This window comes from Callorhinus ursinus, unplaced genomic scaffold (assembly GCF_003265705.2).
Source record: "Callorhinus ursinus isolate GAN/ISIS: 27379988/994484 unplaced genomic scaffold, GSC_fseal_2.0 scaffold67, whole genome shotgun sequence".
Lineage (NCBI taxonomy): Eukaryota > Metazoa > Chordata > Mammalia > Carnivora > Otariidae > Callorhinus > Callorhinus ursinus.
Window position 1 is genome coordinate 3,930,707 of NW_027397129.1, and position 62,032 is coordinate 3,992,738.

The 62,032-nt window shown below is 36.5% G+C and overlaps 1 pseudogene; it reads left to right on the forward strand.

Moving 5' to 3' along the window:
- The first annotated feature begins 36,478 nt into the window (after positions 1 to 36,478).
- Positions 36,479 to 36,565, forward strand: LOC112834895 (small nucleolar RNA U3; annotated as a pseudogene).
- Positions 36,566 to 62,032: the final 25,467 nt, after the last annotated feature.

Here is a 62,032-nt window from a genome sequence, read left to right on the forward strand (position 1 = left end):
AAATAGAGTAAAATAGTAGATAATAAATGAAAAAAATTCATTTCACAGTGGCATAGGTTGAAAATATTGTGTTGAAAAGTTCAAACGTGTTTAGGTAAAATTTTAGTTGAAATTGCTATAACATCTACTAACTAAAGTGATAAATATCTCTAATACATGCAGGTTGAAAATCTATATTGTTATATGCAACCCATATGTGTACACAGAAGACAATTCAAAGAATAAGTTTTTGATCATATTCTATTAAAAATTTATATTTTAAGCTATATTTAACATTAATTTTGTTATAGCCAGAGGATAAGAACAAAAAACAAAGAACTATTGATATTATATATTCAGAGATAAAAATGTCCATTGGAGTATTCTTGTGAGCATTTCAATGTAATATTCACCCTTGTAACAAAAGTGAATCACACATAGTAGGACGTGAATAAGGATTTGTTGACTGAGTTATATTATAAGGGATAATGTATATGCTACTGCAATTACAGTTTTTGGCAGATGAGAAAAAGGGAGTTAAAGTGTATTGGGTGTGGTGTAGAGTAATGTGGGCATGCTGAATATTGAAAAACATTGTCTGATTAAGTTATAATATATTATGCATATATAACAAAATTTAAATTAAAAAAAAGAGGGAGACAGGAAGGAGAGAGAGAGGAAAAGCAGGAGAGGAAGGGGTGGAGAAAGGAAGGGGGCAAGGAGAGAGGGAGGAGGGGTAAGGAGGGGTGAAGGAAAAAGGAAGGACTGGATGAGGAGAGAGGAAGGAGGAAGGGAAAAAGGATAGAGGAGAAAGGAATTGAGGAAAAGACAAAGAAAGGATCCTTCTATTAGAAAGCATAGGTCAAATGCCTGTGTATGTAATATTTTTTAGCTTGTGCAAATCAGTATCTTCATAAAAACATTCCATGCCCCCCAAAATAAAATAAAATTAGTATAATGAATTTGAACAAAATCTTTATGAAATAATAGCTTTTTTGATGACAAATTCCATCTGATAATATTTACTAGCACTGTTTAAACTATAAGATCATAGTTATAATAACAAATATTATACCCACTTAGAAGATGAAATAAAGTAAATCAGTAATAATTATCAAGAGTGACATATTAGAGAAGTGATAGGAATCATAAACAGACGTTTAAATATAATCTATCAATCAAGAGTAGTCTCATCATAACTTCCATACATATTTGCATTTTTCTCATAATATATCTCTTTCTTGCAAACTCTAATTTTAGTCAAGAATTATCACCAATACAACTATATTAAGCACAGTTTTCAAGGGAAGCTGAGAAATCTCCTTCCCTAGGACTTAAGAATTGTTAAAATATCCATCTGTGTATAAGATTTGGTTAAAGTATGTCTAAAGTAGAAAAGTTTATTACTTACGTATATATTATGCTTATCTTTTATATGTGTTAAAATTGTATTACAAAATAAAGAAAAAATAGGGTGCCTGGGTGGCTCGGTTAGTTAGGCGACTGCCTTCAGCTCAGGTCATGATCCTGGAGTCCCTGGATCGAGTCCCGCCTCGGGCTCCCTGCTCGGCGGGGAGTCTGCTTCTCCCTCTGACCCTCTTCCCTCTCATGCTCTCTGTCTCTCATTCTCTCTCTCTCAAATAAATAAATAAAATCTTTAAAAAAAAAGAAAAAATAAGTGAACTAAGTATTCAACTCTAGAGGTTAGGAAGAGAACAAAAGGAAACCACAAAACAAATGAGAATGAAGAATATAATGATGATGATGATAAAATAAATGAAACAGAGGCACAACCCTAAAACCAATAAACAGTAGAGATATTAACATAATTAAAAGCTAATTATTTGAGAAGATAAATTATATAGACAGAGCTGTGGCAAGATAATCAAGAGAAAAGAGAAAAATACACATAAATAAAACACTTTAAAATAAATTTAAATTGACTGTAGATAAAATTATTTGAAGTATTATAAATATATGTGCTAAAAATGTGACCACCTGATGAAATAGAGGTACTTGTAGAAAGACATAAAATACCAAAAATGCTACATGAAGAAAAGTAAACTTTCATACACACCAAAACCATGATCCATAATGTATATACATTGGATTCATCAAAATTTAAAAATTTTTAACTGAAAAATCCTATTAAATGGATCAAAAGACAGGTATGGGCTAGAAGAAGATATTTGCAAACAATTTGTCCAACAGAGAGCTATCTATAATATATTAGTAACTCAAAATTCAAAAGAAAAAGAAAACAAGGAATCCAATTAGACAACCGACAAAAAACATAAGCAGACAGCTCACTGAAAAGAATATTTGGGTGGCAAATAAGCACATGAAAAGACATCCAAAATCACTATCCTTCATGGAAATCAAAGGAAGACCAAGAGATATATTACTACACATCTATCAGAACAGCTAAAATTAAAATATATATATATATTGATAATACTAAATGCGGACAAGGATGTGAAGAATCTAGATCTTTTACTGGTGGGACAGTAAAATAGTACAGCTGCTTTGGAAAATAATCTGCCAGTTCCTCAAAAAGTTTAACAAAAAGTTAACTCAAAAAGTTAAACGATATGACCTAAAAGTTCCACTCCTATGTATACACCCAAGGAAATTCAGTACATATTACCACACAAAAATGTATATGGAAATATTCATAGAAGCTTTTATTAATAATAGTCAAAACCTGTAAAAACCCAAATGTCCATCAATGGGTAAGTAATAAAACGAACTGGTACATATCTGTACTAAAGAATAATACTCAGCAATAAAAAAGAAGAAACTGTTGATCCATGCAACTTGATTGACCTTAAAATTGTTACACTGAATGAAAAAAGCCAATCTCAAAAGATTATATACTGCATTATTATATTTATGTAATGTAATGACAATGAAAAATGACCAAATTATAGAGATGGAGAACAGAGGAGTAGTAGCTGCAATAGGTGGGTGAAGGGCAGAGTAGGTGTGACTATAAAGGGTAACATGAGGGATTTTTGAGATGATGGAACAGTTCAATATTTTGATTGTGATGCTTGTTTCAAGAATCTACACGTGATAAAATTGCATAGAATTATACACACACATACAAGTGCATGTAAAACTGGTCCAAATAATGTCTGTGGATTGTACAAATGTCGACTTCCTGTTTTTGATATTATAGTGTGGTTATACAAGATGTTAACCATTAAGAAAAATTTGTTGAAAACTCATGGGATCTCTACTATTTTTACAACTACCTGTGAATCTATCATTTTTTAAATTAAAACTTAAAAAACCTTAAAAGCAAAGCAAAACAAACAAATCTAGATCCTTACCTAACATTATATACAAAGGCCAAATCCAGGTATATTAAACCTAAATACAAAAAAAGTTAAACTATAAAGTCATTAGAAGAAAATGTAGGAGAATGTCTTTGTGAGCTAGGGGTATGAAAGAATGTCTTAAAACTTCAAAAATACAAATCATAACCTTAAATGTATTAACTTTATTACATCAAAGTTAAGAATAGCTATTCAATGAAGATACAATTTAAAAGTCCAAAGTCAGGTGAAAGAATGAGAGAAGATATTTGCAATATCTAAAATCAAAAAGGAATTAGTGTCTAAAATATTCAGGGGACTTATAAATTAACAAGAAAAAACAGCAACCTCAGTTAAAAAAATGTGCAAAGGTTGAAAATAGGAAATGTACAGAGGATAAATCCTCAAATCATAATAAACATATGAAAACATGTCAAAATCATTAATAATCTGAGAAATGTACATAAAATCTCTACATCTATTAGATTGGGTGGTTTTAATTTCTCTAATGATTACAAATGTTGGACATCTTTTCATGATCTTTTCATGTGCTTATTGGCCATTTGTATACCTTTGGATAAATACCTATTCAAGTCCTTCCCCATTTTTTATCTTATTTTATTTAAATTCCATTGGTTTTTTAAATTATATTATTTGATTTTATTTTTGTTGTTTTAGGAATTCTCTATATAGTATGGATATTTATACCTTATCAGATATCTGATTTACAAATATTTCCTCCTGTTCTATGGGTTGCCTCTTTACTCTGTTGATAGTGTCTTTGATAAACAAAAGTTTCTCATTTTAATAAAGTCTAATTTCCCCCTATTTTTGTTTCTTTTGCTGCCTGTGCCTTTCATGTCATATCCAAGAAATCATTGCCAAATCCAATGATGTGAAGCTTTTCCCCTGTTTTCTTCTAAGAGTTTTATAGTTTTAGGTCTTTGATTAATTTGGGGTTAATTTTTATGTATAGTGTTAGGTAAGAGTCCAACTTCATTCTTTTGCATGTAGATATCCAGTTTTCCCACCATCATTTGTTTAAAAGACTGTCCTTGGGCACCTGGGTGGCTGAGTCGGTTAAGTGGCTTCCTTCAGCTCCAGTCATGATCCCAGGGTCCTTGGATCAAGTCCTGCAATGGGCTCCCTACTCAGTGGGGAGCCTGCTTCTCACTCTGCCTGATGCTCCCCCCTGCTTGTACTCTCTCTCTGTCAAATAAATAAATAAAATCTTAAAAGACTGTCTTTTCCCATTGAATTTCTTGGTACACTTGTTTAAAATCATTTGACCATGTATATCAGATATTTTTTCTGGGCTTTCTATTTTATTCCATTGGTTTATGTGTCTATTTTTATGCCAGTACCATACTGTTTTGATTACCATAACTTTGTAGTAATTTTTGAAATCAGTAAGTGTGAGTCCTCCAACTTTTTTCTTTTTCAAGATTGTTTTGACTATTTGGGCCCTTGAATTTCCATATAATTTTAGGATGAACTTTTCTAGTTCTGCAAAAGATGCCATTGGGGTTTTGATAGGGATTGCATTGAATTTATAGATTGCTTTAGGTAGTATTGGCATTTTAACAAGGGTAAATCTTCTAATCCATGAGCATGGGACTCTTTCCATTTATTTATATCTTCTTTAATTTCATTCAGCAATGTTTTGTAGTGTTCATTTTACAAGTCTTTTGCCTTCTTAATTCCTAAGTATTTTGTTTTTTTAACACTCTTGTAAATGAAATTGTTTTCTCAATTTATTTTTGAGGTTGTTTACTGGTAATGTATAGAAATGAAACTTATTTTTGTGCATTGACTTTGTATCCTGCCACTTTGCTGAATTTGTTTACTAGTTCTAATGTTTTTCTTTTTTTTTTTTCTTTTGGTAGACTCTTTAGAGTTTTCTACATATAAGATCATATCATCTGTAAACATGGTTTTGTTTTTTCCTTTTAGAATTGGATGTTTTTTATTTCCTTTTCTTGTGTAATTGCTCTGGCTAGGAGTTTCCATACTATGGTGAATAGAAATGCTGAAAGCAGGCATCCTTGCTTTCTTTCTCATCTTAAAGGAAACGTTTTCAGCCTTTCATTATTGAGTATATAATATTGGCTGTGGGTTTTTCATGTATGGCCTTTATTATGTTGAGACAGTTTCCTTTTGTATTCCTAATGTGTTGGGTGTTTTTATCATGACATGGTGTTGGATTATGTCAGTTACTTTTTCTTATCAATTGAGATAATCATGTTTTTTTTCCTTTATTCTGTTAATGTGATATAATCTATTGCTCAATTTTCATATGTTGAACAATCCTTGCCTTCTAGGCATAATTCCCTTGGTCATAATGTGTAATCCCTGAATATGCTGTTGAATTGTGTTTCCTATCATTTAATTGAAGAATTTTGCACCAATGTTCATAAGGGATATTGATTTGTACTTTTCTTGTAGCATCTTTGTCTGGCTTTGGTATTGGGGTAATGCTGGCCTCATAGAATGAGGTAAAAAGTGTTCCTTCTTTATCTATTTTCTAGAAGTATTTGAGAAGAATTAGTGTTATTTCTCTCTTTAAATGTGTGGCAGAATTCACCATTAATCCCAGGGCTTTCTTCATTTATCAGATTTTTTTTAATTTATTCATGATTCAGTCTTAGTAGGTTTTGTGTTTCTTGGAATTTGTTTATTTTATCTAGTTTATTCAAGTTTTTGGTGTGTAGTTGTTCATAGTAATCTCTTATAGTCTTTTAATTCTTGTAGAATCAGAAATAATGTACCCATTTTTATTTCTGATTTTAGTAATTTGGGTCCTCTCTTTGTTTTCTTAGTTTAGCTAAAGGTTTGTCACTTGTGCTGATCTTTTTGAAGAAATAACTTTTGGTTTTGTTGATTCTCTTTTCTTTTCTTATTCTCTATTTTATTTATCTCCCCTCTAATCTTTATTATTTCTTTCCTTCTGCCAGCTTTTGGTTAATTTTTTCTTTTTATTCTAGTTCTCTAAGTTATAAAGTTAGGTTGCTGATTTGAGATTTGAAATTTTCCATGCTTTTTAATTTGCTTATAGGTATGAATTTCCCCTTAGCACTGCTTTTGAGTATCTCCTAAGTTCTGGTGTGTTGGTTTTAATTTTCACTAATCTCTAAGTATTTTCTAATTTTCCTTGTGATTTTTTTCTTTGACCCATTGGTTGTCTAGGAGTGTGCTGTTTAATTTCCACATATTTGTGTATTTTTAAAATTTCCTTCTGTTATTGTTTTCTAATTTCATCCTGTTGTGGTTGAAAATACTGTGTATGATATCTATCTTTGTAAATATACTGAGATGTAATTTGTGGCACAAATATGGTCTATCTTGGAGAATGTTACATGTACATTTGAGAAGAATGTGTATTCTGTTGTTGGGTTGACTACTATGAATATGTCTGTTATATCTAATTGGTTTATTATGTTGTTGAAGTTCTTTCTTTCTTTACCTTTTTTCTTAGTTTTTCTATATATTATTGACAGTGAGGCATGGAAAATTTCAATTACTATTGTGGAACTGTCTCTTTTTCCCATTAATTCTGTCAAATTTTCTTTATATATTTTGAGAGATCTCTTATTAGGTACATTCATGTTTGTAATTGTTACATTCTTGCTGTATTGAACCTTTTATTAACATACAATGTCCTTCTTTGTCACTTGTAAACTTTTTTGCTTTAAAGTCTATTTTGTTTGGGGCACCTGGGTGGCTCAGTTGGTTGGGCATCTGCCTTTGGCTCAGGTCATGATCCCAGGGTCCTGGGATCAAGCCCTGCATCGGCTTCTTGCTCGGTGGGGAGTCTGCTTCTCCCTCTCCCTCTGCCTGCAGCTCCTCCCGCTTGTGCACTCTCTATCTCTGTAAAATAAATAAATTTAAAAAATAAATAAAGTCTATTTCGTTTGATATTAGTATAACCAACCTTACTTTCTTTGGTTACTGTTTGTATGGATATATTTTTTCATTTGTTCACTTTCAATCTATTTTTGTCTTTGAACCTAAACTGAGTCTCTTGCAGATAGTGTATAGTTTGATCGTGTTTTTTTTTTTAAATCCATTCTGCCAATCTCTCTTTTAATTAGAGTTTAGTCCATTTACATTTGAAGTTATTACAGAGAGACTTGAGTAAGATGATGGAGTAAGATGACTCTAAGCTCACCTCATCTGATGGGTACAACTAGATAACACTCACATCAGTGTAAATAATGCAGAAAACCCCCAAAGACTGGAAGAACAAACTCTACTACTAACTGTAGAGAAGAGGCCACATTGAAGAGGGTAGGAAGGGTGGAGATATGGTAGTGAGCTAAATGGACCTGTTGAGCTGTCCCTAGGAGGGAGGTACCTATGGGAACAGAGAGGAGAGAGAAACAGACCATTACACTGGGGAGCCTGAGTGGGGAAAACAAATTCCGTTAATATTTGGCTTTGAAAACCAGAGGGGCTGTATTTCGTGAGTTCTTACAACCAGTGGGACTTAAAACCTGGAATTTTAAAGATCAGCAGGCTCAGTTTGGGGAGAGCTAGAAGGGCAAGAGGAAACTGTCCCCACACTTAAAAAGACAGCACAAAATCAGTCCAAAGAGATATGGCATAGAAACAGCTGCTTGAAAAATGCCTGGGGCATATAGGAGGGAGAGCTGTTTACTCATCTCAGAGCGTGTCCTAGAGGGACAGAGATCACTGGAGGACTCCTCCAGGAACAAAGGATTTGGGAACTGTCATCTCCCTCCCCTGCCCACAAGCATAAACACTCATTCACTGATGAGAACCAGCATGCCACCAACTTGCTACCTAATTTGCTAACACTGTTGCCCCCCATTTTTCAGTGGATCTGCACCCTCATGTCAGGCCTGCTTCAGTCCCAGTACAGCAGGTCCCCTCCTGCAGAAGACTAGTGGTCCCCAAACTTGCTAACAATTCCACCTCCCTCCCCTGGAAGTTTTGCGGATCTGTCCCTTTAAACCAACCCAGCCTCAGTTCTGGAGACAGCAGATCCCCCCACACAAAGAAATGGCTTGCAAACCTTACAAACACCACATGTCCCATGTCCCTCCTCAATGCATGTTGCAGATCAGTCCCATCCAACACATTCTTGGATGGACCTCATCCAAAAGGGTACCAAAGTTTGGCAGTGTGCAGGCAACCCTGAAAGGGTCCAGCACTGCTCTAAAGAGACTCCTGCTTGAGGAAAAGGAAAATATAACCACACACACCAGACTATGGACCCAGTATTGGGCTGGGGGCAGATGACTGGTCTGATTGCAGACCCTGTTCACCAATGAAAGTTTCTCAGGGGACAACCCAGGGAAAGAATCTGGCAGTTTGGGGCTACCGCATCTCTGGCAAATTTTTGGTTAGTCTCAATTCAAGACCAAGATGGCCCCAAACTGACTTACTAACACTGCAGGAACCAAACACCACCCACAACAGGCAAAGAGAGCCATAACAGATAACTTTGCTGCAGGAAAAAGCAGCTCAGCCACAACAGGAGGGTGCATGCAACACACATAGGAGACACACCTGAAGAGCCAGGTTCTGGTGAACAGGGGACACTGGACTGCAAGGTACTACAAGACCTCTTCTTCATAAGACCACTGCTTTCAAGAGCAGGAAATGTAGTGGATTTCCTAACACAGAGAAACAGACACAGAGAGTTAGACCAAATAAGGAGACAGAGGAATATATTCCAAATGAAAGAACAGAACGAAATCACAGCAAGAGACCTAAGCAAAATGGAGACAAATAATATGACCAATAGAGAATTTAAAGTAATGATCATAAAGATACTCACTGGAAATGAGAAAAGAGTGGAGGACATCAGTGAGACCCTTAATGAACAGATAAAAAAAAAGAACCAGAGATAAAGAAACACAAAAAATAAAATTAAAAATACAATGGACAGGATAAATAGACTAGAGGAAGCAGAAGAATGAATCAGCTACCTGGAAGACAGAGTATTCAAAGGTAATTAAACTGAGTAGGTGAGACAAAAAATATGCAAAATGAGAATAGATTTAGGGAAATTAGTGATTCCATCGAGCATAATAACCTTTACATTATGGGGATCCCAGAAGGAGAAGAGAGAGAAAAGGGGGCAGAAATTTTAATTAAATAAATAATAGCTGAAAACTTCCTGAATCTGGAGAAGGAAAAGGAAACCCCGATTCAGGAGGCACAGAGATTTCCCCTCAAAATTGCCCCAGGAGCTCCACACCAAGACACATAGTAATTAAAATGGCAAAAAGTAGTGATAAAGAGAAAATTTTGAAAGAAGCAAGAGAAAAAAAAAGTTAAATACAAGGTAAAACACAAAAGTCTATGAATGGATTTTACAGCAGAAACATTGCAAGACAGAAGAGAGTGGCATAATACATTCAAAGTGCTGAAAGGGAAAATCTATAGCCAAGGATATTCTATCCAGTGGGGTTATCATTCATAATAGAAGGAGAGATAAAAAGTTTCCCAGACTAAAAAAAAAAAAAATGTTAAAGGAATTTATGACTACCAAGCTAGCACTACAAGAAAAGTTAAAGGGGACTCTTTGGGTGGAAAGGAAAGAACATAAGCAAGGGTAAGAAAAGTAGGATTCACAAAAGAAATAAAAATAAGTATATCTGTAAAAATCAGTCAAGGGTCTTACAAAATAAAATGATGCAAATTATGATACCATATACCTAACACATGAAGGGGAGAAGAGTAAAGAGTGGGTTCAAACTTAAGCAACCATCAATTTAATATAGATTGCTATATGCAGATGTTATATGCAAATCTAATGTCACCCACAAATCAAAAAGCAGTAGTGGATATGCAAAGAAGGAAGAGAAAGGAATCCAAGTATATCACCAAAGAAAGCCACCCAATAATGAGAGAAGAGAGCAAGGGAAGGCAGGAAAAGGAAAATATAACCACACACACCAGACTATGGACCCAGCATTGGGCTGGGGGCAGATGACTGGTCTGATTGCAGACCCTGTTCACCAATGGGGTGAGAAGAACCACAAAAACCATAAAACAAGTAACAAAATGTCAATAAATACATACCTATCAATAATTACCTTGAATGTAAATGTACTAAATTGTCTAATCAAAAGACATAGAGTGATTAAATGGGTTAAAAAAGAAAACAAGACCCATCTATATGCTGCCTATTAGAGACTCATTTCAGGCCTGAAAGACAGGCAGATTAGAAGTGAAGGGATGGAGAAGAACATATCATGCAAGTAGATGTGAAAACAAAGCTGGGGTAGCATTACTTATATTGGACAAAATAGGCGTCAAAACAAAGACTATAACAAAAAACAAAGAAGGACACTATATAATCATAAATGGAACAAACCAAAAGAAGATATAACAATTGCAAATGTTTATGCATCCAATATAGGAGCACCAAAATACATAAAGTAATTAATAACAAATGTAAATAAAGTAAATGAGAGTAAACAGTAATAGTAGGGGACATTAAAACCCCACTTACATCAATGGACAAACAATCCTAACAGAAAATCAACAAGGAAACAGTAACTTTGAATGACACACTGGACCAGATGGATTCAACAGATATATTCAGAACATTCCATCTTAAAACAATAGAATGAACACTCTCTTCAAAAGCACATGGAAGGGTGCCTGGGTGGCTCAGTTGGTTAAGCGACTGCCTTCGGCTCAGGTCATGATCCTGGAATCCCAGGATCGAGTTCTGCACTGGGCTCCCTGCTCAGCAGGGAGTCTGCTTCTCCCTCTGACCTTCCTCCCTGTTATGTTCTCTCTCTACCATTCTTGCTCTCTCTCAATAAATAAAAATATTAAAAAAAAGAGCATATTGAAAAGACCCCAGAATAGATCACATATTAGCCCACAAAGCAAGTCTCAAAAATTTAAAAAAAGATTGAAGTCATAGCATGCATCTTTTCTGACCACAACTCTATGAAACTAGAAGTCAACCACAGGAAGAAATATGGAAAGAACATAAATACGTGGAAGTTAAATCACATGCTACTAAACAATGAATGGGTCAACCAAGAAACCAAAGAGGAAATAAAAAAATACATGGAGATAAATGAAAATGAAAACACAACAGTCCAAAATCTTTGGGATTCAGCCAAAGAGGTTGCAAGAGGGAAATTTATAGCAATACAGGCCTACCTTAAGAAGCAAAAAAAATCTCAAATAAACAACCTAAACTTACACCTAAAGAGCTAGAAAAAGAACAAACAAACAAAACCCCAAACCAGCAGAAAGAAGGAAATAAAGATTTGAACAGAAATAAATGATACAAAAGCTAAAAAACAATAGAACAGATCAATGAAACCAGGAGCTGGTTCTTTGGAAAGATCAACAAAGTTGATAACCTCTAGACAGACTCATTTAAAAAAAAAAGAAAGGGCACCTGGGTGGCTCAGTTGGTTAAGCGACTGCCTTCTGCTCAGGTCATGATCCTGGAGTCCCGGGATCGAGTCCCGCATCGGGCTCCCTGCTTGGCGGGGAGTCTGCTTCTCCCTCTGACCCTCTTCCCTCTTGTGCTTTCTGTCTCTCATTCTCTCTCTCTCAAATAAATAAATAAAATCTTACAAAAAAAATAAAAAAATTAAAAAAAAGAAAGAAAGAGAAAAAGAAAAACAGACAAGACCCCAAAAAATAAAATCACAAATGAAAGAGGAGCAATGATAACCAACATCACACAAATAAAAAAATAAGAGAATATTATGAAAAATTATATGCCAACAAACTAGACGACCTAGAAAAAATGGATAAATTTCTAGAAATAAAACCTCACAAAAGTGAATCTGGAAGAAATAGATAATTTAAACAGGGCAATTACCAGCAATGAATTGAAGTAATCAAAAAACTTTCAACAAACACAAGTCCAGGGCCAGATGGCTTCTTAGGGGAATTCTACCAAAGACTTAAAGAAGAGTTAATATTTATTCTTCTCAAACTATTTCAAAAAATAGAAGAGGAAGAAAAATATCCAAATTCCTTTTATGAGGCCAGCACTACCTTGCTACAAACCAGATAAAGACACTACAAAAAAAAAGAGAACTGCAGGCCAATATAGCTAATGAACATACATGGAAAAGAAACTCAACAAAATACTAGCAAACCAAATCCAAAAATACATTAAAAATCATTCACCACAATCAAATGGGATTTATTCCTAGGATACAAGGGTGGTTCAATATTCAAAATCATTCAACATGACACATAACATCAATAAAAGGATAAAACCCATATCGTTCCAATGGAAGCAGAAAAAGCATTTGACAAAGTACAACATGCATTCATGATAAAAATCCTCAGCAAAGTAGGTTTAGAAGAAATATACCTCAAAATAATAAAACCTTATTTGAAAAATCCACAGCTAACATCATAATAATGAAAAACTGAGAACTTTTCTCCTAAGGTCAGGAAGAACTCAAAGATATCTGTTCTCACCACTTTTCTTCAACATAGTACTGCAAGTCTTAGCCACAGTAATCAGACAACACAAAGAAATAAAAGACACCTAAATCAGTAAGGAAGAAATAAAACCTTCACTGTTTGCAGATGGCATAATACCATGTATAGAAAACTCTAAACAATCCACCAAAAACTACTAGAACTGATAAATGAATTCAGTAAAGTCACAGGGTACAAAATCAATGTTCAAAAATCTGTAATATTTCTATACACTAATAAAAAAGTAGCAGAAGGTGAAATTAAAATAATCTCATTTATAATTGGAGCAAAAATAATAAAATACATAGGAATAAACTTAACTAAAGAGGAAAAGACTTGTACTCTGAAAACTATAAAAAAAGAAAACTGATAAAAGAAATTAAAGATGACAGAAAAGGAAGACATTCCATGCTCATGGATTGGAAGAACAAATACTGTTAAGATGTCTATGCTAGCCAAAGCAATCTACACATTTAATGCAATCCCTATCAAAATACCACCAGCACTTTTCACAGAGCTAAAACAAACAATCCTTAAATTTTTATGGAACTGCAAAAGACTCCGAATAGCCAAAGCAACCCTGAAAAAGAAAAGCAAAGCTGGAAGCATCACAATTCCGGACTTCAAATTATATTACAAAGCTGTGGTGATAAAGATAGTATGCAACTGGCACAAAAACAGACACATGGATTAATGGAACAGAATAGAGACCCCAGAAATAAACCCACAATTATATGATCAATTAATCTTTGACAAGGAAGCAAGGATATACAATGGGAAAGACAGTCTCTTTAACAAATGGTGTTGGGATACATGGACAGCCAAATGCAAAGAATGAACCTGAATCACATTCTTATACCACACACACACACACACACACACACACACACAAACACACACACCTCAAAATGGATTAAAGACCTAAATATGAGATCTTAAATCATAAAAATCCTAGAAGAAAGCACAGGCAGTAATTTCTCTGACATCATCAGTAACAACATTTTTCTAGATATGTCTCTTGAGGCAAGTGAAACAAAAGCTAAATTTAACTATTGGAACTTCATCAAAATAAAAAGCCTCTGGACAGAAATGGAAACAATCAACAAAACTGAAAGGCAGCCTACTCAATGGGAAAAGATATTTGCAAATGACATATCCAAGAAAGTATTAGTACCCAAAATATATAAAGAACTTATAAAGCACCACACACAACCCCCCAAAAAACCCAATTAAAAACTAGGCAAAAGTCATTAACAGACATTTCTCCATAGAAGACATTCACATGGCTAACAGACACATGAAAAGATGCTCAACATCACTCATCACTAGGGAAATACAAATCAAAACTACAATGAGATATCACCTCACACATCTCAGAATGGATAAAATAAAAAATACAAGTAATGACAAGTGTTGGTGAGGATGTGGAGAAAAAGGAATCCTCATGACTATTGGTGGGAATGCAAACTGGTGCAGCTACTGTGGAAAGCAGTATGGCACTTCCTCAAAAACAATAATGAACTACCCTGTGATCCAGTAATCACAGTACTGTGTATTTACCCAAAGAATATGAAAACACCAATTCAAAAAGATATATGTTCACCTATGTTTATTGCAATATTACTTACAATAGTCTAATTATGGAAACAGAGCAAGTGTCCACCAATAGATGAATGGATAAAGATGTGTACATGTATACACACACACACACAAACACAATGCAATATTATTCAGCCATTAAAAAGAATGAAATCTTGCCATTTACAACATGGATGGATCTAGAGAATATAATGCTAAGCAAAATGTCAATTAGAGAAAGACAAATACTGTATGATTTAACTCATATGTGGAATTTTCGATATGAAAACAAACAACCAAAGGGGGGAAAAATTGACAAACCAGAAAACAACCTCTTAAACAGATGGTTACCAGAAGGGAGGTGGGTGGGGGTGATGAGTGAAATAAGTGAAGGGGATTAAGAGTCCACTTCTCTTGATAAGCACTGAGTAATACATAGAATTCTTGAATCAGTGTATTATACACCCAAAACTAATTTAAGACTGTATATTAACTATACCGGAATTAAAATGTAAAAAAAAAACCCCAAACTTATTATGGTAAGGAAGGACTTATTTCAGTCATTTTGCTCCTTGTTTTCTATATGCTTTATAGTTTTTCTGTCCCTCATTTCCTACATTACTGTCTCCTTTTGTGTCTAGCTGATTTTCTAGTGAAACATTTCAATTCCCTTCTCATTTCCTTTTATATTTATTCTGTAACTATTTTCTTTGTGGTTACCACAGGGATTACATTGAATAACCTAAAATTATAATACTCTAATTTCAATTTACACTAGCTCAAGTTCAATAACATACAAACCTCTGCTTCTATATAGCTTCTTCCCCACCTCTTTCAGTTATTAATTACTCAGTTATTATTAGTGGCACAAATTTACATCTTTATACATTGTGTATCCAAAAGCATAAACTACTCATTGTTTTTTGTAATGTGTTAGTTTCTTAAATTATGTAGAAAAGATAAAGTTACAAATCAGTTTTATAATAATACTAACTTGTATAGTTGCCCATGTAAAATTTATCCTTACTGAGATCTTTATTTCTTCATAAGGTTTCAAGTTACTATTTAGTGTCTTTTCATTTCAAACTGCAGGGCTCCATTTAGCATTTCTTACAAGGCAGTCTAATGGTAATGAACTCCCTCAGCCTTTGTTTATCTGGGAATATCTTATTTATTCCTCACTTTTGAAAGACAGTTTTACTAGTTAAAAGATTCTTGGTTGACAGGTTTTTTTTTCTTTTTTCAGCACTTTGGATATATCATCCCATTACCTTCTGGCCTCCAATGTTTCTGATAAGAAATCTGCTGTTAACCTTAGTGAATATCCCTTGTATATGATGAGTCGCTTTTCTCTTGCTGCATTAAAGATTCTCTCTTTGTCTTTGAAGAGTTTGATTATAATGTGCTTCAGTGTGAGTCTCTTTGAGGTCATCTTTGAGTTTGTTGAACTTCTTTGGATGTTTACATTCATGTTTTGATCAAATTTGGGAAGTTTTTAAACTATTATTTCTTAGAATATGTTCTCTGCCCCTTTCTCTCTTCTCTTGGGACTCACACAATCATATGTTAGTGCACTTGATGGTGTCCCATGATCCCTCAGGCTCAGTTCACTTTTCTTGAATTTTGTTTCTGTTCCTCAAAAGTTATAATTCCAATTTTATTATCTTAAAATTTGTTGATTCTTTCTTCTGCTTGTTGAAAACTGACTTTGAATTTCTCTAGTGAACTTTCATTTTAGTTATTATATTTTTCAGTTTTAGAATTTTTTGGTTTCTTAAGTTTTCTCTATTTATTTATATTTTTCATTTCATTCATACATCATTTTCTTGACTTTCTCAATGTCTTCCTTTAGTTCTTTGCATATCTTTAAGGCTGTTTTAAAAATTTTGTGTAGTAGATCTTCCATCTTGTCCTTCTCCAGGACAGTTTCTGCTTTTTTATATATTTTTTTAAATATGGCCTTTGAGTAGGCCATACTTTCCTTTTTCTTTGTATGCTTTGTGATTTTTTTGTTGTTATTAAAAAAACTATACATTTGAAAAAAATATGTGGTACCTCTAAAGAAGTTAGATTCTTCTTCTGCCTGGGGTGTTGGATTTTTTTGTTTTTGTTTTTGTTTTATTGTTATCATCTGTCTTTGTACTGAAGATCAGCCTGATGTAGAAACTTAAGGTCTTTTCATGTATTTTCTGATTCTGTATCTTTCCCTGGGCATGCACAGTGACTTTCTAGATTCTTCTGTATGTGCAGTTGCTTTCTGAACAACTTACTCATTAATATCTGGCTCCCAAAGGGGGAAAAAACAGAACAACGAAGGGAAGAAAATGGTGCTGCCCCTTTAAATTCCCTAGAAGTCACTTTATTTGGAAGTAACAATGGGGATGGTGGTGTAACAATGTCTGCCACCTCTGTATCTGCATCTTCATTATCTGAGTCAGGAATCAGTGACTAGAACACAAATCCCATATATCAGAAGGACAAGGTCCTTATTGCCCACCCTGGTTCCCATAAGCTTTGTATGAGTTGCTCTAGGAACACATACACAGTTGCCTTCCACAAGATGGGGTTGGGAGATGGGTAGTGGCTGCTAAGCTACGAACTAAAATTAGCCACATTTTACCACCAAGCCTTCCCCTAAAAGTTGAAACCCTTCAATAGACTCCATAATTCCAAAATGGTTACATCAAATAGATCTTACCAGTGCAATTATTGTCTAGGTGGGGAGATAGATTCTTGGTGCTCCCTACTCTGCCATCTTTCCAGAATCCCTCTAATCCATTAAATTTTGTTTTGTTTCTTACTAGTTTCTGTAAATATTTTTTCCCTTTCAAACATGTCTCATCTATGTTTGCCTCCTTATTCATTGGCCTTTTCTGCATCATTTCATTTATAGACATTAAGGTTGCTAAGAAAGTATCATGAATATAATTTATACCCCCTCTTCTGAGTTAGTGGCATTCAATAAAAAAATAATTACAGTAGATTATCCCAAGAGAGAAAATTATAACCACGCATATCTGGCTTTATATATCTATAGATTCTCAGGTAAATTTTGATCTCAATTTTTTTTTATTGCAAAGGACAATGCCAGAAACAGAAAGAAGTAGGTTGACTCTCATAACACAGGTAGAATTTATGGCACTTGCAATAAGGAAAACAAAATGAGTTAAAATCTGAGGTACAGGTGGCACACTTCATTCTTTACTGCCTGTGTCTGTCATGTATACACAGACAGCAAAACCTCATTAACTCAAACTCCATTAATTTGGAATCTGCAATAATCTCCACCTGCAAGATCTAAATATATGTCTGTATTATGGACACACACACACAATCTGCTCAGCAAATAGATAAATAAGACTAAATGAGAAGATTAAAAGGATACCTACTTTTGCTGAAGCTTTTGTATACGGTGAATGCCCTAATCACAAATGATTATCTGCTCACTAAAGCCATTATGCAATTCTGTTAAGACTTGAGGCCAAGTTCTCTCTACTTCTCCCCTGAGGTAATGAAACTGCTTTTAGTTTAACATTTTATTTAACTCAGCTTGGGTTCTCCCTCCAAAGAACTGATGAATTAGTCTGTCTGGACCAATTTGAATGAATTTGACTATCTAGACATGTGTGCATATACTATCCCATATGGCCAAATGATAAACTCATTTTTCAGGGCTTAGCCAGAAAATTCTTTCTTTCCCCTCTCTAATAGTGTTTCAAAGGATAAAAATCATTTTATGGTATTGCTTTCACAATGGAAGACTGTTTCTATACAGAGGTTTTATTTTTTTACTTTTTTTAAAGATTTTATTTATTTGACAGAGAAAGACACAGCAAGAGAGGGGACACAAGCAGGGGGAGTGGAAGAAGAAGAAGCAGGCTTCCCGCTGAGCAGAGAGCCTGATGCAGGGCTCAATCCCAGGATCCTGGGATCATGACCTGAGCCTAAGGCAGACACTTAATGACTGAGCCACCCAGGCACCCATATATGAGGTTTTAAATGCACTTTATTTATTATAGGCTATGAATGCACTCTGTACCACAGTACTCTCCAATAAGAAGTCAGCTACCCTACAGTCTGGGTCTGGTGGGCCAGGACAGTGTAGTCTGCTGGTCTGTAATAGAAAATCAAACAGGTCGTTTCACAGTCATCAAACAAACACGTAGAACTACCTTACTGGTTTATACTCCTATGTCTTTTAGGATATAAAATAATTTCTTACTTTATGAAAACAGTATTCTCTCATATAATCACTTAATTTACATAAAAAAGGTACACTTAGTAAAAATATATGAACCATAATTGCAACAAAATTCTAAAACCATGAACTATCTTTTCAGAATGCACTTTCTTTCTCTGTCTCTTGAAAAGCTTCATTGCTTTTAAGACAGGAGATACTACTTCAGAACTCAAAATTTAAAGCATTTCTTTAGCCCATAATAAGGGTAATAAAGCTTTTTATTATAAAAATGACTGTAAATATACATAGCAGTAATTTCAACAACTCAGAAGTGGTTCAAATTCTAGTGGGAAATATGAGTCTCATGACATTAAGATGCTATCAAGAATTTCGATTATCGATTACTCTTTCCACTCATCTCTATAGCAGTGATGTTGAGCTACTATTATTATAGATAAAGATTCACTAAAGAGAATTATATAACAAATTCTCCCTTAAGTCAAATGTATACACACAAAAGTGAGAGGGGGAGATTGGAAAATAATGTCTCTTTTTCTGAAGTTTTGGCAAAATGTCTATTTCTGTACAAAGGGAAGTGGATGGAGCTTTGACCTGCCAACTGAATTGCAGTTAAAACCAGGGCTCTGGATGAGAAATAGTGTAGAAAATCATAGTGGTCAGAACCTTCTGACAAGGCAGCATTCACATGGATGAGTGTTAGCCAAAGTTTGTAAGGTCCATAGCGGTTTGCCATGAGGGAAATGGAAAAGAATTCTCAGAGCTGGAGGAAAGGGGCAATGAAGCAATCTGGTAGAGCTCAATTTCTCCTGCTCAAAGACTTTGTTCAATAATTTTCTTCCTGAAAGTCAAATGTTACCAGGAGAATCTCTGCATCTTCCAAATCTAACCATTTTTTTTGTTGTGGTTTTCAGCAGAAGTGTTTTCTGATATTGGAAAGTTGCAAGATGTAATTGGTAGAAGTATACCTTGAAAGCAAACTTCAGGCATATATTGAATCTTCTTACTATTTATTCATGAAGGATTTTTTTAAATCCTAATTTTATAGTTATATTTATTTTTTGTCTTGTTTTATGGTACTTTTTATAAGTTTGAGAATGTTATTTTGCTTAAGAACTTTCTTGGCTAAGAATAATGAAAAAAAAATCTAGATCTAAGGACCAAACTTGAATTTCCAATATGGTTTGAAAATATGAAAAGGCTTATTTGGATAACTTACCATGTTCCCTTTGGCAACACATATACTAAAATTGGATGACTTACCTTTAGTTACATTAGGTAACTGAGGGTCAGAGTAGTAAGTATTCCAATATTACAGAACTAGAAGGTGTGGTGGCAACTTCAGTTGAATGCAGAATTTATCAGAGCTTGCATTTTATATATTTTGGAAATAACAGTGCAGGATCTTTTATAACTGAACATTTATATTCCTTGGTTAATCATTTCTGCTTGATTCTTCACAAACTCCTTCAGATATACCCCTTTCTCTCTACTCTTAAAATTATCAGCCCTAGATTATAACTATTACAATTCTAGCAGGTCTATTTTCTAGTCTCTTTCTATCTTGCTCTTTCAGACTTAAAGTCTGTATCTATTGTGAAAACTAAAATAGTCTTTCTCAAACTTTATTTTCAATAGCTCAACCCCTTACTCAGTTTACTTAGTGTCATATAAAGAGGATGACCATATATACCAGTTTTTGGAGGACAGTCCTAATTTTTACATATCATCCTGGAATAATTCTTTTTTTTAAATTTTATTTATTTGACAGAGAGAGACACAGTGAGAGAGGGAACACAAGCAGGGGGAGAGGGAGAAGGAGAAGCATGCTTCCTGCTGAGCAGGGAGCCCGATGTGGGGCTCGATCCCAGGACCCTGAGATCATGACCTGAGCCAAAGGCAGATGCTTAACCACTGAGCCGCCCAGGCACCCCAATCCTGGAATAATTCTTAAGTGTCCTCTTTCAATCTTCAAAATGTCCAGGTTGGGGTAATAAATAATATGGTTTCCCTACATATAACTTACTACTTCCAAATACCTTACTTCATATCTCTCAGCCACAATTCCTCTGCCTCACACAAGCTAATCCACTCATTAGCTTCCTTTACAAAAACTGATTTCATGTCTCTTCACAGTACCTTTGTATACTAACTGCTTCAATTCTAATCACTCCTTTATGCAGAGTTCACTCATTTAACAAATGTTTGGTGAGTACCTGTTCTGTGTTTTGCACTGTTATGAGTGCTGGACTTAGAGCAGGGACAGGACAGACAAGTTTGCTGCTCTCCTGGAGCTTCTTTGGTGTGGTTAGGTATTTGCTCACATATTTACTCTTTGCTCATTGCCTTCTCTCTGGTATCCAACCATGTTGAAAAATAAATGAGAGAAAATGAAAATATGGTCCCTCCCATTTCCAAGTTCCCCTTCCCAGTGCACAGACAGGATCTGGTAACAATAGCGATCTGAAAGTGTTGCCTAGCATGCCAATGGTCTCAATGAGAAGCTTTAGGTTGTCAGCAGCTGTAACGATGGGGGGCCTATACCCTGAAGACTACATTACAAAAGTGTGATCCTCTTTCTGGAATTCAAGGAAACAGCATATGTAAATATGTGTCACAAACATTCTGCTTTGAAACATTATGAATCTAATTAAGCCTCATGTCTGACCCTGCCCACCCACAGAGACACCTCTCATGCTTTAAGAACAAAAGTCTAGATGAAAGAATTTGACTAAGGAGAAAATAAGGAAGAAGAATTAGGAAATCTACATTCAAAAAATTTTGCAATCTATGGTCTTGCAATTTTGGATTAGCATTATCTTAGCAAATGGGTATGACCTGAGTTAAGAAATGTCATAAACATCAATGAAAATTGGGACACCTGGGTAGCTCAGTCAGTTAAGAAACGGACTTTTTTTTTATTTAAGATTTTTATTTATTTATTGAGAGAGATAATGATAGAGAGAGAGCATGAGAGAGGGGAGAGTCAGAGAGAGAAGCAAACCCCCCGCTGAGCAGGGAGCCTGATGCGGGACTCAATCCCGGGACTCCGCTTAAACAACTGAGCCACCCAGGTGCCCAAGAAATGGACTCTTGATATCGGCTCAGGTCATGATCTCAGGGTAATGAGATCGAACTCCACGCCAGAGTCCACACTGGGAGATTCTTTCTCTCCTTCTCCCACTGCCCCTCCCCCCACTCTTTCTCTTTCTAAAAGAGAGAGAGAATTGGATACCTTCTGGTTCATTACTGCATTTTTATGTTCTAATGAGTGTCTATTATCTGATGGGCCTTTGCTAGGTGCTAGGACACCTGTGTTCAATACCTATCTCACTCTTAACTGCCCAGAGATCCTGTCTCCGCCAGTCATTGTCATATTTAGCTCCACCTTCCTAGGCCTTAGGCCGGGGTGGCAAAGTGGAAAGCTGATAGGGGCTTGGCAAATACCATAATGAAGTTACACCTGGTCTAAGAGACAGGGTGATGGTTGGGACTATAGCAAAAGTTAGAGCAAATGCCCTTTTTAAAGAGGCAGCTACCACATAGCTTCAGGTGGTTATTGCCATGCAAGAAGGCTAACCCAGCACTTCTAAATCTGTTTCTTTTTTAAGAGAGACTAAAATCTAGAATGTCATGTGAATTCTCCCAATGTTTAAATGTTAACCACTTTTCCACCACTATTCTACATAACTTCTTCCATCCACTTTACTCACCCCACCTACCCAAATACAAATGCCCATATTCTACCTCTTTTATATTTCCTTTCTTCAGACCCTGTGGGGTAATTCTATTCACTAATTTTTTTATTAAAGTGTTTACCAATGATGTTGTTTTAATAAAACTTCAAAACTGTGCTTGTATTTAAACAGGGGCTAATGCTTTACTTAGGAGGGAAGTAATAACCTAATGGTAAGTGTCTGTATTAGGATAGGTAGTTATTTTGAAAAGGGGACTATGAGCCCCCTCAAATCATAAAACATGCAAGCTGATTGCCTCTGCAAATATGTTAAGTAGACCAGCTCCAGAGGAATATTACAGAAGATGTGAATTGACTTCAATTCAGTTCAAAACACATTTACTGAGAGTGTGCTATATGCCTATAAGGATTTTTTGGTTGAAAACCTTTAACTTAGGTTTTTTGGGTTTTTGTTGTTGTTGTTGTTTGTTTCTCTGAGAAAGAGTGTCTTTTTGTGGAAGGTGGAACTTTGGTAAAAAGAATGGTGGTATCTCAGTCAACTCAGGCTGCCATAACAAGATACTGTAGACTTGCTGGCTTAAACAACAGAAATCTATTTTCTTTGTTCTGAAGGATGGAAGTCAAAATCAAGGGCTGGCATATTGGTTTCTTTTTTTTTTAAGATTTTATTTATTTATTCATAAGAGACAGAGAGAGAGGCAGAGGGAGAAGCAGACTCTCCACTGAGCAGGGAGCCCGATGCAGGACTCAATCCCAGGACCCTGGGATCATGACCTGAGCCAAAAGCAGATGCTTAACGATCTGAGCCACCCAGGTGCCCAGCATATTGGTTTCTTGTCAGGACTCTTCTTACCTTGTTGATGGCTGCCTTCCCTGTGTCCTCCCATAGTGGTGAGTGGGGCAGGGGCTGGGGGAGAACAAGTTCTCTAGTGTCTTTTATAAGAGTACTAATCCCATTATGAGGGTTCCACCCTCATGACCACATCTAAATTTAATTATGTCCCAAAAACCCCATATCTAAATACCACAAAATTGACTGTTAGGGCTTCAAGATACGGAATTTTGAAGGGGTACAATTCAGTCCATAGCAGTAGGTGATATATGGTACTGAAAATAGGGTTATTTGTTTAAATATTTAATTTCCTAACATATAACAAGCTATTCATAAAAAAATAATATGCATTAATGAGCTATACTCTATCTTGTAATTTTTTTCATTTAAATTTAAAAGGGCCAATAAAATTGAATTATTTTCCTAGAAAGAAACAACAAATATACTGGTTTTCTTGTTTCTATTTCTTTTTTCTTCTCTTTCCATTTTTTCCCCAACTAATTCCTCTTTCTGAATGTATATTCATGGAAGAATTTAACCAGTGCACAAAATAAAATCTATGGATGAATTAATATTCATTTAGCAATCATAGGTGTTTCCCAGCTTACAATTTTAGATACTATTGACATTTTATTTTTTTAAAGATTTTTTTTTATTATTTATTTATTTGACAGAGAGAGAGAGAGAGAGCACAAGAGCAGGAACACAAGCAGGGGGAGTGGAAGAGGGAGAAGGAGGCTTCCTGCCGAGCAGGGAGCCTGATATGGGACTCGATCCCAGGACCCTGGGATCATGACCCGAGTCAAAGGCAGACGCTTAACGACTGAGCCACCCAGGCACCTGACATTTTATTTCTTAATATATTTTTAAGTCTATAGAGAAAGTTTACGAATGAAGCAAAGACAACTTGAAATTTGACACCCAACCTGAAATAAGAAAATCTGCCAACAGAACAGTAACTAGCATATTAGGCTAAATCCTTGTCTGTCTCAGTTTGAATTCAATGTGTTTTCAAATGACCAATTAAAAACATTAGGCAATTAAGATGAACATAATCCAATGTTAGGTGCCACAAAGTAAATAAAGCAGTATAAAACATTCCCTGTTCTCAAGGAGTTTAAAGTCCATTGAGGAAAGGAATTCATATGCAAAAAATACTTAGAGAAACATTACATTCTAGACTATATGGTGGAGACTATCAAAGCAAGATGAGTTCTGAAAAGCATATAATCAAATTGAGTTTAAGTAGCCAGAATGGCTAAAAATCAAGACAACTGACGATACAAAATGTTGGCAAGAATGTGAAACAACCAGAAATCTCATCCATTGTTAGTGGGAGCATAAAATGGTACAAACACTTTGGAGGAAAGTCTGGTAGTTTCTTATAAAACTAAACATAATAGATAAACCTTGAAAACATTATGCTAAGTGAAACAAACTAGACATACATACAAATATCATATAACCCCATCTATATGAGATACCTAGAATAGGCAAATTCATAGAGAAAGAAAATAGAATAAAGGTTACCTGGAGCTAGGGTGGGAGGGAGGAGATAGAGAATTATTGTCTAATGGACATGAAGTTTCTGTTTGGTTTGATGAGAAAAGTTCTAGAAATGGATAGTATTAATGGTTGCACAACATTGTGAATGAACTTAATGCCACTGGCTTGTACACTTAAAAAGGGTATTATGCTAAGTGAAATAAGTCAATCAGAGAAGGACAAGTATCATATGATCTCATTAATATGAGGAATTCTTAATCTTAGGGAACAAACTGAGGGTTGCTGGGGTGGAGGGGGGTGGGAGGGATGGGATGGCTGAGTGATAGACATTGGGGAGGATATGTGCTATGGTGAGCACTGTCAATTGTGTAAGACTGATGAATCACAGACCTGTACCTCTCATTATATGTTAAAAAAAATGGTAGGAAGGGAAATATGAAAGGGGGAGATTGGAGTGGGGAGATGAACCATGAGAGACTGCGGACTCTGAGAAACAGACTGAGGGTTTTGGAGGGGAGTGGGGTGGGGGAATGGGTTGACCCAGTGATGGGTATTGGGGAGGGCCCATATTGCGTGGAGCACTGGGTGTTATACACAAACAATGAATCATGGAACACTAAAACTAATGATGTAATGTATGGTGACTAATATTAAATTAAATAGTTAAAATGGTAAATTTTATGTTCTGTATGTTTTACCATGATTTTAAAAAGTTACATGTGTACACACACACAAATGAAATGAAAAAAATCACAATGAATCACAAAGAAAATGAAAACTAAAAACAAGACCATAAATATATACCTCCCCCATTATTCAAGAATTTTAACTCTAGATATGTATCTAAGAGAAATAAAAACATATGTCTATGAAAACATTTGTACAAGAAAGTCACTTTATTTCTACAAGCCAAAGCCTGGAAAGAGCTCAAGGTAGTCATCAATAAGAAAATGTATAAACAAAGCAATAATACTTAACAATAAAAATAAACTATTTATACACATAAAGCATGGATTAATCTCAAATGCATTATATAGAATGAAATAAGATTTACACAAAGAATATCAACTATATGATCATATCTATATAAGATTCTAAAAATGAAAATGAAATTATGGTAGAAATCATCAGAACAATGTTTGCCTCTGCTGAAGCTGGGGATGAGGATGGACTGTGAATGGGCATGAGGGTACTTTCTCAGGTGATGAAATGTTCTATATCTTGATAAGACTTTGGGTTATACAAGCATATGCATTTGTCAAAATTCATCAAATTATAAAATTATCATCTGTGTGTATTATTGTATGTAACTTTTACCTAACAAAAAGAACCAAAAACAAATATTGAACTGTAGTTAAGGATATATATTACTGATGCTTTTAGGGGTGAAGTGAACTAATGTCTGAAACTTACTTTGAAATACATCAAAAAATAAGGTGGATCAATGGATGAATCAGTGGATGGGCAGATGGATAGATGGATAGATGCGTGATAAAACAAATAGAGTAAACTGTTAATTAGTTGTGGAATCTTGGTGGTGATCTATGGTTATTAACTTTCAGCTTTCCTGCATGTTGGAAAGGAGTGTTCATGAAGAAAGTGGGAGCTGAAGTGAGCTTTGCAGTGTGAGTATATTTTAGAGGTCTAAGGGAAGAGAGACATTATTATCTGCAGTGGGGAATCACAGGAAGCAATGACTCAATTAATAGAATGGAAAGGAATGATATGGTCATAGAGTGTGGAGGCTGGTATGACCAGAGCCGAAGCTATATATTAGTGAGAAATAAGTTTGTATACATATCATAGGCCAGATCATAGCAAATTTTAAAAAAACAAGGTAAGAGAATATAAACTTATTGAGGCATTTAGTAAGATTTTCACAGGGCAATGGGTTGGTATAAATGGTATCTTAGAAAGACTGTTCAGCCAGTAATTTTCTGGACAGATTGCACCAGAAAGATCCTATAGTTAGGCTGCCTGATTACATAGTTACTGCCACAATACAGACATGAAGTGACAATGACATGGCTAGGGTATAATCAGTGGTAATGCTGTTCAATTTTAAGCTATGGATTTATGGTTTCTATAGCCATTGCTGTACATATCTTAAATTAGTTTCAAGAATTTTAGGGAGGGCTATAATATTTTTCTTAGGTAATAGAGTTACATGTATATAAATCATTTACTATTAACCTCTTTGGATTGATAACAGGTGAGGTACCTGGGTAATATATTTTTTACTAAAATGGATGGAAAACAGGATTAGGAAGGTCCTTGTTCTAATCATCCTTACCAGAACCCTGTTTCAAAGGGATATGAAGCAATGTAGAGTAGGAACTTTATACCTGAGGGATTTATTATTAGAATAATAGAAGATAAAGAAGAGCCTAGTAATAGCTCTTAGTAATAGCTTTAATAATAGCTGTTAGGACTTGACATTGGACGTGTTGGGATGTATTTTAGTAAACTAGCTATTGGAATACTGCATGTTTTAGACCACCAAACAAAAAGGAACAAGCTGACTGTGCAATGATTTGAGCACATAAAAAGGTTTATAAAGAGGCCAGAGTGGAAGCAGTAATAAGAGATTTTAACTATCCAGGAATATACTGGAAGCATTAAGTAGAAAAGACAGACCTGGAAGATTTTTATGGCTTTGAAACATGGTTACTTTTTGAGTAAATATGTGTGTTGCCCACTAAAATGAGCATTATGTTAAGTAACATATGGCTGAACACCTACAAATGCATTGAAGGATGTTGTGTTTTAGTAGCAATCTTTTTAGTGGTAATAGGAAAAAACTGACAGCTGGTTTATTTAAAAAAGATTGAGAGAGAAAGAAAGAGAGAGACTGAGCAGAAGAGTTCAGAAAGTTGTGATTAGAATGGTCAGATGCAGGATAGGGGACTAGCTTTTGACACATCTAAAATCAAGAAAAATAAAAAGTATTTATAGTTAGAAAAAGTAGAGAAAAGGACATGTAAAAGCATACAAAAACAATTAGAAAGGGTATTATAGCAACTGTGACTAAAGAGGAAACTAGAATTAAAATAAAAGTACAATATTTAAAGGAAGAAAAATCAGAAGGACAGGCAAATTGATGATTACAGACTACCAAATTTTCTTGATGATTCTATGGTTTCTTTTATTTATTAAAAAAAAGCTATTGTGTTCATATGTGTGGGCAGGTGAATCACTGAATTTAAAGAGAAGAAAAAGAATGATTATTACATTTAGGGTGAATAGAGACAGAAAGGTCAAAGTTCTTCAGGGGCTCACTGTCTGAGAGCCAGGATAGAGAGTCAGGGACTGCAGGAACCATTTTTTCTCAGCCTCGAGGCAGTTCTGCCTAATGAAGAGATCAATTCATCAAGCCACAAACAAAACAAAACAAAACAAGCAAAAGAGAGGAAACCTGAGCATGGCCAAGACTGAGAAGGTAGGAATTGCCCAACTATGCCTTACAGATTTATACTTTCTGGAAAACAGTGAATTTCTTGGCACCTCACAAATTCCACATGCACGTTGGGAGGGCTGTAAATGTATTTGATTTGCTCAGAAGCAGGTGTAATCCATCTAAATCGACTAGGCCATCTATTGTGAACTAAGGAAAAAGAAGTGAGAAAAATCCTCAAAGCAAATGAATGGCAGTGTTGGCAAGAAAATCTTCCTGCTCTCATCTATAGTTACAGCTGAGTAAGTACTAGGAATTTCTAGATATATATGATTTCACCTGTCAAAGAAACTAAATTAGAAATCTCAGTATCTAACTTTGCCTCACTAGTAGCATGTAGGTTTCAGGCTCTCTTTGGAAGACACTGAATTCAGAAACTGATGAATGAATTACAGTGATAAAATGATACAATGATGAGTGAATTACAATGATACAAAATAAACATGTTCAAAGGTTATATATATATATACATTCAAATTATAACTTTTTGCCTCTGGTCACAATCTAAAGCATATTTTTCCAATTTTTGGAAAATATTTAATTATTTTCTGTTTAAAAATAAAATATGGGGTGCCTGGGTGGCTCAGTCGTTAAGCTTCTGCCTTCAGCTCAGGTCATGATCCCAGGGTCCTGGAATCAAGCCTGCATCCCCCTCTCCCACTCCCCCACTTGTGTTCCCTCTCTTGCTGTGTCTCTGTCAAATACATAAATAAAATCTTTAAAAATAAATAAAAATAAAAATAAAATATGATGTAAAGGTAAGGAAACAGAACATACAAAATATTCACAGATTCAAGGTATGGAAAGTACCAAAAGAAGAACAGGTAAATCAAATGAGCCCATCCGGAAACAGCACAATAAAGAAATCAATATAATTTATTCATTTTGTTTATCATAGAATGATTAAGTTGGAAAAAATAAATATGGTCAATGTATTACTATCAATATGGATATCTACTAAATAATAATATTTGCATTTTTCCATAATCTGTATAATATGCTATATTTAGTAAACATAACATCTGATATTTCATACAGAAAAATTATTCAGTAATTTGATAATGGAAAGAATTATTATGAATTCATAAATGCCTTGTACTTATGTACTACAATGCCTTTCAGTGCGGGAGATTCAACCCATCTGGGGTATATTACTTGGGATATTATTCCTCTTTATATCACAGCTAAGATCAGGCATGGCTTTACTCTTAATAGGAACAAAAATCTATTTTCTTCACTTTCAGTACAGTGTTCTGTTCAATAATAGTCTAAGGTTTTATATAGAGAACCAGGAGGGAGCTTATATGATTCTTAAGACCACAGTAAAGCTCATTTATTCAAGAAAAAAAAATGCTTAAAATTAGCCTTAGCTATAAGGTTAACCTGGAATTGAAAACAGAATAGGGTTAGCATTGAGAGCTGAAACACATAAAAGAAAGTTAAATCTCTTCCTACACACAGACTAACCTGTTATAAAGATTTTTTTTGAAACAACCTAAAACTTTGAAAGTACTACAAGAATTGGGAGAAAATGCGTAAAGAGCTAGTAATAAGCAGTAGCAAGTTTCCTGAAATGTAAGAAAAATAAGGAGTCAATTGTGGATTCTAGCTTCAAAGAATGGCTATGTCCTGGTGCTTTGTTTAAAGTAAATAACCAGGGCGCCTGGGTGGCTCAGATGGTTAAGTGTCTGCCTTCGGCTCAGGTCATGATCCCAGGGTCTTGGGATTGAGTCCCGCATCGGGCTCCCTGCTCCTTGGGAGCCTGCTTCTCCCTCTGCCTCTCTCTCTCTCTCTCTGTCTCTCATGAATAAATAAATAAAATCTAAAAAAAAAATCCATATGAAATCAAATTAAAAAAAATAAAGTAAATAACCAGTTACTGTCTTACTGATGACTTTAAACATCCTGAAAAAGAATCTGTAGAATCTAGATGCAGAGAATAGGTTTGACCAACCCAATGTCTAGGGATGTGTATTTGTGAACAATTCTACATGTTCTCTACAGGTGTATTTTGTTCACAATAACACCATTAGTAATGGCTCTCTTTCTAAATTCCAGAATTCTATAGAAGCCAAAACTAAAGAGAATTATAGCTTTAAATATAGGCATTCTGAACATGGGACATATAAAAAGAAATATCTGATTCTTGTACCAGTTTATGACTTGAAGCATAAGTTTGATTACCCTTATTTTAATATAGATAATAACAAATATTATTGGCCATAAAATTATAGTGGTTGATTGAGACTACTGAATTTTGAAAAAGAATTACTTGCTTCAGTAACCTATCAGATATTTTAATCTGTATTTTCCAATGGGTGAGAAGAATGAAGTATAATGTTACATTAAATATGTAATGCTTATACCCCTAAACAGATGATTAGAACATTTATCTATAATACAAATTTGAGCCAAGAAATTGCCAGGCTTAGAAAAATGCAGGTGTTGAAGTAGAAGAAAGGATGTAAAGACTTAGAACACTTTTCTAGAACAAGTTGGATGGGTATCAGAAATATACTTCACTGATAGGAATTCCTTTTCTTCATTCTCATGGAGCGAGGAGTGCCTCATCTGATTGGTGAAATTTGGAGAAACGTCTAACTTCTTGGTCCTGCTATTTGGTGAGAAAGTTGGATCAATTTAGAGAGCTGGTTTAAGAAAGTTCATTTGTGACTGCAAGTCGAAGCCAGTCAGATTTATAAGCATTACATGTGATATTTTGATTCCTATCTGATTCATCCTTCTCAATTGTTTCAAAATGTATAAGAAGATGGGTAGGACTGTGACTGTGGAGACCTTAAAAAATTCCTAAGTAAATACCAGGAGCCCCAACAAACCTTCCAGGTCTTGTTCTTCCCTATGATTACACACTTCTACTGATTTTAGGAGACAGTATAGTAAGGTGAGTATACTGCTTAGGTCCGAATCCTGTTTTCACCTTTGTAAACTTGGGGCAGTCATTAAACTACCCTAGGCCTCAATTTCCTCATGTGCAAACTAAGGAGTATAAATAATATTACCAAGTATTCACCCACTAAATATAAGGATTTTTATAATTTTTTAAATTATTGTTCTTCAGTATACTTGGATATTAAATACTATTTCACATGTTTGATGAATAATGCAAGTATTTCTAATAATGACTGCCTTGTTCCTTCTTGCAGATATCTAAGCACTACTAATCCAGTGTTTGTACCACTTTCAGAGATCACTCTGCATTTACTATTGGTCTCAGCTCAGAGAGATCTAAAAGCAACTCAACAATTTCACTCTTAGTTATCTGAAGGTATACACAAAAGAAAAGAAAATAAGTCCACACAAAAACTTGTACACAAATGTTCATAGTGACATTAATCATAACAGCCAAAGAGTAGAAACATCACTCAAATGTTCACCAACTTTTTCATGGATAAACAAAATGCAATGTATCATAAAATGAAATATTATTCAGCAATAAAAGAAGTAAGTAATGATATATGCTACAACATGATGAACCCTAAAAACACTATGGTAAGTGAAAGAAAGAAGTCAGATGCAAAAGGCCACACATGATATGATTCCATTCATATCAAATGTCCACAATTTGCTAATCTACAGAGACAAAAAGTGGTTGCTTAGGGCTGAGTGGGGAAGATAGTGGGAATGGGGATTGACTGCTTATGATTATGGGGTTTCTATCTAAGGTGATAAAAATGTCCTAAAATTAGATTGTGGTGATGTTTGCACAACTCTGTAAATTTGCTAAACACAAAAATAACACTTAAAATGACTGAATTTTATGGTATATAAATTGCATGTTTAAAAAGCTATTAAATTAATTAAGTAAGTAAGTAATAAAAAGAAGCTTATTAAGACCTCTCTCTGGGCCTACATGATAAGCCCACAGCTGAATGCCCACCTGGCCAGCAACAAAGCAAATATGAACACTGATACTGTTTTTTTTTTTTTTTAAGATTTTATTTATCCAATTGACAGAGAGAGAGAGAGAGCACAAGCAGGGGGACCAGCAGGCAGAGGGAGAGGGAGAAGCAGGCTCCCTGCTGAGCAGGGAGCTCAATGCGAGGCTCGATCCCAGGATCCTGGGATCATGACCTGAGCTGAAGGCAGACACCTAACTGACTGAGCCATCCAGGCACCCTGTGGGTTTTTGTGTCTAGTAAAATAGATAATGTTATTTCAGAGAGCCCCCAAACCATAGGTGTCCCCTTGGAGTGAAATTTTCCTATCCAACCTGTGTTTACTATAAAGCAGAAGTGAATGTTGTGGAGGTGTTGTAGGAAAGATGATGTTAGGGTTCAAAGCCGACAGCCAAGAAAGAATTCTTGAGATGTCTTTGGTGCAAAAATGTGATTATATTAAAGCACAGGGACAGGACCCATGGGCAGAAAGAGCTGCACAGGGGTCATGAGGAGTGGCCTGTTATATACTTTCAAGTTGGGAGGGGGGTTAGGGATAGTGTAAGTCTCTAAGGAATTTTGGAAGCAAAGTTTCCAGGACCTTGAGAGGGCTAGCTATTGTTGGGAAAAGTCATTTATTACCATTTAATAAAACCTTAGTTATGAGATCCTTCAGATGTCTATCAGTGGGGCCATATGCTTGGGGGATGATTGCCAACACGTATCTTGGGGGGTTTAGAGATAAAGGAAGTTTGCAAAGGAATTTTTATACAATAAAGTAGACTTACAGGATCCTGGTTGGGGGGAGGCAGTCAGGCTAAGATTGCCTTTTGCTCTTAACAAAGTATTAACATTGAGGCAGTTGAGTCCCTAGAGGAATGTCAATCTGCCTGTTTCAAGGACTTGTTAATGGGCTATAGGTAGTAATGAAATTTAATAATTTTTCTTCTGCCTTTTTTTCCCACATTGTTCCCTCCTGAACAATTTTGACCCTTAAATCTTTAAGGTTGCTGAGGGTGGAAGGTCTCATCTTCTGTAACTTCTTCCTTCTGAAAAGGGGCATAGAGATGTCCCTACCTATGGGTCAACATTAGCCAGTTGGGGCTTATATAGATATAAGAGTTACAAAAGGCAGAGGCAGCTGAATCCAAGGGAGACTGCATGTGTAGATCTTCCTATGTGGAAAGGATCATCTGTTGGCTTGAAGTTATGGCAGGGAAGGAGCCTCGACACCAGGTGGAAAGACATGATCAGTGTAACAAAAAGAAAAAAAGCTCATATAAGAGTCCTTTGATAGTTAACAAAAACTCTTTTTCCAGTCCAGGAGTTTAATCAATCATTAAAGGAAAGAGAGAGATCATTTAAAGCTCCAGTTTGAGTATTCATGTCAGTAACCCAGAAATACTTTGTGATCATCTGGAACGTATACATAGTATTCTGTTTTTATGATAGCACACATTTCACCTTGTGTAGAAGTTAAAACATCTAAAGTCATTCTATTTTGTAAAACTGCTTTAAGCATTTGTATTACTTCAGTATTTAATAGAGAAATGCTATTTTGGGTATCACTTAGGCCTTGACTGTGTACTTATTAAGAGCTTCTATGTGCCAAACAACACTGTCCAGTCCCAAAGAGGGAACAAAAATGGATGTTAGGTGGTCATACCAATGAGACACAGAACCTGTCCAACATTGTTTTTAATTTTGGAAGGTTAGCTGGATTGGTAATGGTTTTAATAATGTGTCCATGCATCCAGGCAAAACCCAGAGTACAGTGACCTATCCAGCCTGTGGGAAACCATGGACACAAGTTAGTCATATAGCCATTGGGTCCTGTTAGGAGACAGTCATGTAATTCTGGGCCCCTTTAACTGCAATCAAGATATCAAGTTTTGGGGGCACCTGGGTGGCTCAGTTGGTGAAGCGACTGCCTTCGGCTCAGATTATGGTCCTGGAGTCCCAGAATCGAGTCCCGCATTGGGCTCCCTGCTCAGTGGGGAGTCTGCTTCTCCCTCTGACCCTCCCCCCTCTCATGCTCTCTCTGTCTCATTCTCTCTCTAAAAAAAATAAATAAAATCTTAAAAAAATATCAAGTTTTGGAGGGCCATATTTTGAATGTGTAATAAAAAGCAGTCCATTGTTACTTTGAAGGGACCAAGGGAGTCTAAGTCTAGGGACAGTTTTTCTAAGCAAAGTTTTTGTCACCTCTGTGGCCTTTTTACCCAAAGCAGTGGCCTGGTGTAAATTCTGTATTACTTTCATTGGTTCCTAAGGTCATATCCTTTGATATTCTTTGAGGTGAATTACAGCTACCTCCTTAGGTAGGTGTACAGCCTTAAGAAGAGTGATAATTGGGCGCCTGGGTGGCTCAGATGGTTAAGCGTCTGCCTTCGGCTCGGGTCATGATATTGGGGTCCTGGGATTGAGTCCCGCATCAGGCTCCCTGCTCCTTGGGAGCCTGCTTCTCCCTCTACTTCTCTCTCTCTCTCTCTCTCCCTCTGTCTCTCATGAATAAATAAAATCTTTAAAAAAAAAAAGAAAAGTGATAATTTCAGGCCCATATTTGACTGGGGAGTTATGGCTTGATAATAATCCCCTTTTCTTCCAAATTTCTCCATGAGCATGTAGGACTAGGAAAGCATATTTGGAGTCAGTATAAATATTAATTATTAATGCTTTGGCAACTGCAATGCATGAGTAGCACTGTAGCATACCCAACTTTTCTTATTCTTTTTTCCATGAAACTATTGCCATCAGTAAACCATCATCTGTATTTTTGATGAGGGCATCTTTTAAATCTGGTCGACTAGAATGAACAAGATCAATAACCTCTGAACAGTTATGCTCTATAGAAGTATGATGGTCACATCCAGGCATAAGGGAAACTGGGTTTAAAGTCTGACAGGTTTCAAGTATTATTTCAGGCATATCTATAAGTATAGCCTGGTATTTAATAAGTTGGCCTCCCAACATCTATTGGGAGGTCTTTGGTTTTTAAGACACTCTGGACCTGATGTGAAGTCATTACAGTCAGGGACTGTCCCATAGTGAGCTTTGAGGCTCTTACCAGGAGGGCTGTTATATGCTTGGCTAAAACCTTTGTTTGTAATTGTACCTCAATAGAGGTGGCTTCTAGAATAAATATGACTATGAGAGATGAAACCATCAAGAAGCCCTTTTTGTTTGAGGTCCAGCATTAACAATATCCTAATTATAAGGAATCACTGGCAAGTGGGAGAAGACTTGTCAAGAGATAAGGGCATCCCCAAGTGCATCATCCAATCCAACCATAAAGAAAGTGGTATCATTCATTATCTCCACCAGCCCATAGTTAACCCTATGGAGTGGGGTATGCTCTGGCTTTTAAGGAGGATTTCATCATCCCAGCCACATAGAATTGGTTACGATGATAGCTGAGTTATACAACTGTTTTGGGGAATTAACCTCATTTTCCAGTTGTTTAAATAATTATGTGCCCGGGTGCCTGGGTGGCTCAGTTGGTTGAGCATCTGCCTTTGGCTCAGGTCATGATCCCGGGGTCCTGGGATCGAGTCATGCATCAGGCTCCTTGCTGTGCGGGGAGCCTACTTCTCACTCTCCTCCCCACTTGTGCTCTCTCTCACTATCTCTGTCTCTCTCTCTCAAATAAATAAATAAAATTTAAAAAAAAAATTTAAATAATCATGTGCCCATGGGGTCCTGTTATTATCTCCACAGAATAACAAGCAAGAAGATTGTCTATACATAAGCTACTGTGTTAATTTCTCTGAAGTTTACCTCAAGTTGTCTAACATAGGTAAACAATAAACATTTAAAGACAGATCTAGAATTTAACATCCACAAAGGTGTGTTATTGAGACATAATTTTTCACTCTAAAATACTCATTTTAAATCAGAGATAGCCAAATCAGGACTAATTTATTTGAAAAACAAGTCCAGTTTTAACAAGCTTGGCCTAATCATTTACATAAGCTCAGTAAGAATAATGATTGATCACATAGATCTTTGAGAATCTGCTTTGCTAGAACTTTTTATAAGGAATCTCTAGGTTGAATTTTTAGTAGCCTCTCCAGGCCAGAAGCCAAGCCAAGTACTTGCCATCAGACATGCCTGCAATACCTGTAGATTTGGGCAGATTCCTCTTCCTGAGGTCCCCAGTATATCCTGAGGTCCCTGCACCTGCCAGGAAATGACATTCTTTACTCACCTGGTGAGGCTGCTGGGAACTCTGAGCAAGGTATTAGGCCAACAGTTCTGAGGGGCTTTATGGCTCCAGGTTTCATAAAGTCAACCTTAGTTCCTTAAAGCTGTCTGGTCATATCTGAGTCTATGCATGTCTCTCTCAAATATGACATTCCAGTCAAACCTTGGTAAAATAACCAATGTTTCTAATGGTGCCTGTTACAAGAACAGATTTTTATTGAACTTATGCAAATGGCTATGATAGGCATGGAAGAAAAAATACTTACTGAGACCTTTTGAATTTCAGAGGGTTCAGATAGAAAAGTTAAATGCTTCAATTTGTTCACAAATGAATATTTTATCACATTTCTGTAAGTCATAGATATCTTAAGACTATACTTTCAGGGATCATTTCTATAGTTCGTCATAGATATCTTAAGAGAAAATTTCCTTAATCTAGAAGAGTAAACATTAGAGAACCAGCAGTGTTTCAAACAAAAGTCACAAAACTATAATCATCCTACTAGTTCATTTAATCCCATGTTACTGATTCTTGTTCCATATGAATGCAGCTTTAGTTAGTTCTAGAAATTCTTACTCATTTCAGTTTTGATCTTAAAGATATTGAATACCTGTATTTGTCCTAAAAGTCCTTTATAGGAATCTCCTTGAAGATGAAACTCATTTTGCAAGACAATAAGAACAATTATAAATGACAAAAACTCAGAAATGGACATTGTTAATGATCTGATATGAGAGTTCATTAGGATGCAGATGACAAGGAAACTCAGTTATTCTGTGACACATAACACTTCAATAACCAGAATATCAAGTGATGATGACCTTATACCAGAACGTAACATACAAAACAAACAAGCCTATTTGGTCAATGAGACTTTGTTCATGATTTAAATCTTAAGGAATTTTGTTAAAACCTTAGAAAGTTTTAAAGCACATACCTAAGTAGGATTAGGGATGTTAAAGACCTGATAAAGGCAAAACATAGAAACTGTTTTTTCTGGGTAGGCAAAGAGAAAACAACTATTTACATTTTCTTATCAAGAGCAGACCAACAATTCAAGAAAACTTGTCTTTTTGAACAGAGAGAAAGCAGACTTTCAATCTTATACCAACGTACTTTAAAATCCATTCATTTCAATCATAGTCTGTCCTGACTACCCCTAAAATTTTGTTCTGAAGTTTTCCCTTCATAAACCTTCTACAACTTTCCTTTGCATTCAGATTTTGTCCCAAGCTATTTCTTTCCAAACAACCATCTCATTTAGGACAAAACTACCTTCTTTTACCTTCAACAAAAATGCATTCCTATTCCTTATATCTTTCTTACATATCTCCTACTTTTCCACATACAGAGTTGTTTCCCTTACTTCCATCAGTCTTAATTACACTTAGCAGAATTTGCACTCTTAGAAACCTTAGTCTCCAGTGAAGACTAAATAGTAACCAATTGTGAACTGTTACAACAGAATTCTTTAGGTGACAAATTTAGGAATCAATTAAGCACAAAACATGTTTACTAACAGATTTAAATATCTTTAGTTTCTTTGCAATAAGAAGTGAAAAAACACATCCTATGTCCAGTTATCAATGATTTAGCACTTTATCTTATTTGGAAAAGACCTAGATGTCCAATGATTTTAATTCCATTTATCATCCAAGCAAAACTTTAAAGTTTCAGGTTACCAAAGACTTTGAAAGCTATTTTAGCAATTACCCATGAAAACTTTGATGAGATAGACAATTAACCATCATTTCAAGTCATATTTTTGCTAACACATTGCAGCAGAGATAACACAAGCTGATTTGACCTTCCGTAAACCTCGATAGAATAAAAGTTTCATGTTTACTACTGATAACCTAAAAGACATGTCTATTTTAATTAAGCCAATAAACTTAACTTAGTTTAAATACTGAATTATGTTTCACCTGGATACTCCCCATTGTCAGTTTTTACCTGAGACACTGGTGGGGAAATCTGGAGTAGGTGGTGTTAGGTCCAGGGGGTGCTCTTCTTGCTCCTTGACAATGAAGGGAGAGGGAGCCATGATGCCTGAGGCACCAAGGATGGTCTAGAAGCCAGTTATGCAGTCTGCACCTAAGGTGGTGCAGAAACAGGAGAAGGGGGAGGGGAAGGCAGAAGAGACCAAGTGCTGCCAGAAGGAAGAGAAAGCATTCCTGGCTCTAGAGCTCATCAGCTCCAACAGAGGAGCAGATGCCATGTTTTCCAGCCAACAAGGGGGAATAGGCAGTCCATGTCAGGCCAGAGAAGACGGAATTTCCTCGAAACAAAGGGAGTTTCAGCAGCTGCTTGGGAATATTCCTTAAAGTCCCCATCCTGAGGTAGACTAATCACAGTTGGCTCCAGTTATAACCATTAACCCAGAAAATGAGTGAGGGAGAAGCCCCAACATCTATTAGGAGGAGGAACAGAGAGAAAGAGATTCAGGGTCTCCTTTGCTAGGGAGGGCCAGTGTTTCCTCCAGCAACCTGGGTTTGCTAGGAGGAGTCTTATTTAGATAATTATCATCCAATATGTCAGGAGGGGGTTTACTAACCAGACACATTTGGGCAAACACTTCCCTGTTTCCTGCAGAGGAGATCTAACTGACAGATCCTACTGAGGCCATGCAGTGTTACAGGAGCTCAATCCTTTCTTAAATTTTGCAATCCAAATTGTTTCCAGTGGGTTAAAAGGCACCCCAAGGGAAAATCCTTGAGAACTGAAGAAGAAGCCTACTAAGGCCATGCTCCCAGAAGAGTAAAGAATGTCCATTACCACATCCCTCCCAACTCCCAGGTGGCATCCCACGCAGGATATGTCGGAGGTTCTCATTTGTCAAAAATGACCAGAGGCGTACCTCAAGCAAGACATCACTATTTATCACAATCCTGCCTTCCCTTGAAGGCATTCCTGCTGTAAAAGGCCTATAGGAGGGATGCCAGCGTCCCTCCCCTACCCCATCTCATCCTAGGCTGCTGATGGGTGCCTGGTGAATGGACCAAAATACCCGTGCTGTGCTATCATATGTCCTGAAGGTTGTGTAGTGCTCTGCCATTTTAACCGGTGGAAAATACTAGAAAACTTTTACAAGGGGAAATTACTGAATTTTGTAGTTTTAAGTAGTTAGTAGAGGACATTGATGGAAAACAGTAAAGATGGAAATCCATCATGGTCTAAGCGACAGTCCAACACATGTGGTCTTTACAGCCAACTTCCCCAGGAAACGGTCCCCGATTGGGTTTTAATTCAATTGCGTACTGGTTTCAGCCGGCTCCCAGTGGAGGTCCTGTGGCCAGAATTTGCTAGACCAGGGATGTGGAAGGAATCACATTAGATCAATCAGGAGAAAACCTCACACAGGAGTCTTAAGATTGGCAGCCATCCTGGTGACTTAAGTGGCTGTTCTGTGCCCAAGACAGACAACTTTGTATAAGGACAGCAGTAAAGATAGGGCATCAAGTTTCTGGGTCTTATTACCATCCCGGTCAGGGTACTACTTCCAGATAAAAGGCAAGCTTTCTCCTCCCCGTAGAGTAGCCATGGGCTAGAGGATTGCAGCCTGAGCAATCGGCATGAAAATGTCCCAATAAGACCATACTCCTTGAAGAGGCCCTGGAATGAGAGTAAAGGAAGAGGAGAGAAAGTACTCACCAAGTTTGCACCGTGGCTCAGAATCCAGATAAGACTCTCGACTCAAAACCCCATGTTCAGGCACCATATGATGTAAGAAAAACAGTGATAGGGTTCAAAGCCAATGGCCAAAAAAGAATTCTTGAGATGTCTTTGGTGCAAAAAGGTGATTTTATTAAAGCACGGGGACAGGACCCATGGGCAGAAAGAGCTGCACCAGGGTCATGAGGAGTGGCCTGTTATATGTTTTCAAGTTAGGAGGGGGTTAAGGATAGCGTAGGTCTCTAAGGAATTTTGGAAGCAAAGTTTCCAGGACCTTGAGAGGGCTAGCTATTGTTGGGAAAAGTCATTTATTACCGTTTAATAAAACCTTAGTTATGAGATCCTTCAGATGTCTATCAGTGGGGCCATATGCTTGGGGGATGATTGCCAACACGTATCTTAGGGGGTTTAGAGATAAAGGAGGTTTGCAGAGGAATTTTTATACATTAAAGTAGACTTACAGGATCCTGATTGAGGGGGTGGGTAAGGCCAAAATTGCCTTTTGCCCTTAACAAAGTATTAACATTGATATGGTTGAGTCCCTAGAGGAATGGCACTCTGTGTATTTCAAGGACTTGTCAATGGGCTGTAGGGAGTAAGGAAATTTAATAACTTTTCTTCTGCCTTTGTTTCCCACATCGAAGGAAGATTGACTCTGGCTCACTTGAGTCATATACCTGGACGAGAATACCTGTACAGAATACTCAACCTAAGCCCAACTCTAAGAGTAGAAGGAAAGAGAGGTGATGTGATGACTTAAGGCCCTATGAGCCACAAAAGACTTGTGAGCCATTTGGTGAGATCATCCTCAACCAGCTGATGTTAGCAAGACTCTCTCTGAAGTTGGCTCTGACCAGCTGTCTTCCATGCATAGGCTTCTGTGTGGGTGGTGGTGGGGAGGAGGCACTATTGTACTAGAGCTGGCCCCTACTGCCCCTTGTGATAACTTACTGAGCACAATCTCTTCCCAACTTTATGTTCAGTGGCATCATTGGTAGTAGCTTAAAATCAGCATGGTGGGAGTATTTACACTGTGGAAATTGACAAATGTTACAAATTTTGTTTTCAGAGTTGGTTGTTAAATGTGACAACAGATGGGAGCCAGCATTTATTTCATGTGTTGGCAACCAATGTGCAAAATGTTCCTGGATTTGAGGGTGGAGGTCTCTCCAGTTTTTTTTTTTAAGATTTTATTTATTTATTTATTTGACAGAGAGAGAGTGCATGCACAAGCAGGGGGAGCAGCAGGCAGAAGGAGAATTAGGATCCCCACTGAGCAGGGAGCCTGATGCAGGACTCGATCCCAGGACCCTGGGATCATGACCTGAGCCTAAGGCAGATGCTTAGACAACTAAGCTACCCAGGCTTCCCTCTCTAGTTTTATTATTTTGTGCTATACACTGAAAGTCTTGAAGAAGTGAGCAGATGAAGGCCATTTAGCTCATGTCATCTTTAAGGTCCTTGCTTTGAAGATTAAGGATCATGGTACTAAAAGCCTGCACCCTAAGATAATGAAGATATTACTGGATATTGTGCAGGACTTTGAGCATCAGCAACAGTTTGGTATAAACCCCCCCGGAACAACTCACCCTTCATTGACCTACTCTTTCCAACCAAAGCAAATGGAGAAAAACTGGTTCAATGTTCCTAGTTTCCCAAATTCCTTTGATGGACTTTATTTAGAAAGTCAGCTGCAGTTTCATGGAAAAGCACATGAGAATGCCATGGACTGGTGGCTTTAGAAGAACATGGATTTGTGCTTTGTTATGGTGAGCACAGGGACTGAGTCTACATGGCAGAAACATTGATTGCAGTGAAAAAAAAGGCACACTAAATTGGCAGATGCTGACCTTCTGAAATTTAGGCCACAGCAAGGACAGAAGTCTTCATCTGGTGGTAAACAGAGTCATTAGCAAATTAGGTTTTGAGAGCTATGGAACAATAGGTAAAAAGGCCTCCAAAATCTCTTGACCATTAATAGTTTTAGTATATCTCTTCCTCCAGATGTGGTAGGATTATTGATAACTTTCATTCTTCTTTACATTTTTTCTGTATTTAACAGAATTTTCAAAATGAATATGCACTAATTTTATATCAAATTAAAGTTATCAAAACTAGTTTTTTTGAATTGGAAGTCAGAAAAGACATGACAAATCAGGGAAATATATAAAGCAAACAAGGTTAAGGAGAGATTTGAAAGTCAAGCAGATAAGTTAGGACTTAATAGAAATAGGAAACTATTATGTATTCTTCAGTAGTGTAGGGAAACATTTGTGCTTCATTGAAAAACTATGCATTGTTTAGGGCACATCCTCCGAGTTTATCTAGCTTCTAGTCTTTCATTGATTTTGAGGTATTTTATAATTCTGTAAGTTGTAAAAATCGATGGCAATAATGCAAATTATTTTTATGTACAAACATGAAAATAACTTCTATCCCAAGGAAGAGGCCTTCCATCATAAAAAAAGAAAGAAGAAAAGAATCCAGTTTCCATTTGCAAATCCACTTCAGTATTCTAGATCTATAAATCTGTCTGTTGGAGATGCTGGGTGGCTCAGTTGGTTAAGCACCTGCCTTAGGCTCAGGTTATGATCCCAAAGTCTTGGAATCGAGTCCCACATCAGGCTCCTTGCTCAGTGGGGAGCCTGCTTCTCCCTCTGCCTGTCACTCGCCCTGCTTATGCTCTCTCTCTCTCTCTGTCAAGTAAATAAAATAAAATCTTTTAAAAAATAAAAATAAATGTGTCTGCTGTTTGGACCAGTTGTAAAAGCTGCCAAGTTCCCTCATTAATAACAACTTAAATAAAATCATTAACACTTGAGCATTTTATATCTGTGTGTGAGTTACGATTTTACCTTTTTTCCCACTGTGTGCCTGCCTGATGACTTAAGAAGAAGGCAAACTGGCTACTTAAAGAAAAGACAGGAAAATGATAAAATAATTTAAGTGGTTATAGGGGAAAAGCAATCTGAATTTGGTTAAGAACAATAGCAACCTGTTTTCAACAGATGTCTGGTTGTTTTGGCCTTTAATAGTATTGCATTAAACAGTGTTGTTGTTTTTTTTTTCCTTTTTTTCATTGCTAAACCATATTAGATATAAGCAAGTCTCTTGTTAGACAAGAATCCCATCTTCCTATCTTGCTTGGGGAACTTTAGTTTTTATGATAATTTTCCAAAAGTTAATAGATCAACTCTCAATTATCTGTGTTGACCCAGGGGAGCATCAGCATGCAAAGGTATTAATTATCAGCCCAGGACTTCCTCTCCTACCACCACAGTATTTGAAGAGGGGATTTAGAAGGCAGACACCTGTAATTTCTCAAATGTTTCTCTATTCACCATCAAGTTCACTTAGGATACTTAAAAGAAAATTAGATTCATGGGGCCCCACTCTACAGATTCTGATTCTGGAATAGGGCTCTACAATCTCTATTATTAAGAAACTTCCAAGTAATTCTTCTCCCAAGTCTAGTTTGGGAATACAAGAATGCCACATCGTATTATGCTTTGCTGTATTGCACTTCTCAGATATTCTATTTTTTACAAATTGTAAGTTTATGAGAACCCTGTGTCAAACAGGTCTGTCAGTGCCATTTTTCCAACAGATTTGCTTATTTCATGTTTCTATGTCACATTTTGTTAACTGTCACAAAATTTCAAACATTTTCATTATTATTATATTTGTTATGGTTAGCTGTGATCAGGGATTATGACTTACTAAAAGCTCAGAAGATGGTTAGCATTTTTTAGCAATATTTTTAAATTAAGGTATGTACATTTTTTAGATGTAATGCTCTTGCACACTTAATAGACTATGGTATGGTGTAAACATAACTTTTATATGCACTGGGAAACGAAAAAAAGTAATTTTTCTTGCTTTTGCAATATTTATTTTATTGCAATGATCTGGAGCCAAATCAGCAATATCTCTGAGGTATGCCTGTACTACAGGTAATATAGTCAATTTAAATTGATCTTTCTTGATGACTACTATTAAAAATAATTAAGACAATTTAGGTGATACAACAAATTTTAACACTTTATGAAGTGGATAGTCTCTTATGGAGAATGGCAAAATGGAATGGAAGGCAAGAAGTTTTTATGAAATAAAGAATAAAGAACAAGGAAAAGATGAATGGGGCCATATAGTCAACCTTGTTTGAGGTGAGAATGCTCCGAGTTGGGTTGGCTTGGAATTTGGGGATTAGCAGAATGAATATACTGAGTTTCCGGTCAAGTAAGGCATTTACATGGACACAAAAATTACTTAAGTTTTGGTTTGCTGACAGGACATCCTTGACAGGAGTGGCTCCATCTTGAGCCTAGAAATTTATTTTGAAACTACACTCTAAATGAATCCCTACAAAAAGTTTTATATTGCTTCAGCCTGAGACAATGCTAGAAAGGCAAATGCAGGAGGGGGAAAAGATGGTGGTGGAGTAGGGGACCCTATTCCAACCGGTCCCCAGAACTGAGCTGAATATCTACCAGACCACTCTGAGCACCCACAAAATCAGCCTGAGATGTAAGAAAATAGATCTGGATCTCTACAAACAGAATAATGCAGGTGGTTGGTTTCGAGGTATGAAACGGGGATCCATGATTTCACGGGAAGATATTGGAGGATAAATGGCAGGGGGAGGGAGCCACGTCATCGGGATCCTGCATAGCTGGTGAGCAATAGCCTCCAATGCTGGAGACCAGGCACAGACTCGCAGACTGGTAGCAACGGGGATAGGACTTTGGGGCAGGCCCTGGACAGAAACCTGGAGCGGTGAGGCTGCCCGTTCAAAGTGGAGGCAGCTGGAGATTTTAAAAGCACAAAGGGCAGAGATGTGCCCCAACCAGGAGGCAAGGACTGGGAGGGCTGCTGAGGGGCACACAACCCAGGACACTGCAGTTTATAGCAGCACAGACAGAAATGGAGATAATGTGGTCTGGAGAGCTCACTGAAGAACAGACTGTGATCTCTCTGCACTGAGGCAGAGGGTTGAAAATGATCTCTTCTTCTCTGACTCTCAGAAGAGACTCAGAAAGCCACCAGGGAAAGCAGCCAGAGAACAAAAGCCCTCAAAAAGCTGTTTTCACTGAGCCCATTCCCTGCCACAGGGAGCAGGGCAACTCTGTCCAAACAGGGTTGCCTGAGTAACAGCACAGCAGGCCCCAAACCCAGAAGACAGGCTGGGAGAACAAGAGGCCAGCAACCCTAAGGTCCTTAGAAAACAGGTGCATCTAGCTTGGGTTCTGGTCAATAATTTGGATTCTATACATTCCCTCAACCACCCATCAACAGAATGACTATGAGGAGGAACCCCCAAACAGGAAAGACTCTGGGACTACGACTTTTGCCACAGATTTACAAATGCATTCAGATATAACTAAGATATCGGGGATGGAATTCAGGCTGGCAATTGTGAAGACAATAGCTAGAATGAAGAAATCCATTAATGACAACTTAGAGTCTCTAAGGGCAGAAAGGAAAGCTGAATTGGCAGAACATAAAAATGCTATCAATGAGAGCCAATCTAATCTAGATAATGTACCAGCTAGGGTAAGTGAGGCAGAAGAACGGATTAGTTATCTAGAAGACCAATTAATAGACAAGAAAAGAAAAGAGGAGGCCAGGGAAAAACAACTCAGAATACATGAAAATAGAATCAGAGATATAAGTGACACCATGAAATGTTCGAATGTCAGAATTACTGGAATCCCTGAGGAGGTGGAGAGAGAGAGAGGACTAGAAAATATATTTGAGCAAATTGTAGCTGAGAGCTTCCCTAATCTGGGGAATGAAACAAACATTCATGTCCTAGAGGCAGAGAAGACCCCTCCCCATATCAAGGAAAACAGGCCAACACCCAGGCATGTAATAGTAAAACTCGCAAATCTTAGAGCCAAGGAAACCATGTTAAGGGCAGTTAGGGGGAAGAGATTCCTTATGTACAGAGGGAGGAACATCGGAATAACATCAGACCTATCCACAGAGACCTGGCAAGCCAGAAAGGCCTGCCAAGACATATTCAGGGTACTAAATGAGAAGAACATGCAGCCAAGAATACTTTATCCAGCAAGTCTGTCATTTAAAATGGATGGAAAAATGCAAAGCTTCCAACACCGGCAGATACTGAAAGACTACCTGACCACTAAGCTGACCATGCAAGAAATATTAAGGGGGGGGTTCTATAAAAGGATAAAGACCCCAAGAGAGATATAGAACAGAAATTTACAGGGACAATCCATAGAAACAAGGACTTCATAGGCAACATGATGACAATAAATTTATATCTTTCAATAATCGCTCTCAATGTGAACAGCCTAAATGCTCCCATAAAATGGCACAGGGTTGCAGTTTGGATAAAAAGACAGGACCCATCCCTATACTGTCTACAAGAGACTCATTTTGCACCTAGATATATCCAGACTGAAAATGAAGGGATGGTGATCCATCTTCCATGCCAACGGACCTCAAAAGAAACATGAGGTAGCAATTCTTATATCAGACAAATTAGAATTTAAACTAAAGACTGTAGTTAGAGACACAGAAGGACATTATATCATTCTTAAAGGGTCCATCCAACAAGAAGATCTAACAATTGTAAATATCTATGCCCCCAACATGAGAGCAGCCATCTAAATAAGCCAACTGTTAACCAAAATAAAAAGTCATATTGATAACAATACATTAATTGTGGGAGACCTCAATACTCCACTCTCAGCAATAGACAGATCATCTAAGCAGAAAATCAACAAAGAAACAAGAGCTTTGAATGACACGCTGGACCAGATGGACCTCATAGATACATACAGAACATTCCACCCTAAAACAACAGGATACTCCTTCTTCTTGAGCACACATGGAACTTTCTCCAGAATAGACCACATACTGGGTCACAAATCTGGTCTCAACCAGTACCAAAAGATTGAGATTATTCCCTGCATATTCTCAGACCATAATGCTGTAAAACTGGAAAACTGTACTTTAAAATCACAAGAAAAAAATTGGCAGAAATTCAAACACTTGGAAGCTAAAGACCAGTCTGCTCAAGAATGTTTGTGTCAACCAGGAAATCAAAGAAGAACTTAAACAATTCATGGAAAGCAATGGGAATGAAAAAAATATTGGTCCAAATCCTATGGGATACTGCAAAGGCGGTCCTAAAGGGGAAATACATAGCCAACCAAGCCTCACTCAAAAAAATGGAAAAATTCCGAATTCACCAGCTAACTTTATACCTTAAAGAACTAGAGAAAAAGCAACAAACGATCCCTAAGCCATGCATTAGAAGAGAAATAATTAAGATTACAGCAGAGATCAATGGATTAGAAACGAGAAACACAGTAGATCAGATCAATGAAATTAGAAGCTGTTTCTTTGAAAGAATTAATAAGATCGATAAACCTCTGGCCAGACTTATCCAAAAGAAAAGAGAAAGGACCCAAATTAATAAAATTATAAATGAAAGGGGAGAGATCACGACTAACACCAAGGAAATAGAAACAATTATTAGAAATTACTATCAAAAACTATATACCAATAAATTGAGCAACCTGGATGAAATGGATGCCTTCTTAGAAACCTATAAACTGCCAATACTGAAACAGGAAGAAATTGACAACCTTAATAGGCCAATAATCAGTAATGAGATTGGAGCAGTGATCAAAAACCTCCAAAAAACAAGAGTCGAGGGCCTGATGGATTCCCTGGGGAATTCTACCAAACATTCAAAGGAGAAATTATACCTATTCTCCTGAAGCTGTTTCAAAAAATAAAAACAAAAGGAAAGCTTACAGACTCATTCTATGAGGCCAGCATTACCTTAATCCCCAAACCAGGCCAAGACCCCATCAAAAAGGATAATTTCAGACCAATGTCCCTGATGAATATGGATTCCAAAATCCTCAACAAAATCCTAGCTAATAGTATCCAACAATACATTAAATGGATCATCCCCCATGACCAAGTGAGATTTATCCCAGGGACTCAAGCGTGGTTCAACATTCGCAAATCAATCAATGTGATAGAACACATTAATAAGAGAAGAGAGAAGAAACATATGGTCCTCTCAATTGATGCAGAAAAAGTATTTGACAAAATACGGCATCCTTTCCTGATTAAAACTTCAGAGTATAGGGATAGAGGGAACATTCCTCAAGATCATAAAATCCATCTATGAAAAACCAAGAGCGAATATCATCCTCAACGGGGAAAACCTGAGAGCTTTCCCTTAAGATAAGGAACAGAACAAGGATGCCCACTCTCACCACTATTGTTCAACACGGTACTAGAAGTCCTAGCAACAGCAATCAGACAACAAAAAGATATAAAACGTATTCAAATTGGCAAAGAAGAAGTCAAACTCTCTCTCTTCACAGATGACATGATATGTTATGTGGAATACCCAAAACACTCCACCCCTAAATTACTAGAACTCATACAACAATTCAATAATGTGGCAGAATACAAAATCAATGCACAGAAATCAGTTGCTTTCTTATACACTAACAATGCAACTGTAGGAAGAGAAATTAGAGAAACGATTCCATTTACAATAGCATCAAAAACCATAAGATACCTCGGAATAAACCTAACCAAAGAGGTAAAAGATCTATACTCTAGGAACTACAGAACACTCATGAAAGAAATTGAAGACACAAAATGGAAAAATATTCCATGCTCATGGATTGGAAAAATAAACATTGTTAAAATGTTATGCTACCCAGAGCAATCTATAACTTCAATGCCATCCCAATCAAAATTCCAATGACATTTTTCAAAGTGCTGGAACAAACACTCCTAAAATTTGTACGGAATCAGAAAAGACCCTGAATAACCAAAGGAATGTTGAAAAAGAAAAATGAGGCTGGGGGCATCATGTTGCCCAATTTCAAGCTATATTACAAAGCAGTGATCACCAAGACAGCATGGTAATGGTACAGAAACAGACATATAGACCAATGGAACAGAATAGAAATCCCAGATATGGTCCCTAAACTCTATGGTCAAATAAACTTTGACAAAGCAGGAAAAATATGCAATGGAAAAAAAGACAGTCTCTTCAATAAATGCTGCTGGGAAAATTGGACAGCTATATACAGAAGAATGAAAGTTGACCATTCTCTACACCATACAAAAAGATAAACTCAAAATGGAAGAAAGACCTCAATGTGAGACAGGAGTCCTCAAAATCCTAGAGGAGAACATAGGCAATAAGTTCTTTGACATCGGCCACAGCAACTTCTTTCAAGACAAGTCTCCAAAGGCTAATGAAACAAAAGCAAAAATGAACTTTTGGGACTTCATCAAGATAAAAATCTTCTACACAGCAAAGGAAACAGTCAACAAAACAAAGAGGCAACCTACAGAATGGGAGAAGATATTTGCAAATGACACCACAGACAAAGCACTGATTTCCAAGTTCTGTAAAGAACTTCTCAAACTCAACACCCCAAAAACAAATAAGTCAAAAAAATGGGCAGAAGACATGAACAGACATTGCCCCAAAGAAGACATACAAATGGCTAACTGACACACGAAAAAATATTCATCATCACTAGCCATCAGGGAAATGCAAATCAAAACCACATTGAGATACCAACTTATACCATTTAGAATGGCAAAAGTGGACAAGGCAAGAAACAACAAAGGTTGGAGAGGTTGTGGAGAAAGGGGAACCCTCTTACACTGTTGGTGGGAATGCAAGTTGGTACAGCCACTTTGGAAAGCAGTGTGGAGATGCCTCAGAAAATTAAAAATAGAGCTACCCTATGACCCAACAATTGAACTACTGGGTATTTACCCCAAAGACACAGATGGGGTGAAAAGAAGGGCCATATGGATCCCAATGTTCATAGTAGCAATGTCCTCAATAGCCAAATATGGAAAGCCGAGATGCCCTTCATCAGATGAATGGATAAAGAAGATGTGGTCCATATATACAATGGAATATTACTCAGCCATCAGAAAGGATGAATACCCAACTTTTACATCAACATGGTTGGGACTGGAGGAGATTATGCTAAGTGAAATAAGTCAAGCAGAGAAAGTCAATTATCATATGGTTTCACTTATTTGTGGAACATAAGAAATAGCATGGAGGATATTAGGAGAAAGAAGGGAAAAATGAAGGGGGGAAATCAGTGGGAGAGATGAACCTTGAGAGACTATGTACTCTGAGAAACAAACTGAGGGTTTTAGAAGGGAAGGGGGTGAGGTGATGGGTTAACCCAGTGATGGGTATTAAGCAGGGCATGTACTGACTACATGGAGCACTAGGTGTTATATGAAAACAATGAATAGTGGATCACTACATCAAAAACTAATGATGTATTGTATGGTGACTAACATAATATAATAAAATAAAAAATAAAAATAAAAAGTAAATTTTAAAAAAAGAGAGGCAAATGCATATGATTCTAACTTGTTCACAGAAAAGGAAAAGAGCAAGGCTTTTCAACTATGCTATTACTAGTAAAACACAAGTCAGGGGTGAGGTAGAGGAAAAAATATCTCTCCCTATCTATCACATCCCCAGTTGACTTGTTTCCTCAGTAATTGGCTGGGACATAGAAGGTTTTAAGCTTTTAGCATCACAAGCAATGAAATGTGGGTTTTGTGAAGGAACAGAAAAAAGGCATGAAAAGCAATAGGGAGGTTCAGGAGGAACAGGATGGCGGATGAGTAGGAGACCTAAATTTCATTTGGTCCCAGGAATTCAGCTAAATAGTTATTAAACCATTCAGAACACCTACAAACTCAACAGGAAATTGAAGAAAAGAATAGCAGCAACACTCCAAACAGAAAAGTGACCAGTTTTTGGAAGGAAGGTCATGTGGAGAAATGAATTCAAGGCGGTATTTGGGAAGATAGACCATGGCGGGAGGGAGCCTCCATCAGCTGGCTACCAGCAAAGGATAGAGCAGCAGAGCACAAAATCAGAACTTTTAGAAGTCTGCTCCACTGAGGAATGTCACTCCAGTGGCTAAGCGGGGTGTGGAACCCTCGCTGGGAGAGTGTGGTCTCAGGACCCTTGGGGTCACAGAAAGACCAAGGGTGCTTGAGTGTGGCAGGGGTCCCAGGTATTGAAGCAGGGAAGCCAGCTGCAAAGATGGAGCCATGGAGTGGGCTTTCAGCATGGGATTGCCATAAACTGTGATCCGAGGCACAGTTGGGCCACTGCTCTTTGAGCAGGGACCCAACAAGCGGCAGACCTGGGAAGACTCCCCTTCCTCCCCCAGGAGGAGTGGTGCAGGAGCCCGCTGCAGGAATCTCCTGGGTTTGGAGACTCCAAAGGGGTCGTATGCCAGCGATAGAAATGCTCGCTCACAAGCCAGTGAACATGGACTGCAGCTGGAGAACAGGCAGACAGGAGTGATTTGAATGCTTTTCTATGAGGGCTCACTGAGTAGTGGGGCATCAAGGTCTCATTTCCTCCTGGACTAGAGATTCAGAGGTCGACATTTTCACTTTCAACCTCCAAAGCTGTACGGAAAGCTTTCACAAACAAAAGCTACCGAGAGCAAACCCGAGCAGATTACTTATCCTGGCCCCTGGCAAAGGCGGTACAATTCCACCTTAGGCAAAGACATATGAGAATCTCTGCAACAAGCCTCTCCCCCAGAAGATCAGCAAGAACATCCAGCCAAGACCAAGTTTACCAATCAACGAGAAAGGCAAAACCCCAGCGCTAGGAGAATACAGCATATAGAATTCATGGCTTTTTCCCCATGATTCTTTAGTCTTTAAACTTTATTTTTTTTTATTTTATTCATATTTCTTTCTTTTTCTTTCTTTTTTTTTGAATTTTTCTTCTTTCCCTTTTTAATTAACTTCTTATAAATTCCTTTTTTAAAATCTTTTTTTAATTTTCATTTTTACAGTCATATTCTAGCCCTTCATATATATATATATGTTTTTCTTTCTTTAAAATTTTGGGATGCAGTTTCATCTAACAGACCAAAGTATACCCAAAATCTGGTGTATGCTAGTGTATGGCTCTGTTTTTTCACCTACCTTATCACATTCTCTCTCTTGTGTTTTAAATTTTTCTTCTTTCTTTTTTCAACCAATGTCTTATCAATTCCTTTTTTAAAATATTTTTAATTTTAATTTTTATAGTCATATTCTATCCCTTCATTGTATTTAACCTTATTTTTGTATATATATGTTTTTCATTCTTTAAAATTTTGGAATTCAGTTTCTTCTAACAGCTCAAAATACACCCAAAATCTAGTGTATGGCTCTGTTCTATTCACCAGCCTGATCATATTCTTTTTTTTTTTTTCCTATTCCCCTGGTTTGGGTCTCTTCTGATTTGTTTAGTGTATATTTCTCTGGGGTCATTGTTACCCTTTTAGCATTTTGTTCTCTCATTCATCTATTCTCCTCTGGGCAAAATGAGAAAATGGAAAAACACACCTCAACACACCTCAAAAGAAAAAAAAAAAGAACAAGAGGCAGTACCGACTGCCAGGAACCTAATCCATACAGACATTAGTAAGATGTCAGAACTAGAGTTCAGAATAATGATTATAAACATAATACCTGGGTTTGAAAACAGCATGGAAGATACTAGAGAAAACCTTTCTGGAGAAATAAAAGAACTAAAATCTAAACAAGTCGAAATCAAAAAGGCTATTAATGAGGTGCAATAAAAAATGGAGGCTCTAACTGCTAGGATAAATGAGGCAGAAGATAGAATTAGTGATATAAAAGACCAAATGATGGAAAATAAAGAAGCTTAGAAAAAGAGAGATAACTACTGGATCTCGAGGGCAGAATTTGAGAGATAAGTAATACCATAAGACAAAACAATATTAGAATAAATGGGATCCCAGAAGAAGAAGAAACAAAGAGAGGGGCAGAAGGTATATTGGAGCAAATTATAGCAGAGAACTTCCCTAAATTGGGGAAAGAAGGTATATTGGAGAAATTATAGCAGAGAACTTCCCTAATTTGGGGAAAGAAACAGGTATCAAAATCCAGGAGGCACAGAGAACCCCCCTGAAAATCAATAAAAATAAGTCAACATCCCAACATCTAATAGTAAAACTTACAAGTCTCAGAGACAAAAAGAAAACCCTGAAAGCAGCTTGGGACAAGAAGTCTGTAACCTTCAACAGTAGAAACATTAGATTGGCAGCAGACCTATCCACAGAGACCTGGCAGGCCATAAAAGACTGGCATGATATACTCAGGGAACTAAACAAGAAAAATATACAGCCAAGAGTACTTTATCTAGCTAGACTGTCCCTGAAAATAGAAGGAGTGATAAAAAGCTTTCAGGTCAAGAAGAACCTAAAGGAATTTGTGATCACCAAACCAGCTCTACAAGAAATATTGAAAGGGGTCCTCGAAGCAAAGAGAGAACCCAAAAGTAACATAGACCAGAAAAGAACAGAGACAATATACAGTAACAATCATCTTACAGGCAATACAATGGCACTAAATTCATATCTTTCAATAGTTACCTTGAATGTAAATGGGCTAAATGCCCCAATCAAAAGATAAAGGGTATCATATTGGTTAAAAAAGCAAGACCCATCAATATGTTGTTTGCAAGAGACTAATATTAGACCAAAAGACACCTCTATATTTAAAGTGACAGAGTGGAAAATCATTTATCATGCTAACGGACATCAAAAGGAAGCTGGGGTGGCAATCCTTATATCAGACAAATTAGATTTTAAGCCAAAGACTGTAATAAGAGATGAGGTAGGACACTGTATCCTACTTAAAAGGTCTATCCAACAAGAAGATCTAACAATTGTAAATATCTATGCCCCTAACATGGGAGCAGCCAATTATATAAGCCAATTAATAACAAAAACAAAGAAACACATTGACAATAATACAATAATAGTAGGGGACTTTAACACCCCCCTCACTGAAATGGAGAGATCATCTAAGCAAAAGATCAACAAGGAAATAAACGCTTTAAATGACACACTGGACCAGATGGACTTCACAGATATATTCAGAAAATTCCATCCCAAAGCAACAGAACACACATTCTTCTCTAGCGCACATGGAACATTTTCCAAAATAGATCACTTCCTGGGTCACAAATCAGGTCTCAACAGGTACGAAAAGATTGGGATCATTCCCTGCATATTTTTGGAACACAATGCTTTGAAACTAGACCTCAATCACAAGAGGAACGTTGGAAAGAACTGAAATACATGGAGGCTAAAGAGCATCCTTATAAGGAATGAATGGGTCAACCAGGAAATTAAAGAATTAAAAATTTCATGGAAATGAATAAAAATGAAAACACAACTGTTCAAAATCTTTGGGGCACAGCAAAGGCAGTCCTAAGAGGAAAGTATATAGCAATACAAGCTTTTCTCAAGAAACAAAAAAGGTCTCAAATACACAACATAACCCTACACCTAAAGGAGCTGGAGAAAGAACAGCAAATAAAACCTAAACTCAGTAGGAGAAGAGAAATAATAAAGATCAGAGCAGAAATCAATGAAATAGAAATCAAAAGAACAGTAGACATCTCAAAGAAACTAGGACCTGGTTCTTTGAAAGAATTAATAAGATTGATAAACCCCTGGTCAGACTAATTAAAAAGAAAAGAGAAAGTACCCAAATAAATAAAACCATGAATGAAAGAAGAGCGATCACAACCAACACCAAAGAAATACAAACAATTATAAAAACATATTATGAGCAACTATATGCAGGCAAATTAGATAATCTGGAAGAAATGGATGCATTCCTAGAGACATATAAACTACCAGAGCTGAACCAGGAAGAAATAGAAAACCTGAATAGACCCATAACCAGTAAGGAATTTGAAACAGTAATAAAAAATCTCCCAACAAACAAGAGCCAAGGGCCAGATGACTTCCCAGGGGAATTCTACCAAACATTTAAAGAATAGTTAATACCTGTTCTTCTGAAACTTTCCAAAAAAATAGAAATACAAGGAAAATTTCCAACCTCATTTTATGAAGCAACATTACCTTGATCCCAAAACCAGACAAAGACCCCATCAAAAAGGAGAACTACAGAACAATATCCCTGATGAACATGGATGCAAAAATTCTCACTAAAATACTAGCCAATAGGATCCAACAGTACATTAAAAGTATTATTCACCATGACCAAGTGGATTTATTCCTGGGCTACAAAGTTTGTTCAACAACCACAAATCAATCAATGTGATACAATACATTAATTAAAGAAAGAACAAGACCCATATGATCCTCTCAATAGATGCAGAAAAAGCATCCAACAAGGTACAGCATGTTTTCTTGATTAAAATTCTTCAATATCATAAAAGTCATCTGTGAAAAACCCATAGTGAATATCACTCTCAATGGGGAAAAACTGAGAGCTTTTCCCCTAAAGGTCAAGAACATGGCAGGGATGTCCACTACCACCACTGCTATTCAACATAGTACTAGAAGTCCTAGCCTCAGCAATCAGACAACAAAAAAAATAAATAAAAGCCATCTGAATTGTCAAAGAAGAAATCAAACTCTCACTTTTTGCAGATGATATGTTACTTTATGTGGAAAACCCAAAAGACTCCACCCCAAAACTGTTAGAACTCATACACGAATTCAGTAAAGTGGCAGGTTTTATAATCAATGCACAGAAATCAGTGGCATTTCTACACACCAACAACAAGACAGAAGAAAGCAAAATTAAGGAGTTGATCTCATTTACAATTGCACCCAAAACTATAAGATACCTAGGAATAAATCTAACCAAAGAGGCAAAGAATCTGTACTCAGAAAACTATAGAATACTCATGAAAGAAATTGAGGAAGACACAAAGAAATGGAAAAACATTCTATGCCCATGGATTTGAAGAACAAATAATGTGAAAATGTCTAGGCTACCTAGAGCAATCTACACATTTAATGCAATCCCTATCAAAATACCATCAACTTTTTTCAAAGAAATGGAACAAATAATCCTAAAATTTGTATGGTACCAGAAAAGACCCCGAATGGCCAGAGGAATGTTGAAAAAGAAAAGCAAAGCTGGTGGCATCACAATTCCGGACTTCTAGCTCTATTACAAAGCTGTCATCATCAAGACAGTATGGTACTGGCACAAAAAGAGACACACAGATCAATGGAACAGAATAGAGAGCCCAGATATGGACCCTCAACTCTATAGTCAACTAATCTTTGACAATGCAGGAAAGAATGTCCAATGTAAAAAAGACAGTCTCTTCAACAAATGGTGTTGGGAAAATTGGACAGCCACATGCAGAATAATGAAACTGGACCATTTCCTCACGCCATGCACAAAAATAGACTCAAAATGGTTGAAAGACCTAAATGTGAGACAGGAATCCATCAAAATACTAAAGGAGAGCACAGGCTGCAACCTCTTTGACTTCACTGCACCAACTCCTTCGTAGAAACATTTTGCCAGAGGCAAGGGAAGCAAGGACAAAAATGAACTATTAGGACTTCCTCAAGATAAAAAGCTTTTGCACAGCAAAGAAAATAGTCAACAAAACCAAAAGAGAAGCTACAGAATGGGAGAAGATATTTGTAAGTGACATATCAGATAAAGGGCTAGTATCCAAAATCTATAAAGAACTTATCAAACTCAACACCCGAAAATAAATAATCCAGTCAAGAAATGTGCAGAAGACATGAACTGACATTTCTCCAAGGAAGACATAAAAATGGCCAACAGACAGATGAAAAAATGCTCCACATCCCTTGGCATCAGGGAAATACAAATCAAAACCACAATAAAATACCACGTTACACCATTCAGAATGGCTACAATTAACAAGTCAGGAAACGACAGATGCTGGCAAGGATGTGGAGAAAGGGAACCCTCCTATACTTTTGGTGGGAATGCAAGCTGGTGCAGCCACTCTGGAAAACAGTATGGAGGCACCTCAGAAAGTTGAAAATAGAGCTATCCTATGACCCAGCAATTGCACTACTGGGTATTTACTCCAAAGATACAGATATTGTGAAAAGAAGTTGCATATGCACCCCAATGTTTATAGCAGCAATGTCCACAATAGCTAGACTATGGAAAAAGCCTAGATGTCCATCAACAGATGGATGGATAAAGATGATGTGAGATACACACACACACACACACACACACACACACACACACACACACACACACACACGGACTATTATGCAGCCATTAAAAATTGAAATCTTGCCATTTGCAATGACATGGATGGAACTAGAGGGTATTATGCTAAGTGAAATAAGTCAATGAGAGAAAGACTAGTATCATATGATCTCACTGATATGAGGAATTTGAGAAATAAGATAGAGGATCATAGGGGAAGGGAGGGAAAAATGAAACAAGATGAAACCAGAGAGGGAGACAAACCATAAGAGACTCTTAATCTCAAGAAACAGACTGAGGTTTGCTGGAGTAAAGGAGGGTGGGAAGTGTTAGGTGGCTGGGTGATGGACCTTGCAGAGGGTATGTACTATGTTGAGTGTTGTGAATTGTGTAAGACTGTTGAATCAGAGACCTGTACCCCTGAAACAAATAATACATTATATGTTAATTAAAAAATTAAAAAAAAATAACAATAGGGAAAGTCCATGCAGAGAGTGAGGTGGGATAGAAAGGGGACCATAAGATCAGCTAAGTTACAAGTGGGAGGTGACTCCCAGGGGATATGAAAAATTAGGTCCTTAATTATGTCTCCATAGAAGAGAAGAATTGTTTGAAACAAAGTAGTCTTTTGTATATCTCATAAAATAATTTCTTTGGAAGTTATTCAGAACATACTCTTGAGTTACCTGATCTTTAAATTTATTTTGAATGTGGGTAGTTGATTCTCTTAAAACAACTAAATTACAATCTATTCTATTATATGGTTAGCTTCCTTTGGTTTTTGATCTATTTTACTGGATGTCTTGTGGTAGAATGCGTGCCAATCTGGATTTGAAGAACTTGACTCTTCACAAAGGTTTACCTGTCAAAATGGTAACAGCACATGATACTTCTTTCCAGTTAGATATGGTGCTGTGTAAATTTATATACTATAGAATAAAAAATACACATCATGTCACAATCACTGACCTCACCAAGGAAGGATGACCATAACATGTAAGTGCAAGACGAACTACTAGCTGGAGGTTTGGAAAACAAGTCAAAGAATAATCATATTGAAAATGTAATACTTGTCAGAAACACTGAAATGTCTGGTAAATACTTGAACAGGAAAGTGACATCTGGTCTGTTTTCCTACATCAGCAGTCCTTAGCAAATTGCATTAGAAGGAGAACAGACATATATGATTTCTGTCATTTCATATCTAAATGTTTACTGCAAAGAGAGTAGTCTATTAAATATTTTTCCCAATATAGGTAATTAGAAACAGAAATGTTTTACTTTCTTTAATGCTTGTAAATTTCTTCAGAACCTCAAGCCCTGGTCCATTCCTGAGTCTTCAGAGTTCTTAGGTTCTCTTAAGATTTAGGTCAGCTCATCTGGAGAACAAAAAGTCAGCACAGGACAAAAACAGACTTTTCAAGCAGCTTCCCTCTTGCCAGATATGGCTCAGATCCCAGGCACTCAGAGTGAGTTTAGTAACATAGTGGAACACGATATTTTATTTTAAAATATGATACAGACAGAAGGATTAAAATGTTAGCAAAGCCAGTTCTATTCTCAGGCATGTGAATAACTCTGTAATGCAGTTGATAAGATGTTGAGATGAGATGCTGTTGATGAGATGAGATGCAGTTGATGTTACTGTTAGTAATGCTAAAACGTATTAAGCCTTTGTTACATGTAGGTAGTACTGTTCTGTTTTTCATGTATTATTTAATTCTCATAACACACAAATGAAGTGAAAATTTATTATTCCTATTTTATATGTGGAGAAACTGAGGCACAGAGCAGTTAGATCAGAGGTTTTTATGTTTTAACTTATCTATAATGGAAGGAAGAAATACCAATTCTGTCTATGAACAGTTCTTCTGAGCTATAAATACTGAGCACTTTCTGAGGTTCTATATCTTTTAATGCAACACAGGAATCCAATAACATATTTCTTGTCTTCTACTAAATTTACCCTAAGAAAATATTACTAGCCAAAATTTATTATTTGACTTGGAATTTATCAATTTTATTTGTATCCTCTTCAGAAACTATCTGGTTGTTCATGTAGCTTTGAGGTGTGATTCAAAAGTAATAAAACTGGTTTTCATTTGTGGTCAATAACAACCCCTCTTTTTATTTCATAGTCATACCTATAAGAAAGAAGCATGAAATTATTATCCATATGATAAAGGTTGATATTGAGGAAGAGACAAAACATTTTTAGTTTTTAGCACAATGGTTCCCAAGTGGCACCTGTAACAAAAATAAACTAATACTACAGAAACTTCTCTGGTAGAGAAGAAAACCTTAGGGTCCTGACTCTGAGGAGATTTCTTTTGTAATTAAACCAGTGTTTCCCAGTATTGCCCTATTATTAAAATTACTGCAGTGCTGTTGAATAGAACATTCCAAGATGATGGAAATGTTTTATAATCTGTGCTAATATGGTAGCCACTAGCAACATGTGATTATTAAACACTTGAAATGTGACTAGTATTACTAAGGAACTAACTTTTAATTTTAATTAATTTAAATTGAAATACCCACAAGTAACTACTGACTACTACATTTGGCAGTGCAGAGTGTTTGTGAAAAATACACATCCATGGGCCTATACTAGACCTATAGAATCAGAATCAACAGTTCAATGTCATTTGAATATGTATTATTAACATCATATTAGTCAATGTTCACTGAACAGCCAGCTTATTTTACTTCAAATTGCTACTGTTCTTCAAGCCCATAATTCTAGGCTACTATGGTTTCCAAAAATAATACTGCATATAAAATATATTCAGTTATTTATATACTGCATTTTCTCTAATTACAGAAGAAAATGAATTGTATTTGTACCAAGAGCCACAACTATGCTATGCTTCTTACACAGGCCTAGAACGAGTACATAGCTTTAAGAAAGTACCACATATGAAAATTTGCATTTGCAAAAAGATAAATTAGGGAACAATTATTCATTTCACAAAAGAATTCACCAAAGGGCTACTTTAAATAGCTAGCTTTCCTAAAATGAATCCTAAATAAGATTCAATTAACAGAAATTCTATTTGCACACATCTTTTTGAGAACACATCTGTTTCCTCAAACCAGCTACACCTGTGAATCATTTGCAAAACCTCTGGAGACTGTAAGAGGTTTCTCCATAAAAGCTGTGATACTTGGTGTTGAAAACACGCTATTCCACAATTTCAAGAGCTTACCCTCACTGTGTAAGGAGAGAATCTATGTCTTCTTGTAAATTATCTTTCTTCAGATTCTAAGTGATGGTTATAATATTTAGCTTAATGCATAGTGTAGCATAATGTAACCAGCCAAAGATTCCACTTGAAAATATTTTGAAAATGGAAACAAAAAGTAATATCCAGGCTTCCAGTTCCCAGTCTGGCATATAAAGATCATAGAATTTGTCATTCCATCTTAATGACAAGTAAAAACCTGAACAAAATGAAAAATCAACTCCTTTTCTATACTGAGTCAGAGAAGAGAGGTCAAAGAGCAAACCACTGCTCCCAAAATTGGAGAGACAGACAGGCAGATACAGAGACTCATAGCTTACCAGAATGGAAACCCACCAGCACACACTTCCATAGAAATCAGTGCCTGGGTAGGAAAACCTGAACTGTAACTGATACATTGCTGGAGGCTCAGTGTGGACAATGCTGCAAGTTAAAATCTCCAAAGGAACCCAGTCAGAGGGGCCCCATGTTTTGTGAGTTTTGTCTCCAGAAGCTCTACAAGGTTCTCACAATGGGTGTTGGAGAAAACTACCTTCAGGCTCCCTGCAGGAGGATGAGGAAAAACTATTTTGGAATACACCAGAGGATTCCATTCTTCTTATCATGGGCTGCCCTCAGGAGAGCCTAATCTGCCGAGGTTTTATCAGAGCCTAATATAAATAGGGAAAACTAAGATATACCTTAGTAAACTAGAAAAAAGGCAAATTAAATCCAAAGCAGAAGAAAATAAAGAATAAGAATCAGAGCAGAAATCAATGAAGTTGAAAACAGGAAATAAATAGAGAAAATCAACAAAATGAAAAGCTTGTTCTTGGAAAAAAATTAAAAAACTCAATAAGCCTCTAGACAAGCTAAGAAAAAAAATTTTAAAGATAAAGATTACTAATATCAGAAATGAAAGAGAGGATATCACTACAGATCCCATGTATGCTAAAAGGATAATAAATGAATATTATAAACAACTTGTATGCCCACAAATTTGATAACCTAGATAATATGAACAATCTGCTAAAGCTCACATGAAAAGAAGTGGATAATTTAAATAGATCTATATTTATTAAATAAATTGAATCAATAATTAATAACACTCTAAAACAGAAAGAATGAGGCCCATATAGGTTTACTTAAGAATTCTACCAAACAGGGCACCTGGGTGGCTCAGTTGGTTAAGTGACTGCCTTCAGCTCAGGTCATGATCCTGGAGTCCCGGGATCGAGTCCCACATCGGGCACCCTGGTCAGCAGGGAGTCTGCTTCTCCCTCTGACCCTCTTCCCTCTCGTGCTCTCTATCTCTCATTCTCTCTCTCTCAAATAAATAAATAAAATCTTTAAAAAAAAAAGAATTCTACCAAACATTTAAGGAATAAGTTATACCACTTCCTTACAACATATTCCAGATGATAGGAACAGAGGGAATACTTTTGAAGTCATTCAATGGGGCCAGTATTATCCTAATACCATAACCAGACAAAGCTCTTACAAGACAAAAAATAAAAAACAAAAAACAAACAAACAAAAAAAGACCCCAAAACTCCAGACTATTATCTCTTATGAACATAGGTGTAAAAATCCTCAACAAAATATTAGCAAATAAAATCTAACAATGCATAAAATTGTTTATCATGACCAAATGGAATAATCCCAGGTGTACAACAATGGTTCAACATTCAAAAATCAATTAACATAATTTATCACATCAACAAGCTAAAGAAGAATCACATGATCATATCAATAGATGCAGAAAAGCATTTGACAAAATCCAACACTTATTCATGATAAAAGCTCTGAGTAAACTAGTAGAGAAAAACTTCCTCAACTTGATAAAGAACATTTAGAAAAAATCTATAGCTAACATTCCATTTAATGGTGAAGAACTTAAAGTTTTCCCACTAATATCAGGAATAAGACAAGGATGTTCCCTCTCACCA